The sequence below is a fragment of the Melitaea cinxia genome, chromosome 9, assembly GCF_905220565.1.
Source record: "Melitaea cinxia chromosome 9, ilMelCinx1.1, whole genome shotgun sequence".
Taxonomy (NCBI): domain Eukaryota; kingdom Metazoa; phylum Arthropoda; class Insecta; order Lepidoptera; family Nymphalidae; genus Melitaea; species Melitaea cinxia.
The window spans coordinates 7,430,121-7,489,180 of record NC_059402.1 but is presented as its reverse complement, the minus strand read 5'-3'; the positions used below and the strand labels follow the sequence as shown (position 1 = coordinate 7,489,180).

The 59,060-nt window shown below is 33.2% G+C and overlaps 4 protein-coding genes across 9 annotated transcripts in view; 1 reads left to right on the top strand and 3 right to left on the bottom strand.

The window, feature by feature from the left end:
- Positions 1–482: 482 nt before the first annotated feature.
- Positions 483–17,432, bottom strand: LOC123656667 (ubiquitin conjugation factor E4 A). The gene is made up of 16 exons (XM_045592328.1): positions 16,781–17,432; positions 16,580–16,711; positions 16,125–16,288; positions 15,159–15,338; positions 14,436–14,585; positions 9,703–9,871; positions 9,368–9,503; positions 8,814–8,996; positions 7,684–7,854; positions 6,957–7,080; positions 6,599–6,744; positions 6,195–6,344; positions 3,017–3,260; positions 2,073–2,235; positions 1,531–1,735; positions 483–1,317 (listed from the first exon to the last, which is right to left on the bottom strand). Exons 1-16 carry the CDS (start codon positions 17,403–17,405, stop codon positions 1,176–1,178), a joined length of 3,084 nt encoding a protein of 1,027 aa, XP_045448284.1. The 5' UTR covers positions 17,406–17,432; the 3' UTR covers positions 483–1,175.
- Positions 17,433–18,261: 829 nt separating this feature from the next.
- LOC123656247 (protein suppressor of sable) lies at positions 18,262–25,245 on the top strand. 6 transcript variants are annotated; one of them, XM_045591949.1, is made up of 2 exons: positions 18,262–18,489; positions 21,063–25,245. In XM_045591949.1, the coding sequence occupies exon 2, from the start codon at positions 21,076–21,078 to the stop codon at positions 24,592–24,594; it is 3,519 nt and encodes a 1,172-aa protein (XP_045447905.1). In that variant the 5' UTR covers positions 18,262–18,489; positions 21,063–21,075; the 3' UTR covers positions 24,595–25,245. The 6 variants fall into 6 exon arrangements, with proteins under 6 accessions (XP_045447905.1, XP_045447906.1, XP_045447908.1 ...); XM_045591950.1 differs by having other exon boundaries at positions 18,262–18,498; XM_045591952.1 differs by lacking the exon at positions 18,262–18,489 and adding an exon at positions 18,610–18,874.
- A 208-nt stretch (positions 25,246–25,453) lies between these two features.
- Positions 25,454–26,786, bottom strand: LOC123656609 (intraflagellar transport protein 22 homolog). The gene is made up of 4 exons (XM_045592278.1): positions 26,769–26,786; positions 26,508–26,683; positions 26,166–26,368; positions 25,454–25,585 (listed from the first exon to the last, which is right to left on the bottom strand). Exons 1-4 carry the CDS (start codon positions 26,784–26,786, stop codon positions 25,476–25,478), a joined length of 507 nt encoding a protein of 168 aa, XP_045448234.1. The 3' UTR covers positions 25,454–25,475.
- A 21,109-nt stretch (positions 26,787–47,895) lies between these two features.
- The window catches only part of LOC123656379, a 15,323-nt gene continuing 4,158 nt past the window's right edge, over positions 47,896–59,060 (bottom strand). Inside the window, exons 2-4 of the mRNA XM_045592067.1 lie at positions 55,797–55,929; positions 49,508–50,616; positions 47,896–48,045 (exon numbers count right to left, since the gene is read on the bottom strand). Of these exons, the coding sequence (XP_045448023.1) occupies positions 47,905–48,045; positions 49,508–50,616; positions 55,797–55,929 (1,383 nt within the window). The 3' untranslated portion in view covers positions 47,896–47,904. The remainder of the gene's footprint in view (positions 48,046–49,507; positions 50,617–55,796; positions 55,930–59,060) is intronic.

The following is a 59,060-nucleotide window of genomic DNA, read 5'->3' as shown; positions in this document are numbered from 1 at the left end:
AAGATTTCCCGGACTATCACCTAAAAACAATACATAAACATCACATAATTTACATTTAATTATATTGTATCTATCATTGTACTATTTAATACAGACTGGGAATGAAGTATGCATTATACTGTTTTTTATTATTATTGTAACATTATTGTGCAGGTAGAGGTTACAGAGGGTAGAGGATAGGAGAGCCATCACTTTATATATGTCCGTAAAAACGCTTCCATTAAGGGTAGCACAGAGAGACATGGTATACGCTTCAGCCTGTAATATCCCACTACTGGGCATAGGCCTCTTTCCCCATGTAGGACAAGGATCAGAGCTTAATCCACCACGCTGCTCCAATGCGGGTTGACGGATATATTCCGTACTATGAGCAACAATCGCTATCAGGTGTATATGATAACAACCGGGAACCGGGAGAGACATGGTAGCTTACAATAAATTTTAGAGAAAGCGCCAAAAGTATTTAGAATAATAAAAACATGTTTTCTCACAGCAGTATTTTGGTTATATTTATTAAATCATTTTAGACTACGTAAATAGTTTTATATAGGTACTGGCATTCTACTATAAACTACTTTACTCATGAAAATTTACAAATATTTGAACTCAGCGGTTCTCCTTTCCTCTGCCCTCCATAGTAGAGGTTAACCTCATATGTATAACAATCGATTCTTGTGTAGTCTGTGCTGCTTGATTTGCTTCATACCGAAATATGCAATTGCATTGACACAGAGTAAAATAGACTTATTTTTAGAAGTCCACCAAGTTTCTCGAAAAAAACTATTTTTTTCTTCTATTTTTTTTGTAGAACGGAACTCTGTCACGGTTTTTATTATTTATGAATTTTTTGATATTCTGTATTAGTAAGACAGTATGTTTATTGGTCTCATTAGTTTTTAAACATCTAATTTATTTTTTATAAGAGAGATAGCTAGAAGGAACCTAACAGTTTTGAATACAGTAGAAAACCTTCACGAAAATAATTAAACTACAGAAAGAATTCCGTTAAATATTTGTTAAAACAATTTAGCATACCAGGAATAAGACAATCATTGCGGGTAGTTTAAAATCTTACGATTATGAGTTTTACAAAAATTACAAACGACAATAATATTGACATGAAACTTTCTAGCTTATCTAGTTTTTAAAATGTAAATATATAAAAAGCTGTAGTTTTAAGAGGTACCAGTCCTGTTGTTTTGTTTCTGCTCATTAATCCATGCATGTATTCTTTCCTTCAGTTCTGTATTTGATTTCACTTGATCCATAGATAGCGGTGAGCGATTGAATGGATCAGATTGGTCACTTAGAAGATGCCTAACCAAAATAATAAAGAATGATGACAAATACGTAGGTAAGGTTTAAATAGTATTGATTAGAAGATTTAATAAAAATCCTAAACTAACATTAGCAAAGAAATTGGTCTACTAGTTATCATGATTGCAATTTAACACAAGAACACTTTGCTATTCTTTTAATTTTTCTTAAGTAAGCTATGGTTTTTCTAAAAAATATATGTAATAAACATACCTAGCGATCGTAGTTCGGTCTACCGTGGTCCTTGAACTGGGTAGTATCACGGGATCCAACATGATGGTACTCATGATGGGGTCCAGGAACTCCTCGGGCGCGTTCGCAAGTATCTCCTCATCTCGTTGTCTCTGTTCGGCTATAGCGCTCACGCGATTCGCTACTTCTTGTAAAGAACTTATTAGACCACCGCCTCCGATACGTACTAAGGCAATAAAACATTAAATTATTGATATGTTGTTGTGGCAAAACACATGAGTTCACGCCATTTTTGCCACGAACTTGTGGAGGCTTACGTCCAGCAGTGGATTGTATCAGGCTGAAGTGATAATAATGATTCATATTAGAGAAAAGGTCGCTCGGTTTATACATTTCGTATTTTTTATAGTTACGTCAGATAGACAAATAAAGCTCTTAATAAATATTTTTGAAAATCAACTGCTATTTTTATCAACAAAAATTAGCACAACACTCCATCGGCAAATAATAACTCAACACAGTAGGTGCAGTAATATAAAGTTGATGTTATATATATATTTTACCTAAAACAGCCTCGGCCAGTGTGAACAGTTGTGGTGAATAAGACCGGCCGTCATCTGAAACCGCGGCACAGAAACGTTCATTGTTCCCGAGCTCGACGTACATACGGCAGATGTCCAGCACCGTATTAGCCGGTTCAAATTCGTACTCTTTCATGTCTTTTACCTAGAAAAATTATTTAATTATTTGCATTTAATATTTTATCGTTATTAGAACTATACCCTGCACTACATTTTTTGTAACCCATATTTACATCACTCAAGAAAAACATTAACCTGGCTCTTATGTATTGCTTTTACTAAACATTAAAAATATCGTCTTTATTTTTGATGTTATCCATAACATCAAAAATAAAGACGATAAAAATGAAGAGTTGTGTTAATAAACTTTTTAACATCATTTAAAGTATAATAATAAAGATTCTCAACTTTATAGAAGATCCATAAGCACAATGCACAGTTAATAACCCCGCTTTTTAGTAATATTTTGTTCCTGTGGTGAGGGTTCCATCAGAGCAGAAAGAGCTCTGGTTACTTTACTTACCACAGGAACTCCACCCATCTTCCAAAGAGAGGAGAGTCGGATGTAGGCTTTGCACCACGCTTACCTTGAGGTACGGTAGCTACCATCAGGTGGAAGATAAGCCACATCATAGCCATATCTTGCGCTGGTGTTCCCGTGCGACAGGTGGCCAGGTTCTGCTTAGTCTCACGTTTTTTTATACAACTAGGTCGGACGAGCGCACGGCTCACCTGATGGTAAGCGATTACTGGATCTTATAGACGCAACACCAGAAGCATCGCAAGCGTATCGCCAAACCTACCCCCGAACCCAAGGAGCTCTGGCTACCTCACTCATCACAGGAGCACACCACTGCTCGAGGCCAGTGCTATTGAGCAGCGCTCGTCCGTATGATCGGGTACGGGAATATCTCCCGCCGGCGCACCTTGAAGTTCTTCTTGTTGGGCCCGACGAGGTGCAGCAGGAAGTAGTTGAGCATGGAGGCGATGCGCTCCACCAGCGTGGGGTGGCAGAAGACGCGCGGCGCGAGCGCCGTGAGCCGCACCAGCGCGCGCACGGTGTCGCGGCCCAGGATGTTGTCGAAGCGCGCCAGCATGCCCGTGTGCGCCAGGCTGGCGACGTTCTGCTCGCGCTCCGCAGCAGACAGCGAGTTCCACGCGCCCGACTCCCTGTGCGAACCGTCGATTAATGCGTACAATGTTTTTTGTTATCGATGTATTAATGCGTGAAGAAAAAATTTTGTACCCCTTTTTACGAAAATTGCGCGGACGGAGGATTATGAAATTTCGCTCACTTAGCTAGTTTATATAGAGGAGTGGAGAATGCTTTTTTTTTTAATTATGCATAAAAAATTCATTAAACTAATACAAAATCATTTCAAACACTACCATCTACATATTTGACACACACACACACTTTTGTTTGTTATTATAGTCTTTGACAACAGAACATTAATATATATATATATATATATATATATATGAATTGTTACGTTATACTATATTTACGTTTGTTATTATATATATATATATATATATATATGTTCAAACTTACAATTTAAAATTATTATGGTCGAATTTCGACCACTGGGCGACCACTAGTTCTATTCAATAAAAAGTGTATTTAGAATAGTGAGCTAAAAAGATTTCTTCAGACTCATTTCTTTAAATAAACTATACTTCTTAGGACTGATATATCACAAAGACAGGAACTCCAGACAACCAGATATGGTCATCGGAAGTGTAACTTATTACCTTTTTACATAACAAGCATTAATCGATTAATTTATTTTATTTTCACCATCAACAAGTATTAATCAATATAATATATTTTTATTTCACCCAAGCAATGAAAGATAAATATTACATACCTCAGTAGGTAGGGCACACCTAGATCTATCATGCTCAAAATTTGGAGCAACCCAAGTGGGGAAATGCATCAAACCTTGTGAAAGATCACAGGTTACTCATACGCCAATGCGTGTAAGTAGTAAAATCCCCAAAATTAATATATAATCCAACATTTTCGAGTCTACCTTATGCACCAGTCTTCCACAATATGTTATGTTATTGTGTATTCTATTATGTATCAAAGATAATGTAATTAAGTGAATGTCAACGTATTGTTGTGAGAAAATAAACCGATTATTATTTTATATATTGGAACAACGTTAGTTTAGACTTTAGATAATTGTGTTTGCTCGCAAACGAAAAAAAAAACCGACTTCAATTACATCGAAGAGTAATACAACGTAGATCGACGAAAAAATAGTAATACTTTGTTCGTATTCCATATAACGCGACATTATAAAATTGTAGAATTATAATTATAATGTTCTACTGTTATTTCTAACATTTTGTTAGCGATTGTAGGCAGAAATTTCATAAAAGGCCCGTCGTCGATTCGCGCGAAGCGCTGACATCGCTTATTACGGCGGGTTTTTTAGTTGAAGCGGATTTATATTGAATTACGGTTTATGTCTTTTTTATTAAAAATATGTAATGTTCATGTTTTCACACAGCTCCGATGCACGACTGGAGTTTACCCCTTCAGATCAACTGTCTAAATAGGCACAAAAAGGCTTACTAGTCTAAGAAATATATTATTACTATATCAAATTGTAAATAAATGAATCCAATAAGGCCATCTATCGGAACCTAATTGCGTTATTAGAAAACGTCTGAACGCCATCTCTAACAATGTCATTCGTTCAGTAGATTTTACCGTTCAATTTTTTCTTTCCGGGGCCTTAAATGAAAATCGATTCTTAAGGAGAAAACTCCAAAAACAGTCAAGTAAATACGCCATATCAGATATAGCTCAAAAAGTTCGAGTCAAATCTCAATTATATTTAAATGGGACCACATGACAAGCACCACCTATCGATTAAAAAAAGAATCATCGATATCGGTCCACCCAGTAAAATAGTAATGAGGTTAATATAACGTTGGTCGACGTAAAATAGCCAAGTAAATACCCAGTATTAGCGATAACTCAAAAATTAAAAGCTCAAATATATTTATAACGAATAAACTGCTACTCTCTACTCTAGTGGTAGAATATTGTAATTTGATCGATAGTGAACGAAGTAATTTCATTAAATTTTGATAGATGGCGTTGTGGCAAAGTATTGAACAGGACCACAGTCGTCTTAACATCGTCATGTAAATACGTGTCATCAAAGATTACTCAAAAATTGCTCATTATATCTCAATCATATTTAAAACGAACGACATGACAAGTATTAGCTTTTGATTTATACAAAAAAGATCAAAATCAGTGCACCCAGTAAAAAGATATAACGTATAATACAACGTAGGGTGACGAAAAAACCGTCAAGTAAATACGCAATATTAGATATAACTCACAAATTACTAATCAAATCTCAATTAAATTTGAATGGGACCACGTGACGATTAGTAGCTTTTAATTTATATAAGAAACGTCGAAATCGGTGCACCCAGTAAAAAGTTATGAGGTATAATACAACGTAAGGTGACGAAAATAATGTCAAGTAAATACGCGTTATCAAAGATTAATCAAAAAGTAGTTATCAGATCTCGATAAAATTTATATGTGACCACATGATAAACATCAGCTTTCGATTAAAGTAAAAATTATCAAAATCGAAACACCCAGTAAAAAGTTATTGCGGATTTTCAAGAGTTTCCCTCGATTTCTCTAGGATCTCATCATCAGATCCTGGTTTCCTTATCATGGTAGTAAACTAGGGATATCCCCTTTCCAACAAAAAAAGAATTATCAAAATCGGTACACCCAGTAGAAAGTTATGTGGTATAATACAACGTAGGTCGACGAAAAAAGCGTCAAGTAAAAACGCATTATTAGATATAATTCGAAAAGTAGTTGTTAGATCTCAAATAAATTTAAATGGGACCAATCGGCACACACCACCTTTCGATTAAAACAAAATTTGTCGAAATCGGTCTACCTGGTCAAAAGTTCTGATGTAACATACATAAAAAAAAAAAATAAAAAAAAAAAAAAAAATACAGTCGAATTGAGAACCTCCTCCTTTTTTGGAAGTCGGTTAACAAAGTACAAAATGGTATATTGTATATTATTTAATTTTTATCACTTACTGTGCAGTCTGCATTGTCCGTATTTGTGCCATGTTTCCAAGTGCCTCATCAAGTAAGAAAATAGCATCATTCATTAATAAATTAACAAAACGTAAAAATAATGGTGGGTGTACAGCTTCCATGTTAGTTTCGGCTTCTCTAGCCAACCTCCTGAAATGATAGATTCCTTTATGTAGTTATCAAATTCCACTCAATATTGTTTTTCATTTGAGTAACAAAATGTAAACTTCGTTTATGGTGGGTGTTTCCATATAGATTTAAGAAAGGTGAGAAAAAATATTGCTGTACGAAGCTAATTCTAGTTGATTATTATTCATAAAGCTTGATTATAAAGAATTCATTGCCAAGTACTATTCTTTTAATGAAGCATATTCACACGAAAATTTAGTATTTTAAAATCTCACATAAAGGCGTCCCGATGTTCTTCAATACCCCATAAGAAATCCATTACAAGGTACATGGGTCGGCGATAGTTAAACTTCTGTTCGAACTGCACACTCTGCCCAGTCATTTCTATACCGACAAATACATCCAGAAGGCAGGGAACAAGCTGTAAAGATGTTTTGACATGTTAAAATCAGATCTCAATAGATTTATAGAACCAATTTATACCAATGAGTTCCAAATTGATTTAGCTTTCATATAAACATGACGATTGATCTAAATAACTAGTAACAGTTTAAAGCTTTATTTACACGATCTGAGGACGAACCATTAATAATATGGTTATATTAAAATATATAGTTTAATGTGAGTAGGTACCTGAGATCGATGTGGGTGTTCTTTAAAAAGTTGCTCTCTATAAAACGATGCTATATTACTCAAAGGCTGCTGGTCATCGGGATGATTTGGAAGCATTGCTTCAAGACATTCTGCAAGGCGAGCCCTAAAAGTATAAATTACGAGTAATAAATAGATGTTATTGAAATTGCTATATGTGTACGTACGAAGCCCAATTCAAGACTGCTAAATCGAATATATAAAAATCTTGTGTCGCAGTGTTTGTTATCAAACTCCTCCAAAATGACATTGAATGTGATTTTTTTTGTGTAAGTGGTTTAGTGGTAGGTCTGAGAACAGGTTGTAAACTATTTTTTATGCCCCTAGGTGACGATGCGTTGGCGCAACGGTCACAGCACTGGTTTGTGGCTTGTGCGCTGGCGGTTGCGGGTTCGATCCCCACATGACAAAACATTTGTATTGGCTATACAGAATTTTGCCGTTTTCTGGGTGTTTGTGCAGTCCTTGTGGGTCTCACCACCGTGCTTTGGAGAGCACGTTAAGCCGTCGGTCCCAATTGTTATCATGTACACATAATAGCGATTGTTACTCATAGTAGGAAATATATCTGCAAACCCGCATTGGAGCTACGTGCTGGATTGAGCTCTGATCCTTCTCCTCCAAGCGAACGAGGCGATAATGATATCCATAGGAAAGAACAACGTTTTCTGGATCAGATAGTAAGATATAGCTATAATTAGAAACATACCTCAAATGCGGATTATACGTCCTACTCGAATCACCCATGAAAGTAAGAACGAGTGTGAGAGCAGGCTGCAATAGACCTGCGACGTCCGCTTCGTCGGTGATGGCGCCCACCGTACGTCGCGCCATCGTTATCAGCACCACTATGTTCTCTAGAACAAACTCTGGAACGCACCTACAAAAAAATAATAACAATAATAATACTATTGACATTATTAAGGTTCTTATCTATTTCTTATATACACACAAGCTTTTTTAAATAGATTTTAATCCTTACAGTAAAATATTACACATTTTATTTTGGGCAAATTGCATGGCTTTTTCTCGCGCTAGTACTATGGCGCCATCTGATAGTTACGCTTTTAAAGAACCAAGTCTTTGAGTTATTCGTTTTTTATTATTTACTTTAGAGTGTCTTTTACTGCTGTCAGCGCCACGTATAGATAGTTCAATTCGAGTTGCGGTATATGAGTGCGTTAAGTTTGTATGAACACAATAATTTGTGAGTTTGACAAGAGGTACAGTCGTTTTTTTTTTTTTTTTTTTTTTAATATAACTAGGTCCGCAAACAAGCGTACCGCCCACCTGATGGTAAGCAATTACCGTAGCTTATAGTCGTCTGTAACACAAGAAGCATCGCAAGCACGTTGCCGACCCTATTCCCAATTCCCCCAGCTCTGGTCACCTTACTCACCAGCAGGAACACAACACTGCTTGAAAGCAGTATTATTTAGCTGAGGTTTATTATTTTAACTGAGGTAGGGCACAGCAGGAAATTTCCTGCTCAAAATGTGGAGCAGCCCAACTGGGGTAGTACCTCGACCCTACAGAAGTAGCCTAGAGAACAAGATATAAAACAAAGTGAAGTCGGTACTGTGTTTATAAAATATTGTTGGTGGAACAATGTTAGAGGTCGGCGGGGCACCTGTGCACGTGTGCACGTGTATTGTATTGTATTGGGCTCGATTTTCCGCATTTAGACGCAAAGGTGATGTATTATGCGTGAAAAGTGGGCTGACTAGTTCAGCCAGCCCAGCTCCTTCCAGAAGCTCAGAAGCCTCCTGGGGCGTTCACAGGCTTCTCGGAGCGTCCTTGTTTCTTTAAGGTGTGCACGCGTGCAGCGAGGGCACCGACCGCAGCGTGTCGGGCGGCGGCGCGGCGAGCGGCAGGCGCAGCGCGCGCGTCTCGGCGGGCGCGTGCGGCGGCGCGCCGGAGCCGCTGGCCACCTGCACCAGCCACGTGCACGTGGTCGCCTGCAGCCGGTGCAGGTTGGTCAGCATTTCCTTCTCCAGCAACGCGCTGCGGTAGCTCAGGAACCTGGCGACGACTGTTTCATTAATAAACGCTTCACACTCGATGGCCCCCAGTAGGGTTTTTTCCTTTGTCGGGAGTCCGGAAACACACTATACACGAGCACACACGCCCAGACCTAAAAAACTAAATTAAAAATTTATATATGCTGACGATTCGCAGGTGCTTTTGAAGCCTATTTGAATAAAGCTATTTTGATCTCGATTTTTGAAAAGCTCTCCCTACTGCTGAAAGGGAAATATCAAATCTTTTTTTTTTCTTTTTAGCATATAATCTTCACAACCCATTAGGTTTCCACGGCTCTCGAGTCAATCCAGATTTAATATTTTGGCCTCCACTACCATTAGTAGAACGAGTGGAGACGAGAGGTAGCTCACTTGGTCATAAGAAAGTGCGTGCGGCGCCGCAAAGAGTCGTGGGCGCGGTGTGCGACTGACACGTCGGTTAGCGCTCGCTGCGCACGGCCAAGATCTTGCCCGCAGCGGTAAAGCTTCTCCGAACACACACGTACACCTGTAATACATAACACGAACACTAATGTTATGTCACATCAGGAGGTAATTTGCAAGTGATCATCTCAAAATTAGATATTTATATATTTAAAAATTCACAAACAAATAAAAAAACCGACTTCAATTTACATTGACAAGTAATTCAACATAATAACTCAAAAAGTACTCGTCATATAGTACTTATGGAACCTAATCCTTACCTAAATCAATGCACTTCTGTGTCATAAAGAAGCATTCAGTCACAAAATTGTAAGTGTCGGATGTTGGACGTTTAATAGCCTGCCCATCTTCTGATTCCCGAGCGGGCAACAAACATGTTTCATTATGTAAACAATCCAAATGAACTGATTTAGCTGCACATTCTTCTGGCTGCAAGAAAATATATTCACTTAAGAAATTATTTTATTTTAATTAGTAGATAGATAGATGCTATAAAGGTTGCATTTTCTAATAATTAACTAATTATTCAAAGTTCTGTAAATTTTTGGTAAAAATTAAAATAATTAAGGCTAGGTATTCCTGCAAAAGTAGGCATTTAGCGCTAAGCCGGCCGCGCGTAATAATACTTCGCGCGGACACTGCGGCAGTGAACTCGCATTGCAAACGTGACCCCGCCGTCAGTGACACAGTGCAGAATTAAGCAGTAGGCATAGGCAGTAGGATAATTTTATTTGGCTTTAAAATAGAAAGGCATTTTTTATGATCATTTTTTTATAGTAGTGATAAATAATATCTAGTTTCGTAAATAAATGAAAGAAGTAAAGGATTTTAGGGTTATTTATTTTAAAGACTGTTTGATATAAATAAAATAAAGGGTATCAAATGAAACAAATTACATTTTAAACTTAAAATATTATTAAGTATCATCTCAATAAAATAGTCTGTAATTTAATTAGTTCTCCGATGCTGATAAATTTTAAAATTACTTCATCGGCATAGGCGTAAAAATATAACAGACAGACTGACTTTTGAATTTTGTAATTGTATTTACTTAATTTTTTTTTTTTTTATACAATGGTAGGCTTGCGTTTAACCACTATTTCACCTGATGATAAGTGAAAATGCGGTCTAAGATGGAGCACGCTTACCTAGAAGTAACCTATTCACTCGCGACTTAAAGATCCCCAGGTTATAATTTTCTGGAAACACAGACGCTGGTAGAGAGTTCCATTCTTTGGCTGTACGGATCAAGAATGAACTAACTTAAAATAAAAAATAATTTTATTTGCTCGCAAACGAAAAAAAAACCGACTTCAATTACATTGACGAGTAATACAAAGTAGATCGACGAAAAAATAGTCAAGTAACTACACGTTATCAAAGATTACTCAAAAAGTAGTTATCAGATCTCGATAAAATTTATATGTGACTACATGATAAACATCAGCTTTCGATTAAATTAAAAATTATCAAAATCGGTACACCCAATAAAAAGTTATACGGATTTTCGAGAGTTTCCTTCGATTTCTCTAGGATCTCATCATCAGATCCTGGTTTTCTTATCATGGTATCAAACTAGGGTAGCAGTGAAAAATTATGCAGTATAATACAACGTAGGTCGACGAAAAAAGCGTCAAGTAAAAACGCATTATTAGATATAACTCGAAAAGTAGTTGTTAGATCTCAAATAAATTTAAATGGGACCACATGACATACACCACCTTTCGATTAAAAAAAAATTGTCGAAATCGGTACACCCAGTCAAAAGTTCTGAAGTCACATACATTGCAGCCGAATTGAGAACCTCTTCCTTTTTTGGAAGTCGGTTAAAAATATAATTTAAATTATTCATTTTTAGCTGTATACGAGTGTAAGGTTTGACATGTAGCGTTGCTTAGTTTAAACTAGTGTCAAAATTATTCTAAAACTCATTTAATTTTAATTGGCGTGTGCTTTGTGCCGCCATTGAATCATCAGGGTTATCAGAGTTAGGATTAGGGGGATCTATGGCAAACTTTTCATTTTCCTTTTGACTTGATATGTCTCTAATGGGCATACCTCTTGCATTTCTACAGTCTATTATTGCACGCAGTAAGCAATTTATATAAAATGTTAATAATTTATGTTTCATATTAGTATTCCAAAATACATCATCCTTTTCTATCAATTGTGTGTATATTTTTTCATTCTCGCCTGCCCATATGGCCAAAAGACACTTTCGTCGTTCTGATACGTGCAACTGACCTTATATTTGGTGATACCAGTTAAATTTTTTATTAATTGTGGTTATTTTAGTATTTTTATTATACTTTAAAATTTGTATCTTGTTTTCTTCTACTGCAGTAGAAAGTCCTTTTTTATATGCTGCAATTGGACACTTGACTTCGACAATAGTATCATGTCCAATTAAGCCGTCAGGCGTTGCCCCTATAAAAGGGTAATCTTTGTCAATAAATAAACCACAGGGTGCAATGATAACACCTTCCTGCTGTTGTAATTGCTGCAAATCTTGTTGCTCATGCTCGACTCCGTGTGCAACAGTCATGACATAGGCCAAATTTTTTCTGTAAAGTAAGTTTTTTACGAGAGGAGCTGTACTTGAGGTTACTTTTCTTTTGCATATAAGGCCTAGTTTGAAGCAGTTCAATCATTACAGCCTATACAGTCCACTGCTGGACATAGGCCTCCACAAGTTGACGCCAAAAATAACGTGAACTCATGTGTTTTGCCCATAGTCACCGCGCTGGGCAGGCGGGTTGGTGACCGCAGTATTGGCTTTGTCGCACCGAAGACGCTGCTGCCCGTCTTCGGCCTGTGTATTTCAAAGCCAGCAGTTGGATGGTTATCCCGCCATCGGTCGGCTTCTTAAGTTTCAAGGTGGTTGTGGAACCTTGTTATCCCTTAGTCGCCCTTACGACACCCACGGGAAGAAAGGGGGTGGCTAAATTCTTTAGTGCAGTAGCCACACAGCACTTGAAGCAGTTACTAGGCTTTTTCTGATTTCAAGCCACTCACCGCTGTCTCTCTGCAGTATCGTAGATCTTTCTACCTTGTGTTTGTCAGATGTAACAGTTTCTAAATTTTTTAGAAATTCTTTCTTTGCTGTTTCGTATTCTTTTGGCGACATATCAGGCGCTGAACAGGTTGAACCATAGTCGTTTAGCCCATTGTTTAAATCTTTTAGCACTCTTCGTTTCTTTACTGGGTTTTCCATATTTAATTTTCGTTTTTTTGCACGTCGTTCTTCAATTTCTTTTGCTTTACCTCCAGAAGTGTTACCTGTTAAAGCAGTTTGGATTGTTGATACTGCAGCTTTCGTGTTAAACGAAACAACGGCGGCTGCACACCTTCCTTGGTAGCCACCTTTTAAAGCAAAATTTATTCTTTTGCCTCCAGTAAATTTTGCTATTACGCTGTTGAAGCACTCTACCTTATTTGTGTTCACATTTTCGACCAAACTTCGTGCTTTTGAAGCTACGTTGGACACAATTGCATTGATCCCGAACAGAAAAATTGAATTTATTATTTTTAAAATTGAATATATTATTAAATATGTTTATATGCGAGGACAAAGACAAAATATGGGGAGTCGGTGTGCGAAATTCTTCGTACTCCGCGTCCGTACGTATAATGTATTTATTATTCTTCTTTTTGAACCTACTGATAAAGTTAGACTGTGGTCAGTAGGTACGGATATTGAATCCGCACTAATATTAAAAATACGAGAAATAAAACTAAATATATTTTGTTCGCTATATTTTTCTTCTTCAAACGTGAATGTTTGATTTTTTTATTTTTTTTTATTTTCCATTTTCACAGAACAATCACAAAAAATATATTCTTATTGTACTTAATATTTACAGAACTAACCTAAGTAACTACTAACCTTAATGATTAACTTAACCTACTAATATTATTAGTTCTATTATTCAAAATTATTATAATATGAAAATATGCTTTACGCAACAGAAGTGACTCGCGCGCAAAAAATCGTCACACGTCCTATCTCGGTAACGTCCCGCTGGACAATGCGAGCGCCCCTCGCGAATCGAAAATCACTTGAAAAATTGATAAAAAATTAATAAATTTATTTAAAAAAAAAACATCGGATGTAATACCTCCAGTTATATATGACCTTTATTTAGGTAAGTAACTCATACTATTAAATCAGTTATTTTAAAAATAAAACCGAAAATAGAACATAATATGACCCGAAAAGAGGTAACTTTGTGAATTTATTCTATCGAGCCAAATTTATCAAATCATGTTTCCATCGGATATAATCCCTAAAGTATACCCTAAACAATATTAATTAAATTTATTAGATTATAATTTCACTGTTTACTATTTCAAAAATGAATAACTAGAAACGTGTTTTGCAGGAATAACTGAAACACCTCCCCTTAAAAGTAAGGACACAAATTAAAAAAAAAATCAAAAAATGGGGTGCCATTTCTGCTTTCTATGAAAATAGAATGTTGGTATTAGTGGAATGTTATTATTAGCAGACTCATATTGTTCTTCATGCGTCCCACATTTTTAGTCAAAGATTTACGAAATTGTTCAGAATGCAGAATCTATTTGGTGAGTGGTGATTATAACATTACTATACTGATAATATATAAATGCTTGCTTATCTAAACAAATCAATGAAATTGGAATGGAACATTAAAATAACCGCTTTATACTATATGTATGATATGGACGGTATACACGGTAAATATGTATACCAAAAAATAACATTTTTTACAATTTTTGTCTGTATGTCTGTTTGTTCCAGCTAATCTCTGAAACGATTGGACCTATTTTGACGGGACTTTCACTGGCAGATAGCTGATGTAATAAGCTTAGGTTGCTTTTATTTTAGAAATTTATTAATTTTATAACTGCGAACTGAACAATAACTTTTATTGTTAAATTCCATGTTGAAAGTCACAGGCACAGCTAGTAATTAGATAAAATTATATTTTTACATATTTGTTTAAATACTTACAGGAACTGCGCCATAAGTAGGATCTATTTTAAGTGACTTTGGATCATCAGGCTTTGTACAGAACGGTTGACACAAGTGTAGAAGTACTGCACCGAGATTTAACATAAAGCCATCGGAGACACAAGTCATTGAAACTGCGTTCATTTCTGCCTGAAAAAATATATGTTTATCGAAAACAATTAGAATGCTTATGCGTTAAAAGCAATTCTATAAAAATATTAACTTTTGTTACAATTAATATCATTTGAGTCTATATTTAAAATAAAGCATTTCATATCAAATATTGGTGACTTTTAACTAATAATAATAATAACTTGAATTAGATAACTATTTTTAATACAAAGAAGAATACATTTATTACTATTAAAGTAATTTGTTACTATTCAGGATTTCATCTTAGTTTAGAAATAAAACAATCTTTTTATATAAGTTTAGTGTTCGACAAATATCTCTATGGCTACATCTCTATTATGACTATGACTATGGTGCAACTTACTTTACTTGGAAATGACATTAACACTAATGTATTTTAATGTCAATATTTAAATATTAAGATGTTATATAAGTCAGTAGTTCAATTAAAAAAAAAAAAAAAAAAACTGGTTTATTTATTTAAAGGATTTAACAGAAAACATGCAACAATAGGTTCAAATTTATTATATTATATAAATGTTCCTCTAAGAATATGCACCATATTTATTGTATTAAGTAATTTAGATTTACCTGAATATTCCACAATTTTCCTCTAGCAAGATTGGTTTTGAGGCACTTTCCAATCCAAGACAATAACCTATTTTTTATTTGGGGTCCTCCTTTTAAAAGAGTCAAGAATATTTTGTGTAAATTATTTGTTAGATGTGATGTTGCATTCCAAATTGAAGTTTCCACCATTGATGTTGCTGCCTATAGTAAAAAAAGTCAAACAGATAATATTTTAATTCAGTTATACATATTTTTAATACATTTATATATCTAGCTATATTCGAGGTGATTGAAATGTAAAGCAACATTCATTAATACTTATTATGCTGTATTCATCATTTTTGAGGACAACATTTTTAGACAGGAAATAGAATATGAAAGTTTGTATGATGGTTTTGTCATTTGGAAAATAAATCACTTAAAAATTCTCTTACTAATTAATTTAAGCACAACATAGAGTTAGAAATTATTTCTTTTAGCATTTTAATTCAACACAATACCTTGAATACACCAAAAAACCAAGTTGGCCCACCTCTAACTTACATTATTGCAAAAAGAATGCTTTATAAATAAACTAGCTGACCCGGCGAACTTCGTATCGCCTAACACAAACTTTATCGTATGGTATTAAAGTTCAAATTGACTTTTAACTATTATCACAAATCTTTTGTATGGGAGTATAGAAAAGTGTTGTTTTTAGACTTTTTCAGGAAATTTAAATTTTTTTTAGAATTTTTCTCTCCGTAAGAACCATCCTCGTACTTCAAGGAATATTTTTAAAAAAGAATTAGCGAAATCGGTCCAACCGTTCTCGAGTTTTGCGCTTAGCAACACATTCAGCGACTCATTTTTATATTATAGATGACTGTAGAAATAAAAAAAACTGTTTCAAAAAATAAATAAAATAACAGTTTCAGAAAAAAACTGAACACACTGACAGAAATAAAATTACATAAATATTTTTAAAATATTATTTTTTTAGCATACCTGATCTAATGGGTTGTCAAAAAACTCAGGCATGCCTGTAGCAGTGCGAGGGAGAACAGAAAGACTCAACAAGGCACCAATCACAGAATCCTGGTATAATCGTCCATTTGTTTCAATCTTTGGTTCACAGGATTCAAGCAATATTTGCGCTAAATTTGTATTATCTGTAGAAATAAATTTAAAATATAATAACATTTGAAAAGCTTGGTGTAGAATTATATGAAACACATTCATTACCAGAAAAAAAAAAGTTATTCATTTGTATTTCATATATATGCCCAAAATTTCAGATACTTTTCAGCAACTATAGTCATGGGAGGACTATACTTTAAAAACAAAAAAAACCTAATAAACTGCGATAAAATCCAGAAATAAAAAGTAGTTTATAATGAGTGAAATTTGCATAAACATTAGAAAACAATATATGAAACGAAATTATTCACTTCCTCACTCACTTGCAAATAGTTGTATGGATGGTAAAATATATATCGGCAGATTGATTAAATTTGATTTATTTATATCTGTGTGGATTTTTTGTAGAACAGGCATCATTGTATCTTTTAATTGCATTTGACAGTCTTTATCACCTGTAAAAAAAAAACATGAAATTAGATTCTAGTTTATTGACTAAAAAAATTTAAAGGAGAAAGGATTACCATCAGCAACAAATGCATTAACTAAATCATTGAAAAATGTATGGCTTTGAGGTACAACATGTTGTAATATTTCTACTAGCTGTGAAGAAAAATCCTGTCCTTCAAATAATGCTGGCTGTTTCAGAGCAGTAACTGCATTTCGAAAAATAAGTTCCTTCATTTTTTCTAAAGCACTTCGTATATATGATTTATCATATTGGTTGTAACTGAGAATATTTTCCATAGAACTAAACAAGTAAGGAAACACTTGATTTTGTATAACATGTTCTTTAAAAGCAGTGCAGTTTCTAGGAATTACACTTTGCTGGATTTCTTGTAACAAAAGTCTTTCAAAAAGAGCTTGTTCTAATGCTTCTAAGTCGATGTGGATTCGTGGGTACATAGCTTGAGCAAGCTCTTCTAGGTACACTAATTGAATATCAGATTGCCCTTCAACAGCATTAGAGTTTATTGTAAAGTGAAACACATTTTGAACTATATTATTTATTGTTTTTATCTTCTCTGTATCCTGTGATTGCTTTAAATCAACATCTAATTGTTCAGGACTTGAACTATCATTTTCGTTAGTAGCTTTACCATCTGATGCACCGAGTAGGCCAGCAAAAGGATTGCTGGGATTGGACATCTTAATTTAATGTTATCAATATCAATAATATAAAATAATAAAAACTCCAAGAGTTTAGTTTCTTATTTACATTTTTAATAAAACACTTCTACAAAAACAATTTTCACAGACTAGTAAGGATGGAGTAATTTAAAAATATCAAATGCAGTCCATCATAAAAAAAATTGCTGACTGTAATTTTTGATTCCTTATCACTTGATAAAATTTGACGCCTGACAGTAGTGTTGTGTATTTTACTTTTACCTCAAGACCAAAGCTCAAGACAATTAATTTACTATGTCAGTATGTCTATTATAGTGTCTAAAAATATTTTGCATGCAAGTGTCAACTCACTGTAAAAAATTAAATTTATTTATGCTGAAGTATTGAGTATCATTTACATTTTGTGGATTATGCTATTTCAGAAAGCCCTCATTTTTATGTTTCAAATATAAAAGATGCAATTAAAAGTTTTTGTAATCAAGAATTAATATAACTTATATTTTAAGAGCTTTTTTTTAATTTCTGCTTTTTTAAAATATTTTATTGACTATACTATTTTAATATACATACTATACTATATATGTATTGTTTTTTTTTTATTGCTAAAAATCTATATTTCTCTATATCCACATATTGTCTTTGTATTTCTTTTTTTATGTTGCTCAATTGAAACGAAGGATGTGACGTACCGGAAACAATTGTTTTGTAACTTGTATGTCACCATAATTATAAAATTTGTCAAATATATCAAAATTCTCATTCAAATGAGAATTAAACCTATAAACAAAAATAAAAGTTATATTAATAATGACGTATTTAGGTATATTACTTTATATTAAGAAACTCTGTTGACTCTAATTCACTTTTTAGTTCTGTAGTTGTGGCAGCAATTATTCTATTATAGCGCCTCTGATTGACGTGGTAAAAAGTGGAACTAAATGATTACGCATTTTGGTTTTGTTTCGTTGCAGTCGTCGTCCGAATTCGATATCAATAATATTGCGTACTCGATTTGTTACGTCGTCTTTATGCAGCAATGCTATGAAAGAATTCTTTTACATGGCGTATAGTAGTCGCACATAGTGAATTGTTCATTAATCATGTAAGATAGGTAACAATATTATGTATTTATTTTAGGCCATTTTATCAAACGTGTCCCCTATAGTTTATCGCATATAGTGCTCGGTCTGCTCAAATCGTCACACGTGCAAATGTACCACACATATTTTTCAATATTCAATTTTAAATTTTATTAACAAATTTCTTAAGATATAAAATATAATTGACTATAATTCCCAAAATGGCGGCTTCAGTTTACTGTTCTTGACGCCATTTTAAAAATTATAGTCAAATTAGTATTAAGATTTTGCAATACATTTTTTGAAAAATTTGTAGTATTTGCATGAATTAATACTCCTTTCGTTAGGACCAAACATTTTATACATAAATGCAGTATATAATATATATTATTTTAAAAAGATATCAAGGTAAAATACATTGATTTATTAATAGGTTTTCATGGTGATGGCTAAATGCTTTATAACGATATAACTGATATTCTAATGTTATTACATTTTTTGCCAAATATTTGTATAAATTGAAAAAAAAAAAATAGTCCTAACATATGCTGTCAATTTAAGATGGTATGTTTAAAGTCGCGAGTCACTATACGCCAACATAATAAGATTGTGCTTTAATGTGTGAGTGAGCGTTGTACGCGTGACCTCGAAAAAGGAAGGACAAAATAATATCTTGCCGTTCTAGAAGGCTGACGTCATTTATATCGCGGCGAGCGAGAGCGCAACGCACATACAACTAGCAAGACATTGTGAAATGTGAACGGCCACCCACTGCTTGCATATCGCCTTGTACAACTAATAATTCACTTGAAAGTTGTGGCTTTAAACAGTTAGTCTATTGACTTCTGCCATACATGTTGAATCCATTACTGCGCTATTAATTTTATAATTAGTGATACTGGACATTCATTTCAATGACAATTGTTTCGACGAATATTAGGTACAGTATAGAGATATCGAAAATTGCTCTCGCTTGAAAATGATACACATGTTAAATAAATATTCATGCATAATTTTATATCAGTTAACTTGTCGACATTGTAAAAATACACAATGTTAACATATATAAATCAGGGCGTCAGCCTTCTAGAGTAGCATATATGTATGCGTGAGTATAAATAGCAATAGTGTACAATCTGTGGTAGTTAATTCCAAATTTTCAACATCCCTTTATTTTATGGGGTTTTTATACGAAAAGTATTTATTTATTTCGTTGTGAAATTAATTATATTTCGAAATATTAAAATAAAAAGTGTATTTTCACTTGCTGACCGAATTTAGTATTCGTACCTATTAAAAATGGTTGGTTTATAGCAAAATGGCCGCGGTCATGCGACCTGTAGTTATAGTGAGACGTAATTATGATGATTATTACAATATGGAACGTATTACTTTAGATATATACATTTATTATTGAATTTTGCATTTTTTAGAGACTAATTTCTAAGATTTATTAAAAATATCGCGTTAAAAATAAGTTTTGTAGTTAATAACACAGAATTTTTCGTACCTAGTTATTGAATATTTACTTGTACTCTATGAATTTTTCGTAATAAAATAACATTAATTGCATGATAACTAATCAAAGTTATTATATGGTGTTGTTCAATACTTCTAATTGAAGATTTATTAAAAAATACAGATGTTACTGACTTAGGCTACGTTTAATTTTGTTTTTTATTTTTAGCTCATTATATAGGTCACGGTCAACTTAGGGTTATTACATTGTTTTTTTTTGTTTGGTTTAGTATAACTTTTTAGATGATGTCACATATTCTTTTATTCTTATGCCATTTATTTAAAACAAAACATGACTAGAGTGATAAAAGAGGAATATTGTTTTTACGTAGTACTTACGTAAATATCTACAAATGTCATAACATGAACAAAGAACTCGAAACATGCTCACACTTAAATCACATTTGACATACCTAGTTAATAATAAATTTGAGTTTGTGTTTTCAAAATATAATGTAAATTCAATAAGCTAATATATTTTCTTAATAAATATATTTACTTTTCTTTTCTATAAAATATATTGAAATTTTAATATAGGAACAACCAACTAGTTAAATATCTTTTTTCGTTATCAAGTTATACTTAGTCCTGATTTTACCATAATTGTTGTATTTTTGACTCTTAGTTAAATTTAAGGACCTGTTACACCGGTGTTGATAAAGTTTATATCACACAATATAAGGTTTTATCAATAAACGGCCTTGATATCCGGTTTTACCCTAACAAAGTAATCAGAGCTATTAGATTCTGATGGTGTAAAAGAAAATTTTTTGGTTATCATACGTTGGTATAATTTTGTCAGCAACTGGTAAAAAAGGCCTTTAAGGTTACCAAGTACTTTATTTTTTACATCTCCAATATAATCGCGTGAATGTTGAGTTAAATATTTATTAAAGATATAATCAAGCTTTTTGTATGTAAATTATGACCTAAAATTAATTATAATTATATAATTATAATTATATAATTATAAATTAATCAGTTATAGACTAACTATATGATAAGATTTTGATAAAAAAATAACATAAGTATAATAATTTACTTTACTTTATTAACTTGACGCTTATCTCAATTTCAGTGCAAACATAAAAATGGCGGATCCAGTAACAACAAATCCAGATGATTTAGAAGATGGCGAGATTGAAAGTGATGGGGAGGAGACAAATGAAATTACGAATGAAAATAAAAAAGAAGAGTCAGTGCCTGACGCTGAAGGTAATAAAGATCAAGAAAAAATGGAGAATCAAAATTTTTATCACTCAAAATCAGGTAAGAAAAAGAAATCCAAGTCGAACAAAAGTGAAAAAACAAAAGATAAAAGTAAAAAGAGTCGTAAGTATACAGATTCTGTCGAGGATGATTTTGCTGGTAATATTGAGAAAGCTATTAGAAAGGCCATGAATAAAGATGAAGGAGGTGAAAATCAAACTGAAGAGGATGTTGAGGAAAGACGGAAGCGTAAAAAACGAAAGAAATATGACGGAAAAGAGGGTTCGAGCAAAAAACGCAAGAAACAAGAATATTCAGATGAAATGGACGAAAGTGAGATGATGTGTGTTAGGGGAGCTTCGCCTGTTCAGACCAAATCCCCTGATGAAATGTACCAAGATGAAGAACGAGATTCGTATGATACTGATAGCAGTCAAGATTCTCGAGGTCATCAATCTCATCGTCAGAGACATAGGCCGCCTCAACGCGAAAGGAATAAAAATAAAAATGATAGAAGAAGAGGAGCACATCCTATGCAGGATCCTGATGGGGTTTGCTTATATTATATGCAAGGAAAATGTCATAAAGGCGATGATTGTATTTATTCTCATGATGCTCAACCGCCGAGAAAGATGGAATTATGTAAATTTTATCTGATGGACTGTTGTGCAAAAAGAGATAAGTGTTTATATATGCATGCAGATTTTCCATGTAAATATTATCATACTGGGCTTCCTTGTATATATAAAGACGAATGTAAGTTCGCTCATGGTAAACCACTAAACGAAAGTCTGAGAAATATATTACTAAAACATATTGAATCAGCCCCAAAAGAAATATTGGGAGATTTTCCTAGACTAAATAGAGAAGGAGCGCTGAAAATGATACAAACCACACAATTGAAGTTAATGCAACAATATTCAGAGAATACTGAAAATCAAGCAAGAAATATACCATCTTTGTTTGATTTAAATATACCCAATCCACAAAATAACTCAGAAATTCATATGAATCAATTTAACAATGAAAGATCTGCAAAAATATCACCTAAAGTAAGACAGTCAAGGTGGCAAAACGATAATTCAAATTTAAATTCATCTACTAGTGGTTCTGGGGGTAACACCAATGTTTTAAGTATTAAAAACTTAACTGGTGTGCTGACACCTCGACAAATTTCTGACCTCACTAAAATGGGTATTGAAAATCTAGACCAATTAGGTCAATTAACAGTATTACAGTTAAATAGTATTGGAATATCTCTTAAACAAATTACGGAAATACAATTAAACACTATGAGCATTCAAAAACTAGGTTTAATTAATAATGTTGAACAACAGACACAGTTTGGAGGTCCTAATACAAAAGATTTGGACTTGCGTGTACCACCCGCAGCTCCTCCGTCTAGTACATTATCTATTTCGTCAGAATTACCTGGGCAAGATATTGATATGCGTTTTCAACCAAATGTTGCCCTTGGTGTCAATGAAGATTCTTCAAACAATAAGATGTTTAAAAAAGAAACAAATAGCAAAGATATGATAGACATTGATCAATACACTAAGGATGCATTAAAGTTTGCAACAAAAGATAAAGAAAATATTGATATATCTAATGAGTCTCTAGAAAATGATAAAAATAACCAATTAAACGAAATAAAAGACGTAGATCACAGGGTTCTGCCTTTTTCAGAAGGTGATTCAAGTATTCGACGACCTAATATTGAAGGAAGCTTAATTCACACTGAGGGTGACACAGACATTAGATTCTTGCAACCAGAACCAATATTTAAAAATCCCGAAAAAAGTAATCGACGATCGACTACAGATGACGATGAAGATAATAATTTGTTAATTGATGAAAAATGGTATTCAAGTGATGAAGAAAAGGGAAATAAAAAGAAGTCACCTAATTTATCACCTCAAAAAGGATTGATGTCTCCGCCACCTAATGTACCTTCTGTTATAGAAACATCAGCTGTTTTAAGTAAACTTGGGGATCTTTCAAAAATCGATATTAGTGAAGAAGTTACAAAGTTATTGAATACGATGAAAAATAATTTACATGACACTAAAACAAGTACTTCTGAAATTCCCGAACAAAACGTATCAAGAGATCCGCGATCAAAGCGTTCCCCATCTAAAACAAACGAAGTAAGCAAACCTGTTACCAAAAAACCGGCACGAGTGTCAATTTACGAATGTATAGACGGCGAGCCAACAGATGGTCGTAGAAGAACTGATGTTGATCTCCGACAGACTGACTATAAAATTCCAAATTTCGGGGACATAGATTTAAGGCAGAACGTAAGTGGCGATATTGATTTACGTTTAGGTTTACCCTTTAAACCAATTCCTAATTACACACCGGCATCTGAAATTAATGGTTCCATTAACAGCCATCCACCAATACCATATAAATTAGTTTTAATTCATATTCCCCGACCTGATTACACTGACATAAAAAATAGTACTGCGAAATCACAAGCACTGAGTGATCCTAGACTAAGAAAAGTGTTTAGATTGTCAGTTGAAGAGTCTACTAGTGATAGTGAAAAGCCTTCTAAAGTTGTAAACACAGGGCCAAGAGTAGATCCACGTAGAAAACCAAAAGAGTCAGTCGAAAACATTAATGAACAAAAGTCGAATTCTTTAGAATTGCAAACTATTCTACAAAATTCAAATTGGTATAAAGACCTGAGCTCTACGCAGAAAATTTTTGTAAATCAACATTTGGCACCAGTTACTCAAATGATAAAACATTATCAACAAGAAAAAACACCTGGTAAAAAGTTTGATCTAAGCTCTATACAAGGCAATACTGTTCTCTGTAATATTTTTACTAATTTAGGAATATCATTAGGAGAAAATGGAGAGTTTGTTTATTTGCCTAAGCCGAAAGAAGCTTTATTAAAAACCCCTATAAATTTTAATCAAAATTCAAACCCATTTGCTATGAACAATAACATGCCAGGTGTCCCTAGCACTATGGAAAGTAATATGAATATGATGAACATCCCACCAATGGGAATGGGAGGAATGGGTGGTATGAATAATATGAACAATATGAATAATATTAATCATATGCATGGTTTCAATCAGTCTTTACCTGACCCTAGAGGTGGGCCCACACCCGGTCTCCTAGGTATTGCACCAAATATACCTCACAATTTTAATAGTAATAAATTTGGAGGACCACACAATTTCGGAAATATGGGGTATAATGGTCCTCCTGGCAATGAATTTAATTATATGGAAGGTGATCAAAATTTCCAGCGATTTCCAAACAGAGGAGGTCATCGAGGTCGTGGTAATGATCGATGGAATCGCGGAGGTTCTGGAAGAGGTCATAGAGATAGAAAAAATTTCAACGAAAGGGGAAATTGGAAAAATGAAAGGCATTAATTAATTGTAAATGTAAATAAATTATGCAAGTATCATATACCCTTCCACATATGACAGAATGTGATCAAGGTGATAATTATTATTAGTAACATTAGACTTGTTAAGATAGCTGTAGTCATTTTTATAAATTATTATATTATAATATAAGATTTACTGTACAAGGGTTTTAGTAATGTAAATATTTAGTCTATGAAGTAAATCAATTCATTTTAAGTTTCTCGTTGTAAGATTAATAATATATTAGTTAATTATGTTTATTAAAAATGATTTTTAAGTTCATTTTAAAAGTACTCATTATACGAGCCAAATGTTTTAAGACTGAGTGCAGGTTTATAATTGAGTTTTTTTAACAATAATTTATGTGTTAATCCGTACCTATCTAGAGCCAGATTTCGCGAACATGAAACAAATTATGAGATATTACTGTTATCTCAAAGTTTGGCAATATTGTTTAATTATCATTTTAGATGACTTAAGTATGTCCAGTAATTCTAGTTAACTAAAAGCAATATACATTACTACTACGAATATTGAAAAAATTTTGTAAAGAAAAGCTAATTAAATAATTAGAAGCCTTCCTTATTTCTTTGTAATGATGAAGATTTGTATTTATAAAAATTCCACTGGACTTAAATAAATCTATGTTTATTATGTGAAATATCTTAATTTGACACCTAAATATATATATATGAATTTTTAATTTATAATTGTTGTGCATATTAATTCTCTTTTTACAGACGAAAATGTAAAAAATATCTACGAGTAAAATAAATGGATGTTTTTCAGTAATAAGGAATGTGCAAGAGGTAAGTACTTTGGGGCTAGAAAGCCAGTCTCATAAATAAAACTTACACAGGAATTGTATACATCCTTAATTTTATTTATAAAGTCTGTAAAATTGAAGTGACAAAGTTTGAGAAGTCTATTTTTAACCGGTTTCCTCCCGATTTTAAATTAACAGCGACTTGAGATATTTTTGAAAAAGTTGAAGCTGTAACAGAGTGAAAATAATTTAAACATTATTTCAAGTATGTATTTCACATTAAAAATAATAATTAAAATAGCTAAAAACAAGCTACTAAACGGGATATTAGTAGGGGTATCCTGCCGAAATATAGTAGTGTATATAACGCAAGAGCGCCTGGTTTGTATAGGGCAATTTTTGCAACTTTCAGCTATAGAAAAAAAAAACTGGCTATCCTAATAGTCAACATTTTAATCATAAAAGATACAGAAAATAAGCTAGGTTCACACAGTATAAAAAGTATGTGTGTAATGCACACAAGGTTCAAGTAAAACTTCTAAAAAGTAATCTACGAGAGGTTATTTTTTCTCGGTGAAAAGAATCTATAAATAAAAACGAGTGTGATTTTCACCCAGAATATAAAATACTATGTAATTTATTCTCTATCGCTATTATTCTCCTATACATTTATGTGTTTGTTTCTTTATCGTGACGCATTTTCGTTTCATCGAGTTTCTAATCACTACGATTCTAAAGAAGTTTTACTTCGAAAAAGTATACATACTTATAAACTGCTTAAACATTGGATATATTTGAGGAAACTTACACAGATTTAAAGACTCGATATCTTCCTGGTCATCGGTACAGTTATAGAAGACCACACATTGTTTAGGTGACAATTTCGCTTGGCTTACAAAATAATTGTACAGAAGTTCCAATTCTCGTGCTGCTACATTAGCTGTATTGGAAGAGCAGACAAGGATAACACCTTGGACACGAAGGCGAAATGCAGGCCAACATGATTCGAATCTAAAAGATAAATAAATTATAAAATATGATATGAGAAATAAATTATTTAGTTTTTGATAAAAATAATATTAACGCATACTTCTGAAAAACTACAAATATAGGTAGTGTATAATTTACAAAGAAGGTAATAATTATGTACCTGTGATCACCACTGCAGTCCCACATTTCTATGTCCACTTTACATTGTTTTTCGTTTATATTTAAATGAGACAGTGCAAATTCTACAATACGAACACCTTGAGTCGGTCTGGCACTGTTGACCTCTTCGACATTAATTGATTCGGATAAAAAATTTGCTATAGCTGTTTTTCCACTCTGAAATTTATTATTTTTAATATCATCGGAAAGCAATTTTACATCCAATTTTGAAACATATAAAAAAAAAAAAATATATACGCACGTCAGAAGGTCCAATCATTACAATTTTTAGCTTATTAATTTGCATGGCGAAGGTGATTACAGAATTCTTTTTACAGTCACTTGCAAAGTAATAATTATATATTTAGTGTAAAATTGTAAACCTTTGAATGTTTAACAATTGTATGTGACGCTAGTTTGTGTACATTTTCATCACCGTGACAACCATATTATTGACTAGCCGTGCCTGCGACTTCGTCCGCGTGGAATTTAACAAAAAAGTTATTGTTCAGTTCAGAGAGTTATAAAATAGATAAATTCTAAAATAAGAGTTGCCTAAGTTACTCCTTATTACATCAGTTATCTGCCAATGAAAGTCCCGTCAAAATCGGTCCAGCCGCTTTAGAGATTAGCCGGAACGAACAGACAGAGAGACAGGCAGACAGCTAGACAGACAGACAGCTAGACAGACAGACAGACAAAAATTGTAAAAAAATGTTATTTTTATATATGTACCATGTATATATCCATAAACATTTAGTACAAAGCGGTTATTTTAATATTACAAACAGACACACCATTTTTATTATTTGTATAGATTAGAGACTTTTATGTAAGATAAGGAAGAGATAAGTTACTTAAATCTTAGATAATTTTATGTGTTGATATTTTAAGACTAGAAAATCTAAAATACCTACACGGAAGTATATTTGAAAAAAAATCGCAACAAATCTTGGTGTTCATAAATTTGCATAAGACTTAAAAAAATACGTAGTTATAACTGTAAAACTAAAAAATCTCGACTTTATTAAAGACCTTATTTCTGAAACATGTATTTCATGCAAGATATTACTAATTTTGTACTAAAACGCAGTTTATATATTATTTTCAAAAGAGTAACTGCGGAGTTTCTTGCCGATTCTTCTCTGCAGAATCTCTACATTTCGCATCGGTGGTAGTTTACTTTTAAAAACTAATAATAATTTTGATTTGTGGAGTGACAATTTGAAAGTGCGTTTGATGCCTGTTTGAGTAAAGTGATTTTTGATTTTGATTTTGAAACAAATATTTTCACCAGGGAACCAATAAAACTATTATTTTGTTCGTAAAAGATAAAATATAACGTTCATAACAATAACAACACGCTATACCGCTTAATTTTTTAACATATTTGATTTTAGTAGACATTTTTCAGCTGTCTGAAAATACCTTCATAACATTTTTTCCTTTTTAACCGACTTCCAAAAAAGGATGAGGTTCTCAATTCGACTGTATTTTTTTTTTAATGTATGTTACATCAGAACTTTTGACCGGGTGGACCGATTTCGACAAATTTTGTTTTAATCGAAAGGTGGTGTGTGCCAATTGGTCCCATTTAAATTTATTTGAGATCTAACAACTACTTTTCGAGTTATATCTAATAATGCGTTTTTACTTGACGCTTTTTTCGTCGACCTACGTTGTACTATACCGCATAACTTTCTACTGGATGTACCGATTTTGATAATTCTTTTTTTGTTGGAAAGGGGATATCCCTAGTTTGGTACCGTAATAAGGAAACCAGGATCTGATGATGGGATCCTAGAGAAATCTCGAAAATCCGTAATAACTTTTTACTGGGTGTACTGATTTTGATAATTTTTAATTTAATCGAAAGCTGATGTTTATCATGTGGTCACATTTAAATTTTATCGAGATCTGATAACTACTTTTTGAGTAATCTTTGATAACGCGTAGTTGCTTGACTATTTTTTCGTCGATCTACGTTGTATTACTTGTCGATGTAATTGAAGTCGGTTTTTTTTTCGTTTGCGAGCAAACACAATTATTAATACAAAAAAGGACTCTGCGCATTAGAAATAATTTGAAAATTATATGGTCATGGGACACCAGGTAGGAACGAAGGACGAACAATAATGATGAATGATGATGAAGAGGTAAGTAAGGATGATGAAGGGTAGTAGTTTTAGCATAATATTTTTTTTTTTTTTTTTTTTTGTAAAAAACAAATAGTTTATAGCTTCAAAATATAGTAGTGGTAAGATCGTCTATACTACAAATAAATTAGTAAAATTGCAGTGTCTATTTTTAATATTAAAATAATCGCTTTTTACTAAATGTATATGGATGTATAACGGTACATAACCAAAATAACATTTTATACAATTTTTGTCTGTCTGTCTGTTTGTTCCGACTAATCTCTAAAATGCTGGACCGATTTTGACGGGACTTTCTCTGGCAGATAGCTGATTTAGTAAGGAGTAACTTAAGCTACTTTTATTTTAGAAATTTATTTATTTTATAACTGCGAACTGAACAATAAATTTTTTGTTGAATTCCAGTTATAAAATAATTTACTTTATTATATTAAGTTAACTTTACTCGAAGTTATAGAAAAACAAAATTTTATTACGACACTGAATCTTAGAAGCTTGTTAACACATGCTTATGACAAGTACACATAATATGCACAGAATACAACCAGTTTCATATTGCAATCTCTGCATCATAATGTCATCGACCTAACAGTTTAACTCCCAAGAACGGAATAAAAAATAATATTTGTGTAAATAACTAATTTCCCAAATTCGTTAATTTTCTTGTGTCAACACTAGGTATACATAATAATTATTTAAGGATATATATTAAGTACCTAAGTAGGTATATTCAAAAGTTTTGGAAGCCGCTCATGGAAAAAAAAAACCTTAATGTAGGAAAACAAAGGTGGGAAATACGTAAACTGGTCGTGTCGTGTCTTTAGATAAATTATTGTTTTGCTCTCGAAATAGTCCAAATCTAGTATTTTTTTTAAATAGTGAACTTAGTAACGTTATCAGTCAATTAGTTAATCTTGAGCTACTGATAGTTTTATATATACGAATATACACGTATTGATAAGATTATATGATGAAGAATCAATATTATTAAAATTTATTTCAAGAAATAAATATCTTTATCATTTTCTTAATGCCATGGACAATGTTCAATTTATTTAACCATTTTTTAGGCTTATTTAAATTATTGTTACATAATTATGTAATTATTATTATTATTAGAAAATGGAGTTATTTAAAAAATAAAAACATGAGAATTTGCAATAACTATTCTGAGTTAGATAGCTGAGATATTGCACAAAACAATTCACTAAAAATAAGTGTTTCTATCTAAGTACCTCTTTTAGATTTTAATAGCAAATTTAGAGTTATATCTTGATAGATTTAGATTTATATCTCACTAGTTGTGCCCCTTCGTTCTACCCACGTTAATTTAAGGAAGATATAGCCTCGGTATATGGGCTATCCGTTACAAAAAGTGTCCATTTGGAACCTGAGATTAGTGCTTTTAAAGAAACAAACTTTTCAGGTATATAATATTAGTATAGATTATCAATATTTATTTTGCTTTGCAGTTTGCATCATTAGTCGGTCTAGTTCTATATTGTAAAAAATTAAAAAAAAAACATTGTGTACTTATTAAACATACTCGTATCTAAGAAATACATCTTGGTATACATTTATAATACTTCAAACTAAACACTAAGTTCTAGAAGGAAGTTGCATATGACACAAAAAGTTTAAAGTTTTCAAAGTTTTTTGAAGCGTCGTCATAATTCAGCTATCTAACTCCAGAAGAATTACTGCAAAGTGTAAATTATCCTATTTTTTTTTACTTAACCTTTTTAAGATGAATAACGTTGGTATGTTGATAGATGAATACTTGGATAAATGTAAATACTTTTTTAATTCAAACTCTTATGGAATCGGGCCTCATGCAAGTAAATCTGGAAGAGCTGCATAATTTTAGTGCGATTGTTATTCAAATTTTAGCTGCTTTTACTGATACAGTTTTTTTAGATGATAATACATATTTGGCATACAAATAACTATATAGATATATCAAAAATAATGTTTTTAACCGACTTCCAAAAAAGGAGGAGGTTCTCATTAACCGACTTCCAAAAAAGGAGGAGGTTCTCAATTCGACTGTATTTTTTTTTTAATGTATGTTACATCAGAACTTTTGACTGGGTGGAGCGATTTCGACAAATTTTCTTTTAATCGAAAGGTGGTGTGTGCCAATTGGTCCCATTTAAATTTATTTGAGATTTAACAAATACTTTTCGAGTTATATCTAATAATGCGTTTTTACTTGACGCTTTTTTCGTCGACCTACGTTGTATTATACCACATAACTTTCTACTGGATGTACCGATTTTGATAATTCTTTCTTTGTTGGAAAGGAGATATCCCAAGTTTAGTACCATGATAAGGAAACCAGGATCTGATGATGGAATCCCAGAGATACTGATGGAAATTCTTGAAAATCCGCAATAACTTTTTACTGGGTGTACCGATTTTGATAATTTTTAATTTAATCGAAAGCTGATATTTGTCATGTGGTCCCATATAAATTTTATTGAGATCTGATAACTACTTTTTGAGTAATCTTTGATAACGCGCAGTTACTTGACTATTTTTTCGTCGATCTACGTTGTACTACTCGTCGATGTAATTGAAGTCGGTTTTTTTTCGTTTGCGAGCAAACTCAATTATTTTAAGTAGCTGTATATGTATTCGTAACTATATTAAAATTAAGTATAGCATAGAACGAGTTACTTGGACTCATGTTATCCCAGGAAGTAGATTACTATCTCACAAATATAGATGTTGAAATAACTGTTTCCAGACTGGTCCAGAACTGGATATGTCGTTTTAACCGTCCTCCTCGCTGCCCCTTCTAATAGTCTAGTAGGTACCTACTCGTCTAACGAAATGTGTGTAGGAAAATGTTCTTATTTTAGGCGTCATAATGTAACAGTAGCTGTTTAATGGTTATTTATGTAGCGTTTATACATCTTAAATATTTTTTTAAAAACAATACCTACTTATCTATAATATACCTACTCAATGTTGTAAAACATATAGGTAACTTTTTTATTTATTTTTGTTTTATGGCACAGTACATTATTGAATTGTAAAAAATATGTGGTGTCATGGGACACCAGGTAGGAACGAAGTTCCTTCGGATAGTATAGAAGCAACACAATTTGAAAATATACCGTAAAATAAAATAAATCAAACAAAAATAATAACAATAATAATAATTCAAACTATTAAGTGAAATAAAGACACATTTATTTATTTTTGTCGACAGTATAAAATTAAATAAATAATTTAAAAAAAAGTTTTCAAGTAATATTTTAGTTTTACAAACGTCATATTATACAGTCGTGTGACTGATATTATGTCACTTCCGTTATATATTTTTCTTACGGTTTTAGTATCACATTTTTTTCAGTTCGCTCGCCCAGCCAAATGTCAAGTCTGCCGTAAGTAACTTCGTTCTAAAAAGCGGGCGTTAAGCTAAACGCATTCTCTACCAGCCGATCTTATGACGTACAAGAATGGACGATTATAGGTGTGCAAAATCGAAAACAGATCAAATTTATAAATAAAAGGTAAAAGAAGTTAATAAAATAAGAAACAATCATAAAATTTACTACACGGGAATATATTTCAAGTTGTATACCTACTTTTAAAGCGTACACACAAATTTTTTGTTTTATAAATTGATATGCTACAATTTCTTATGCAATAAATATTATGATTTTTATTTTTTATTGTTTTTATACATTGGAACAGGGTAAAGTTCTAATCCTTTATTTTATTAATTTTAATGTGAACTTATATTTGTATACTGTTTTATATGCAACTTGTGAGATTAATTTCGGGTCGCAAGGAAAATGTAAACAGGTACATCTTTACTGCTTCAATGTTACCTACTGATTGACGTGGACGTTATGGTAGTAGTATAGAATTACCTACTGTAATAGACTGAGTGTTAAGTACCTATCAACACTTACATTTTATCGTAATATAGCACTACAAATTTTGCAGACAATTTTAATGTTGAAGTTTTGTTGACTTATCGCACCTTCGGTGGAACAAGGGCTCAACTCCACTTTTTGTAATTTTACAGGAGAGCCATTTTAAAGTTTTTTTTACATTCCGAGTCGTATTATTCGTCTTTGTACTGCTTCAAAGTGTTTGTTCTTTGCATAAAATACGACCTATTTATTTGTGAATATGGCCATGTAGTTTGCAAGTGCCAAATATTTTTTGTTAATTGCTATTAATATTTTTTTCAAAATAAGGTGTACATTAGGTGTACACATTATGCCTTTGTTCCACCAACATTTAAATCGTTTTGTAATTATGACCATATTTATCGTTCGTGTTTTAAAGATTTTGAAAAATAGAAACTAGTTTATTTGTTGCAAAAAATGTTTTATTTTATAATTAAACATCTTTTTTAAGAACTTCTGTTGAAAAATCTTAAAAAACTCTAGCGAAACTCTTTGGAATTTGTCTTTAAAATTAGCGTCAATATTAACGTTATAAAATCTTTGTCCATAGTAATCAGTCCGTTTTTACTTTACTCTTACAAATCAAACTCACTTACTAACTCCACTTGAACAAATCAAAACTAACAAACATAAAACTACAAACAATCTTCATAGTTATTGTTGTACAGACCACGTTGGCATTTTACAGTAAATATTTAACAAAAAAAAAAAAAAAAAAAAACGATAAAAAGAAACGTATCTAAGAAACTAAAATAATAATAGCAACGATGCTTTCATAGAAAACAAATGAATCACGTAGCACGAGATCTATCCCTTAAAGAAGTATCTGTAATTTCACCCCATCTCATCCCGTGGGTATCGTAAGAGGCGATAGAGGAAAAACGACTAGAGGGTGGGCAGCAGCGCCTTCTAAGCACAGCCTAGCAAGCATGGCGATTACGCCAAATCCCCCTAAATGGCAGACACGACAAAAATTGTCCCCCAGTCCCCGGCGGCCTCGCTAGTCCTGGCTACGGTGGAGGCCACGATAACGGCGGGGCAGGAGGCTATAATCTCCGGCAGAAGCCAGGCCACCACACCCAACGACGACACTTGGCCCTGGCAACATATAACGCTAGGCCGCTGCGGACCGACGCGAAGCTCATTGAGTTGAAAGAAGCTCTCAGCAGGTTGAGCTGGGATATTATAGGCTTATCTGAAGTCCGAAGAGAAGGAGAGGACTCGATGTCTCAAGTCTGGCAACCTGCTGTACTATCGGGAGGGCGACCAACAGTCCCAGGGTGGTGTCAGGTTCCTCGTTCGCAAGGCTCTCGTCAACAACATCGACGTTGTCAGGAGAGTGTCGAGCAGGGTGGCGTACCTTATACTCAGAATATCCAAGCGGTATTCGCTAAAGGTCATACATGTTTACGCACCGACACACACAACAACACCACATTTGTTCATAACACTATAAAATAATAAAAATGTTGGAAGTACAAAGTCACAAATGTTGCAATGGCTTTGTCTTTCCCAGCATTTGCTCACGAAAAAGGCATAAGTGTGCTAAATATGACTTTGTCTCTCCAGGAATATCAAATATCAAAAGGCATATTTACCTTCGCGGCTTTGGCGCTCCAAGATAAAAATATTGCGCGCGGGGGCAACGGCGCAACTGACCAATGAGACGATGTCGCGCCAAAACGTCCACCAAATCGAACCAAAATGACAAAGACACTATTACCGTGTAGCGACTTTTAAAGTGAATCTAATGGGAGTCTTTGTCCCACTAGATACTAGAGTGTTTTTTGGGCATTTCTGCATATTTAACTCATTTTACGATTTTTTGTAAGATACGCCCTTGTTCCACCGAAGGTGCGTTATGTAAAAAATAGTTACATAAAATTTATTGACTAAAACTGAACCTTATTACAAAATGTAGGTACATTTTAATGATAAATTACTGAGAAGCTTTAGTTCTAAATGTCTCGCAGTGAACGAATCCTTACATGAAACGTTAATAAAATAAAAGCAATTCACTTATTAATTCTCGGTTATTTGCGGGCGTCACTTTTTATTTCCCTTCCCTGGTCGCCCACACTCGTTTAGTGAAATGCACGCTTGTAAGAATAGGTATGAAATGGTTGTTGCTTAAAATAAAATGAAAAAATGTGAAACAATGTGTGGCTCTAAAAGGAAATCGAAATTTTTTAAAGTAAGTGACTATGATTGTTGGAAATGGTGAACAAATGTTTTATTATGTAGCTATATACCAGTCAGCTGTTACCTATAACACAAGCATTAAGTTGCTTACTTTAGGAACAGACGACCGTGTGTGTATTGTGTAGATATTTATTTATTTATTTATTATTATTATAATTTAAAAAAAATGTATCTAGTTGAGTTTCACGTTTGTGACTTACAATAGAACATCATTATAATAATGATATAACTACACCTAAATGGAATTTCTTGTTGTTGATGAATTATAAGTACTTCGCCAAAATGTGAGTTTATTTACATTATTTACTCGGTGTTCCCGCGACTTCGTTCACGTGGGATTTAACAAAATAATTATTATCCAGTTCGCAGTTATAAAAAAAAAACTAAAATAAAAGTAGCCTAAGTTACTCCTTACTGTATCAGATATCTGCCAGTGAAAGTTTCGTCAAAATCGGTCCAGCCGTTTCGGAGATTAGCCGTAACAAACAGACCGACAGACAAAAATTGTAAAAAATGTTACTTTAGTTAAAAAGGTTAGTTTAGTAATGTTATTTATGTATATGTACCGTGTAAACATCCATATGCATTCATTAAAATGTGGTTATTTTAATATTATAAACAGATACTCTAATTTTATTTATTTGTAGAGATTATATTTTCACCATATTATCAAAACATTCCTTAGAAATTATTATTTCAGCTGTCTACTAAATTAAATTTTAAATGAGGTTCTTGTACTATCTTTGTTCATATACTTATAATAATTCAAATGTGACAAGTAAAGTCGATATATGCATATAGATGGGATTTTCTCCTATATTACCATTCTAAAGGCGGCCCACTATCTGTCCTATAAATCAAGCAAGCATCCGGGTTCGTCGTGCGATCCAGCTTGTACATCTAAAGCCATAGTAGGTTGTGAGCTAGGTATCCTAACGCTGTTCCCAGGTCATTGACCGCTTCGAGTCTCGCAGACTTAGATTCGCAGGATACGATAAAAATTTAACAGTGCATTACTGCATATACTGCATTAGGTATGTTTTTCTTTACAATGTTAGGTAGAATTTTGTTACGTATGTTTTGTACTTTGAGTAATATTACTGTCTTAATTTTTTAAGGTTATAAACATCATGTTTGATACCTCATATTTACACCTGATTGAATTATTTAATGTATATGTTTGTGGAATTAATTAAAACCCGTACGGATTTAATGGCGGTCCTGGTGGTAGGTAATACTTGTTTTTGAATAAGTATTAAAAAATCTTAAAAAGTTTTCATAACTCAGCAAAAATCTTAAAAGTCTTTGTAAGTCTTAAATGACTTAAAATATTATTTCTTTATAACTCAGTAAAACTGAAAAGATCAAATATCCTTTGAATATTCAGACTTTATTTCGGAGTCTAAACTTATTCTTTTAAAAGGCTTATTAAGACACGAAATTTTTAAAGATTGTTTCAAACAAATATTTCTACTAGGGGGTTGAATGGTAGACTTTTTTTTATACAATGATAGGTTTGCGTTTGATCACTATTTCACCTGATGATAAGTGAAGGTGGTCTAAGATAGAGCACGCTTACCTAGAAGTAGCCTATTCACTCGCGACTTAAAGATCCCCAGGTTATAGTTTTCTGGACACACACGCTGGTAGAGAGTTCCTTTCTTTGGCCGTACGGATCAATAATGTACTAGCGAATCGCTTAGGGCGTATAGGGGGAATGTCAACCATAAAAGGGTGGCGTAATGCAGAGCGTCTGGTTGTACGATGATGGAAGAGGGAGGAGGTAATCAGGTAATGGAATTCCTGCGCACACTCTCCGAAGTGTATCCGATAAAAAACCGACAGGCCGGCCACCCTACGCCGATGACGCAAGCTTTGCAGCTTTGCAGCGTGCATTATCACCGATGAGCCTCCTGGCTCGTCTCTCAATTGATTCAAGAAGCTCCAGCTGGTACTTGGGTGAGCTATCCCAAAGATCCAGTAGTAGTGCTCCATGCATGATCGTATTTGCGCTTGATATAAATTTAGAAGCGGTTCCGGAGTGAGTTACTGTCTCACCTTCGAGAGGACGCCCAGTTTTTTGGCAGCTGTTTGAGTCTTTGCCTATATGTATGAGCCGAAATTGAGGATGGATGACAAAGTAACGCCAAGAAGCTCCAGGTGGTCGGATATGGGCACGGGCACACTTCGGAAAGAGGGAGTCAGATGGAAAGGACTCCGCTTTGCCGAAAAGAGACACGCCTGGGTCTTAGAGCCGTTGAACTTGACCACGTTAGCATCACCCCAATCAGACACAATTAAAGGTCCCGGGCTTAAGCAGCTCGTTGATGTGCAGCAAGATTAGCTGCAAAGAGATTTGCAAACAGGTATGCCTTCTCCTCAGCGGTGTGGGCTAGTGGTCCATCGGGTTTTAGCAGTGAAGATTGTGAGGGGCGACAGAAGTTCGATTCGACCAACTTAGCCAGGACCAAAAGGCTTTTAGTCTCAATTCTGCCAATGTGGTCAAATCGAGCCTTCCGCAGAGCTTTCTTGCAGGACTTGGCGGCTCTGTTATAGGCTTTATTCCTCTGACCCACGTCTGTTGTCTTGTGGTTACGAGCGTCGACCCAGACCAGGTACGCAGTGTTCTTTTCTGCTTCGGTACGAGAACAGTCAGAATTAAACCAGGGTCGAGTTGCCACGGAGTCTGATGCATCAGTGAATGGAATGTAATACTCTATTCCCTGACGCAACACATCAGCCACAGCATTCGCACAAGATGAGGGATCATCAGAGGAGAAGTAAATCTGCCGCCACGGGTATGATGCAAAGAAAGAATGCATCTCATTCCAGTCTGCTAACTTGTATCGCCATATTTGCCGGGTGCCTTTGGGGCAAGGAAAAGGCAGTGAATAGACGGATACAAACTTCACCAGAAAGTGGTCGGAGCTGACTAAAGGCAATGAGACCGATACCGAATAACGGTCAAGATCTGTTGTCAGCAGAAGGTCTAAACAGTTGGCAGTATGCGAGTCAAAATCAGGTACCCTAGTTGCTTTCTGGACCAGCTGGGTGAGATTGAGCGTTAAAGCGAGATTGCGAATCTCTCTACCAGCGTGGTCAGTGTGCTGGTATAGGAATAGCCACTCTTGGTGGTGGGCGTTAAAGTCCCACACTATTACCAATTGAGCAGTAGGATACCGGTGCTGAGCCGCGTCAGCCGCCTCACTAAGGTGTTGCATAAGCCTGGTTGTCTCCAGATCTCCTTTGTGTTAACGGTAAATACAGACATTAAGAATTTTCTCCACTCCTGTGTCCACCAAAACCCATAAGTTGGAGAAGTTGGGGTCTTAAAGATTACGGAGACGCCGGCAGCATATGTCATCGCGGGTATATAAGCAAACACCCGCGCGTGGTTTAAAATTATGTTTCAAGGTATGCCGGGTAACACAAGTATGTCGTGTCAGACGGACTGCCGATCTGCGTCTCCGAGAGGAGCAGTAGGGCTGGTTTTTCAGTCTCGAGATGGTGGTGGACTGCTACGAGATTGGAGTGCAAACCTCGAATGTTACTTTTTTACATAATTGATTGTGTTTAAACAAAAAAAAAACCGACTTCAATTTCCATACGACGTGTAACTAAATGAGAATATCAACTTAAAACAGTCAAAAAAGGCGAAATAACCACATAATTTTTCTTAAAGTCGTTTAGAAAGTGAAACACTGGTGTCAGAAGTTTACGATCTAACTAGCGTTTATTATCTATCAAAAGCCAATTGTCTCTTTCCAAAGGTCGATGTGCATTATTTATGACCGAGTACTGTATTATTTAACACTTTTGCAACCTTTTTATTAGAGTTTTACAAAAGGCAGCTAACAATTTTTTATGTATATTTATAAATTTAAAGTTTAGTTTCTTCTTATGTGCTTCAATATCATTGGCGAAAATGAAGCTGGCTCGCAGTAATAGCGCCACGGTTTATTAGAATAATAGTCGTTAGTCACAGAGTTATTTCATTTTAATGTTTTATAATAAAAATAAGAAATAGGCGCAAATGATATAAATGTGTGCCTATTATACCTGGAGCGCGAACTGAGTAACTGCATATTTGTGTAAATACCCATCTTTTTTCACGCCACAGGAGCGGCAATTTGAAAAGTACTTTTCGTATTTTATTGCAATAGCTTTTTAAAGTTTTGTTGCATCCAAAAGTCATCATATATAGAACGAGATACGGTATATATAAGGAATATATACCTTTATGTGTTGAACGAAAATGATCAAGTACATACACAAGATAATACATAAATAAATAAATAAAAGCTTCACACTCAATGGCCTCCAGTAGGATTATCTCCTGTGTCGGGCGTCCAGAAAAACACATAAAACATAAGCACAACGCCCAGATCACGACAAACATCTGTATGGCCAATACAAATGTTTGCCCTGTGCGGGGATCGAACCCGCAACCGCCAGCTGACAGCCACAAGCCAGTGCTGTGACCGTTGCGCCAACATATATCTGATTATTGACATATATATGATAGGATGCCTAATGCAATCTGATTATCTGACTCATACTTCATTTATTAATTGATGAAGTAAAATAATTGTTTGCTTAGAAACGAAAATAAAACCGATTTTAAGAACATCGAACAGTAGTTCAATTTAGGTAGGCGAAAAAATTCTCAAGTAAATATGAAGTATTAGGGATAACTCTATTTATCGAAATTGGTTCACCCAGTAAAAACATGTGAGGTTTTTTTAAAATATATAACTAGGTCGGTCAACTAGCGTACGGCTCACCTGGCGGTAAGCGATTACCGTAGCTCAAAGACGTCTGCAACATTAGAAGCATCGCAAGTACGTTGCTGACCCTATCACCAGGAGCTCTGGTTACCTTACTCGACAACAGGAACACAACACTGCTTAAAAGCAGTATTATTTACCTGTATTCTTCTGTAAGGACACGGCACTACCTCAGTCGGGCTGCTCCAAATTTTAAGCAGGATATTTCCTTCTACACCATACCTCAGTTAAAGGTAGAAGTATAATACAACGTAGATTGACGAAAAAATAGTCAAGTAAATACGCATTATTAGCGATAGCTCAAAAAGTTCATATGATATCTTAGTTAAATTTAAACGGGATCACATTATACGCAACACTTTTTTATTAAAAAAAAATCATCGAAATCGGTCCAGCCAGTCAAAACACACACAAAAAAGTGTGCGTAAGCGTTATAATTTACGATGAAAGGTCAGGTATGCATAACTAACTTACCCTCTTAATTTATTTACTTAATTACTAGCTGACTCGGCAAACGTTGTCTTGCCGCTAAACGCTATTTAAAAATAGGGGTTGGTGGTAGAAGGGTGAAAATTTAGGGTTTTATGTATTTGTCAACACCAAATCATAATAAAATAAAAAATAAATAATTTATCTAAAAATTAAAAAAAAAATAGGGGTCGAATACCCTTAAAATTTGGGGGGATGAAAAATAGATGTTGTTCGATTCTCAAACCTACCCAATATGCACACAAAATTTCATGAGAATCGGTCAAGCCCTTTTGGAGGAGTTTAATTACAAACACCGCGACACGAGAATTTTATATATTAGATTTAACGTTGACTGGACACAATATCATCAGGCATCCTATCATATACATAATTATATGTCATTAGGGTATATATTATTTTTTTTTATACTTAGGGTCGATGAAGTTCCAAAATTTGTTACTGCATCTGCTAAATTTTGATTGATTGATTGATAGGGTTAATAACTTTCAGTTGTGTCAGTGGGGTATTCTATATATTATATGAAATTGTTACTTTTAATGATACAGAGATAAAATTATATGCGTAAACTGTAAAAATTATAAATTTTATGAGCTCGACTTGTTAGCAGAACTCGTTTATCATTACTTTAAATCTGGATGGACGCGGGTTTGAGCTTGTGTCTCAAATGTCATTCATGTGTAATTTACTACTGTGATAAAAGTGAACAACCATCAACATAAAATAAATTAATCATATTCTTGACAGAGCTAAAGTGCAGTTTACAATCTTCTGTTGTTTTACTGTGCTCGGATGTCGACTTTTAATGAAAGCAAGATTTATTCAAATATATTTTTACACTTGCAAAGAGAAATTTTATTTTATATTGTTGCTGTGAGTTGTACAACAATAAATTCGAATTTCACCTATTTTCATATCAGGGAGGTAAATAGAATTTTTTTTAGTTAGTTACATAAAAATATTTCTTTATTTATCGAACTTTTATCTTGAGTAAATTGAATAACATAAAATATCATGAATTAGTATGTATATCCAAATTAATACACCAGAAATTGTTGATCCCACTTGAAATTTTTCTTTGCACTTTCTTGGCTATGAGTCTAACTACGCTATTTTTACAATAGATTATGATTTTTAGGTACTGGAATAATAATAATAATAAATGGCTCACACTCAACGGCCCCCAGTAGAATTTACTCCTGTATCGGGGGTCCGTAAACACACACAATATAAAAGTTTGTGCTTGTGTATTATAGAGTTATGTGTTTCCCGATGGTGCACACCCAGATCATGGCAAACATTTGTATGGTCAATACAAATGTAAGCCATGTGCGCGGATCGAGCGTTGGCCACAGCGCCAATAACTAGTTCCAAATTCAAATGTAATATTTTGTTAATTTTTAATTAAACGACTTCCAAAAAAGGAGGAGGTTCTCAATTCGACTGTATTTTTTTTTTTTTATGTAAGTTACATCAGAACTTTTCACCGGGTAGACCGATTTCGACAAATTTTGTTTTAATCGAAAGGTGGTGTGTGCCAATTGGTCCCATTTAAATTTATTTGAGATCTAACAACTACTTTTCGAGTTATATCTAATAATGCGTTTTTACTTGACGCTTTTTTCGTCGACCTACGTTGTATTATACCGCATAACTTTCTACTGGATATACCGATTTTGATAATTCTTTTTTTGTTAGAAAGAAGATATCTCTAGTTTAGTACCATGATAAGGAAACCAGGATCTGGTGATGGGATCCCAGAGAAATCGAGGAAACTTCTTGAAAATCCGCAATAACTTTTTACTGGGTGTACCGATTTTAATAATTTTTAATTTGATCGAAAGCTGATGTTTGTCATGTGGTCACATATAAATTTTATTGAGATCCGATAACTACTTTTCGAGTAATCTTTGATAACGCGCCGTTACTTGACTATTTTTTCGTCGATCTACGTTGTATTACTCGTCGATGTAATTGAAGTCGGTTTTTTTTCGTTTGCGAGCAAACACAATTATTGTAACTATATTTATGACCAGACTATGTATAATCAATTTCTTCGCGAGTGAAGTCGCTGGCAATAGCTAGTTTAATAATAAGAGTACAAGTAATAAAACATTAAATAGCGATGCCTACAGCATATTTAATATATTTTATGAATAATAAAATATTAAAATAATAAAATCTGATTGCAATTCTCGAATTATATAGGAGTAAGTACAATTACTTAAATTCAATTTACAAAATTATTATAATACTCGTATAGTGTTGTAAGACTTAAAAATAAAGTATTAATAATACATAATTTAATTTAAATATGCTTGTTTGAACAATAGAATAACTGCCATTACTTTAATTAACCCAGCATTCACTTTTGTACAAAAATACCAATTTCATGTTTTCAATAAGCTAATTGTGCTTTCGGTCAATAGCGCGGCTCTAAACAAACGCCGCAAATTGAATGCAAGTAGCAATTCGACTCCAATTACTATTTTATCGTTTATCTGCAATGAGTGTTTCATTTTCGCGTGCGTCGCAATAAAATCGTCGCATTGTATGGGTTACTGGATAATTGATTAATGTACCATAGATATAACGTTATCGCAGATCAGAGAGTACCCACAATGTCCAATAAAGTAGGCGATGTTATCAGATGCTGTAAATGAATCAGTGCAGCCGAGGTTACGTCTCAGGGAACTTAAGACGCAAGTCGATTTTACGCGATTAATTTATATTCTAGATTTGCTTATTGAAGGAGGTCTTTTTTTAAAGAGATGTAATGTTTAATGAGAAACGTGATTTGTCACTTACTGATATTGATCTCTACTTAATTTTTTATCAACATTCGTTTGAATTAAATTTTACTGAATAGAATATATGAGAGGAAAAAAACGGTTGTTGTCGGGATCTTGTATATACATATACTCAATCACTCTGATAACTTTGATAGCGCGATGTAGGATACGCCAGTTTCCTCTAGTTTTGTATGTCGCGAGATAGGTGTCGCTACATAAGTAATTGGGGTTTTTCTGATTTATAATTCGTTCATGATTAACAGGTTCAATTACTTAAAACTTTAAATTATATACGTAGGTATCTACTGCTAATAAATGCGTAGCAGACTTTTGTTCTGAAAATTTATTACAAGAAATAATACCACTTAAGCATATTAACTAACTGCTAAAACTCAAAAAAAAAAAAAAATACTCTGACTGAATTCATTGATATATTATAATTAGTAATAAATTTATTTTCAGACAGACGCGTAGAAAGTTAATTATCACAGACGGGCTAATAGCGATTTTTATTATCCGGTAAATTACGAAAAAAAAAAAATCGTTAGAGCTTTTTTGTTACAAAGCATAAATTTAATAGAATTTTTTCACTATTTGGGAACTAATGTGTTAGGTCTAAATAATTTAAAACCCTAAATGTACAGAAACCTCTCAACGCTCGGCTATTAATATCTTATAGGCCCCCGCCCCGGCTTCGCACGGTTGCAAAAACTACTACTAATCAGTATTCCTCTATTATATTATGCATGAATTATACATATAAACCCTTTTCTGGAATCACTCTATTTACCAAACCGCATCAAAATCCGTTGCGTAGTTTTAAAGATCTAAGCATTCAGACAGCGGGAAGTGACTTTGTTTTATACTATGTAATGATTTGCATATATGTGTAGTCATTCATGTATAACAATTTCATAGCCATACATTCGTAAAATATATCATATAGATTGCATTTCATGCGAAAATTATCACGTTACAAGTAAAAAGTCCACATCACTATTTCTTGATGAAATGCTCAGATGAAATGCTGCATTAATTATTTATTTTCGTTAAATCGTTATAATATTATTATTTTCTTGAATATTTAGCCCATGTTAACTTGTCGAACAGATTTTCGGAACACAAGTGCTCAAGGCGTCAAATAATGCTAAATGGATTTTTCGGCGCGATTCAGTTTTTTTATTAGTAAATATATGTTTGCGTTGCACATTAAAAGAAGAAGAAGAAGGAGAAGGAGACGAAGAAGAAGGAGAAGCAGCACCACACCGCACGCCGCACGCCGCTCGCCACACGCCGCACGCCGCACGCCGCACGCCACACGCCGCACGCCACACGCCGCACGCCACACGCCGCACGCCACACGCCGCACGCTACACGCCGCACGCCACACGCCGCACGCCACATGCCGTACGCCGCAAGCTGTGCCCACGACTTCGTCCTCGTGGAATTTAACAAAAAATTGTAAACCTTTGAATGTTCAACAATTGTCTGTTTGTGACGCTAGTTTGTGTACATTTTCATCACCGTGACAACTATATTATTGACTAGCTGTGCCCGCGACTTCGTCCGCGTTTATTTTAATAAAAAAGTTATTGTTCAGTTCAGAGAGTTATAAAATAAATAAAATTCTAAAATAAAAGTAGCCTAAGTTACTCCTTATTACATCAGCTATCTGCCAGTAAAAGTCCCGTGAAAATCGGTCCAGCCGTTTCAGAGATTAGCCGGAACAAACTATTGTAAAAAATGTTATTTTGGTATAAGTACCGTGTATGATGTATATATAAAAAGTGGTTATTTTAATATTACGAGTACAAACAGACACAGTCCAATTTTATTTATTTGTATAGATTTCACTAAAACTAAAAATAAACGTAAACAATCAACTCGCAATAACAACTGTACTAAATAAGTATTATTAACAAATCAATTCGAAGGCCTTTTCTATACTGTGACTATCTCTATTTTGGTATCACGAGCTTATTCAAATAAATGTTACAAGATATAGTAAAGTATGAAACACAATGAAATAAAATACTATCATAAAACTTAACATATTCCACCATTTATTTGTTGTTATCAGTTTTTATTTGAGCGAGCAAGTTAAGTGCTGTTTATTGTATAAAGCTTAACATATTTGCTCGTGCAAATACGGCACTAAAATAGTGGTTAAGAATACATTACATTGAAGCTTTCTGTATAAAAGGCGTGCCAACAAGCAATACGAAGGTAAGATAACAGTCGTTAGCAGGTGGCGTTGTCGCCGCATCGTCGGCCTATTCAATGATAATTTGGTATTCAAGTCATAAATTGGACATGTTATTGTTTTCTGTCACCATTTTGAAACAGCTAATCGAATTAATCGAATATAGAAAAATTTGATAAATTTATACGATAGCTTTTTACTTTCGAGAAAAAAAAATCATAAAATTGTTAATAAAGATTAATTTCTCATCACTCATCATTTCAGCCTATTATAGTCCACTGCTGGATATAGCCCTCCACAAGTTCGCGCCAAAAATGGCGTGAACTCATATGTGTTGCCCATAGTAACCACGGCTGGGCAGGGGGCGGGTTGGTGACCGCAGGGCTAGCTATGTTGCACCGAAGAAGCTGCTGCCCGTCTTCGACCTGTGTATTTCAAAGCTAGCGGTTGGATGGTTATCCCGCCATCGGTCGGCTTTTTAAATTCGAAGGTGGTAGTGGAACTGTGTTACCCCTTAGTCGCCTCTTGCGGCACTTGCCGTAATCGTTAATTTCTAATGTATCATAATGTATATAAATGATTTAGAACTAGCTATACCCCGAGCGCTATGCTACGCTTTTAGTTTTGGTCGTACTAACTCAGAAACCTTTGCGGGCTCATGCACAACACCTTGCTGAAGATCATGACGTAATCAAATGCATAGTTTCTCTCTCATAGATTCTCTAAAGGACAAACGGGCAAACATTCAATGTATATATATGTATATTTATATATGTATATTTCTTCTGTGACGTGCAGACTGCCTGTGTAAAAAGTGGTCTTTTCATTATAATTTTTTTGGCTAATTTCAAATATTTTAAATAATTTTGCACTTGATCGTTACTTTGTATTATAACTTATCTAATATTACGAGTATTATTACATTATTTGTCTTCATTGTATGATGTAACTAAAAATATATTGAATCGATTAATACTTTGTATTATTTGATTATTGGTTGGTTATTATAGAATTGATTATTGGTTGGGTTATATAGTTTTTAATCATGTTTTGTAGAGATGGCAAGATTGGTTGCGCTTCCGATGACTATATCTGGTTGTCTGTAGTTGTTCATGAAAAGAAAAATAGCTTATTTAAAACAATGAGCATCAGGACTGAACAAATCGTTTGAGTCATAATTTTTTTCTAAGTCCATTTTTTATTACAATAATTATATATAAATTTCACGTTCTAACCATGCAACAGACTGTTTGTAACTATACTCTCGTCGTTTTTAAATAATTTCTTTACGTCTAGTTCGCGACGGTGATTAATTGTTCATAATAATAGGTACCTTACCTTTTGAACAGAGTCCATCATAAAACTGTCATATATAAAAAGTGTGTTATTTATTATCGGAGTATATACCATTTCGTGTAGTTTTATTTTATTCGTCTTATAACTATTTTTTTTGATCGACCGGTTCAATAATATCAATCGTTGTTTTGGATTACTTGGAGAGTTGTGCTGTCGACGTAATTAGTTTTTACTCAGTAATTTTTATTACGAAAATTTGTAATGGTATAAGAGTTAATGGTTTACATCATTACATGGTAGTCTATAGGCAGTGGCGTGCATAAAGGTTTTAGACAAGGTAGGCAGTAGGCAAAAAAATAATGAACAGCCATACTGCACCTACTTTCTCGCAATTTTTCCTAATTTATTTCAATTTTGTTGGGAATAGAGGCTTTTAGATGATTTCAAGAACAGACAAATAAATTATTGGACACGTGAAGTGCATTTATACCTATAATAATGCAGGCTTACAAATATACGTACAGCAACCAACTGATATTTATCAAACAAATCTCTGATAATTTCGTTTGTGTCAAACATAGGAAATCATTGATAACACTATTAATAAGTTACGATTGTATGCTTAATGAAAGTACTTCCCACGTGACATTGGAGAAATCGACGATGCCTCCTGGCACAACTGAAAGCCATTAAGCCCAAGAATAATGAAAGTATTTTCTTGTTTATTTATTAATAAATAAAAAATTATAACGTCATTGTTAAATAACAACAATATATTAAATCGATCCGCCTGAAGAATTTTTAATTCATTCGTAAAATCGAACGTGTTGAATTTGGATGCACTATTTACTTTCAATAAACACACATCTCCGTTACATATTTCACAAGTAAACTTTTTCATCACTAATATATTAATATTATCACTAATAACAAGAACGCACAAACGAAAAATTAAAAGTGAATTACTACTATTACGAAATTAATCTGTGGAATGTTGCGATTATGCGACCGTGTCAAAAATCATAATTATTGGTAAAAACGGTATCGAATTCAAGACAATTTGATTTGAAAGGTTATTCTTAGGCTGTGCCTACTCTCGTTCTTAAACCGACCAATGTTAAAAACACAATACTTTGTTCTTATTTCATATGACGCGCGACATTATAATATTGTAGGATTATATAATGTCATCCTGTCATTTATAGCATTTTGTTAGCGATTGTAGGCAGAAGTTTCATAAAAGGCCCGTCGTCGATTCGCGCGAAGCGCTGATGTGCCATATATTACGCCGGTTTTTTAGTTGAAGCTGATTTGAATTGAATTACGGTTTATGTCTTTTTTAAAAATATGTAATGTTCATGTTTTATATATCATTTTTAGTAACATGACAAGGTAGACAGTGCCTTTTTGCTTATATGGAGTGCACGCCACGGTCTATAGGTATATTTTCCAGGTTGAAGTAAGAACTTAAAATTTATATTTTAAAACAGTGAACACATTTGTGTTTGGGTTTTGTTTAAATAAAACATCATAGGTAAGTAATTTTAGACATTGTTTAATCTGGAACAGATCGCCAGAGACATAGCTTTCATTAAAGGTCTTCGTAGACGTAACGCGGAGCGATTAAAACGCGCTTTCCTGGCATACATTTCGCATTCTGTTACAACCGTTGCATTGCAAGACTCCTGTAATGCAAACATAATTAATTAATTAAAGTATACGCGAATTAACGGTTTTCAGTATATCTAAAAATATCTTTGAAATGCTTGCAGATATCGCGTCATTTTTAACCGACTTCCAAAAAAGGAGGAGGTTCTCAATTCGACTGTATTTTTTTTTTATGTATGTTACATCAGAACTTTTGACCGGGTAGACCGATTTCGACAAATTTTGTTTTAATCGAAAGGTGGTGTGTGCCAATTGGTCCCATTTAAATTTATTTGAGATCTAACTACTACTTTTCGAGTTATATCTAATAATGCGTTTTTACTTGACGCTTTTTTCGTCGACCTACGTTGTTTTATACCGCATAACTTTCTACTGGATGTACCGATTTTGATAATTCTTTTTTTGTTGGAAAGGAGATATCCCTAGTTTAGTACCGTGATAAGGAAACCAGGATCTGATGATGGGATCCCAGAGAAATCGAGGAAAACTCTCGAAAATCCGTAATAACTTTTTACTGGGTGTACCGATTTTGACAATTTTTAATTTAATCGAAAGCTGATGTTTATCATGTGGTCACATATAAATTTTATTGAGACCTGATAACTACTTTTTGAGTAATCTTTGATAACGCGTAGTTGCTTGACTATTTTTTCGTCGATCTACGTTGTATTACTTGTCGATGTAATTGAGGTTGGTTTTTTTTTTCGTTTGCGAGCAAACACAATTATTTAGCACCTTGTACAAATGAATTGTAATCACAACAAATTATACATGTTCTACTAAATATTCACCGATCCTTGCTTAGCTTCGTATCGTAGCTATATTTAGCGGAATTAGGTTCACAGTTTTTACACAATCTGGTTTATAGAAACAACATTCTGTAAAAATTTCATGGTATGAATTATCTCCTGTTTTCAAATACTAACACACTAATGCTACACTAAAGCTATAATAAGTTGTATAAATTAACTCTGCCTTTCTGAGATTACAAACTGAAAACTCTTCAACCTTTTATATTATTATAGTATATGTTATTATTAAGTGCATTTAAATTACTACAATATTACATTTTCTTTTGTTTACTAATGTCCAGTTTAGTTCATTTTTTAATTGCAATGTTTGTAAGCACAGATAACAACGTCATTATTTAGTTACTTTAAATATGGCTTTCCAATATGACAGTTTTATTATCATGGTCGCATGTTAAGAACGCCACGAATTTGTTAAATTATTGTAACTCGCTTCTGGAGTCTTTGTATTTAAATAGCTTCGAGGAGCTTCCTCACGACTTCGTGTTGCATGAATTTAGATTTTCTGCTTAGCGATATTTTTGAGAAACAAGAATATCAATATCTACTGCATTCTCTTTTTACTAGTTTAATATTATAAATTTTATACCGTTGTTGTTTTGATCGGTGCTACGAATTTTTATGCGTGTTTCTTATAATATAATATTTTTAAGATGTTTATGTGATTTACCTTGTAATGATTGAGTTGTACTTCATTAAAAGGCGCTGACCATCCAGAGATGCCTGCTGCTCCGAGACTAGCTAAAGGATAATGATTAAACGCTGTCAGCACCCTTTTTGTAAGCATAAAACTCTTACTATAATGGCCTGTAGGGCTTATAACTGCTGAGCTAACTATATGACTTGCTAGTTTAGGTATAGGCACGTCCTTATCGCAATCAGATTTATATTGGCTGTAATCGTACTCATAGTTTAAATTATACATATTACTACTCGTATCTGTTACTATTTCTATTTCTTGTAAGACTAAATTTTTTTCAGTTTCTATCCGTACGTCATCACGTTTTATGTAAATTTTACTTTTATTTGTATGATTACTTGTCTTATAATCGTAGATTCCTTGCATGAAACTAAAGAAGAAAACGTTTTGAACTAAAATCGCTGAGTATTGGTTAGAATCCCAACCTCGAAATTCTAATCGCTTTAATAACCCATGCCAAGTATAAGCTATTTTCGGCAACAATACTTCATCAACGTCTAGTGGGACAATATATTTAGATTCTATAATATTTCTGTACAGGCAGTCGTTATATGTAAGAATATGATCTCTTCTTCTTTGCCACAACGATCGATTACTCTTATATTTTATAGGAACTTGAAATAATCGGATAAAGCCTTGAGAACGATAATGAAGTAAAACATTTTCATCCTCTTGACTTATATCATCAATATACATGTCTATCATATCAGCACCGAGCAATTTATTAGTTTCAATCCACTCGATCAAATTTAGTGATATATCTTTTTGAAAAGTTAGATCTTTAACACATATTGTGAAGGTCCTTTTATATCTATTATACGGACGCAATTTTTTAATATAAAATCCATTAGAAGGATCGGCACACGGTTCAGTAACGATGGATATCACAGAAGGTCCACTGAGAGGTTCTGTCAAAGGACATGAAAGCAAAAGCGGTGTTTGTACATGCGACGACGATCTATCCCATCCATTCCACCAAATTTCTAACGGTTTGGCTGCAACGACTTCAACTGAATATTCATTTTTGTTCATGGATCGTGTTTGACAAAATAATAGCTTTTCGGAAGATATGTTGCGACCTGTAAACAAATATTCTTTGTTAAATATTTTAGTTACTAACCAACGCAATTATCGATTGCATAATTTTAAAATGTTTACATATATATTAATTTCAGATTTATGTAAATACTTATAAATATAATAATGTTACTAATCTTTTTTTTTAAATTTTAAAAATATATGCAAGTTAAACCAGAAAGTGTATTATAATTATCAATATTATTTATGAATATAATCAATATTCATAATTTTAGTTGTAAGTTTTATTAACCCCTATCCAGTAGGTATGCTATATTCCTTGTCGCTAGAAAAATTGAAACGTTTCTAGAAAATCTTTAAATAACATACATAAGTAGATTCAAAGAAAAACATGACCTATCTACATAGGTACATATACCTCACAACTTCGAAAATTTACTGTATACTGTCTTACTATGATTTGTTTTTGCCATGTCTACTTATAAATTACTTTAATGATATAGCATTTTCCAAGAAAGGTTGAGGTTTATAATACTTATTTATTCAAGCTATTTCCTAGTCTACGCGGCGGTTGTTACGCGGACTGTCATTACAACGGTGACTCGATTGCTGTCTATCTTTATCGGGCAGGATAGCACTTCCAACATATTTCTAGAGTCAGATAGGTGGTCAGATAACAGTTGATATAACGCTATGTAGTAAATTGTTGTATTTTTAGAAGCAAATTATAATTAATTAAGATTTTCTGCTTGATGATATTTTTGAAAAACAAGAATATCAATAACTATTGCATTCTCTTTTTACTGATTAAGAAATGATTGTAATTTTAACATTGTTGTTTTGTTAACAGTTGTCTTTTTACTTATATAAAAACATAAATATTTTTTTAAAATCCTTTTATTATAAATTTATCTTCTGGGGGGAATTGGGGCTAGGGTCGGCAACGCGCTTGCAATGCTTCTGGTGTTGCAAGCGTCTATAACCTACGGTAATCGCTTACCACCAGGTGAGCCGTACACATGTTTGCCGACCTAGTTGTATATATAAAAAAAAGTAGAATTTTTCACAGAATCTATACGAATACAAGACTTTTTCTCAAATGCATATAATAAAAAATTAGTCGCATAAAGAATATATTCCGTTTTTAAAGTAGTTTAATTCTTTAATTCGTTAATAAAAATTGTAGGTATATAATAAGCATTTTAAAATTAAATGTTCTAAATAGAATTTTGAAAAAAGGTTTTGTAGTAGTCATGATATTTTTAAAAAGAATTTTTTTAATAAAAAATAAACGGTGCAAGTTACGTAGTTTATATTTTATGATGAAATTAAAATATTCAACCGCAAACCCATATACGTTCATGATAAAAAGGCAGCACTAAGACGTGGCGATCGTGGTGTTTTAATCCAGGCGTCACTACAATATAGGAGAGGCGTTTATCTCGGGGAAAAGAATTTACACGACGCGGGCGCCCGACTCGAGTGACAAATGAGAGTGAAATTATCTCGCTCCTTCGCAGTGACGCTGCACGACCACGGACCACTCACCAACTTTTGTTATTTCTGCCACTGAATCACATTAAAAAATCAATTTGTTTGTCGTAATATTTTTCAAATCAGCACCTAATAGATGTAGCTATTGTATTTTTTGAGGCTGCTTTGTATCATTATTAATTTCTTAATATGTATTTTATTGTTATCTGTACACGTTAGGACATGTTATGTCGTTTACTTCAAAATAAGGAATAAATATCTATATATGTTTATTTACGAGTATGTTCAAATTAGACGGAACCAGAATAAGAAGAAGATAAATAAGAAAGAAGAAGAATAAAAGGAAAAATTGAAGTAATTCTATAAAATTTCAATAGATTATGATCTGCTAAGTAAATAAATACAATGTATCTTTGCAAATAAAAAGTTTATTGATATGAACATTATCATTCTTTATGCAGTTGTGTAAGTAAAATAAAAATACTTGTATCGAATTCTTGAATTAAAATTAATGGCCTATGTGTCTGTTACAACGAGTTTGTGGTGTTAATAAATGACTTCTGTAAGTGGACACGGCGTTATTTGTCTTGAATTTTGCCTAATAGAGGGAGCAAGATTACTCTTGAAACTCGTCATAATATACATTCCAGACAGTGTAAATGGGTAATATAATAAACAATATTTTGTAATATAAAACAGTATTTTGTAAGGAAAAAAAAACCGTCAGCGTCGGACCACGTCCTAGTTTTACTAGGCAGTCACAGGACTGTCGATCTGTAGTAATAATGAAAAATCGCCTGTGGTAGTATTATAATGCATGCATGATTTACAAAAGGCATGGGCATGTTGGGCCCGTGGATGTAAATTTTTAAATAAATAAAAACTGGGTAATAATAATGGACTGAGAATATTAAGCGTTAAAACACCTCATACTACTTAGTAGATAATGGTAATTTAAAGTTATTTTTACAATGCATCGAGACAGTAAAAACCAAAACATTTGATTTGCGTAATACGTTTAAAACTAATTAAACCTAAGCTATATATCCTGTGAAATATCATAATTTATGTGTTTAGTAATCGATGTAACAGAAAGGTAAAAAAAAACGCGATTTTGACTCTATTTTAGTAATAGCATTAATAATTAATTTTATGCGTACAACAATAATTGTATTACATCAAATATAATAACGCGCTTTATAACAGCTGCATTATCTAGTGGAATCTCTTCCGTTTATACTAACACGAAAAAAACAAGATAAAGAAAGTTACAAACTAAAACCCAACTACGACAAAAAAAACTTGATACGGCACTTTATGTCCTTTGGAGAGCGCCACATTCAATATGATAGCGTACCAGCGAACAATTCAAATGCTTATAATGATTACTAATTTGTTTAAACAAGTCGTTTGTAAGATATGAGGGAGCAGATGAACATACATACATAGACTGCGAAATTTATAATTCACCTTTTGGGTTTGTCGTAGTCGGGCAAAAAGTACCATTTATCTAATGTGTCTAAATTTCAAAATAAAGATAAACACTCTCTGTTTAACTCCATCGTGTTATATTATTTTGTCATACTACTTTATGTGTTTGATAATTGGTTCCGCTCCGCAAAGGATAGTAAAACCAATGCTAAGCTGACCAACTTTTACTAGTTGGTGAGGCTTTTCAAGAAAAAGATACTACATAAATCCCAGGATCAGGTAGCGTCTAGTCAAGTAAATAATGTCATCAATTGCATCATGTTTTATTTTGAGGGTATTTCGGAATAAATAGTCTATATGTTCCACAACCTACTCTACCTGCCAGTGAAACTTTCGTGAAAATCGGACAATAGTAGCCTATATGTCGCTCCATAATCTCCTCTATCTTTCGCTTAAAGTCCCGTAAAAATCAGTTCAGCCGTTCCAAAGGTTATAGTCCAGATAAACAGTAATACAAATAGACAGACAGACAACCAGACAATTTTTTTAATTCGTTTGTTTGTGTTTTAGTATCGTGTAAATAAACTACAATTATGTACTTGCAAAACGCAGTTATTTAAACTCATATTCAGACACTTCAATTTAATTTATATGTATAGATTTTTAATATTAATTACTCATATACAAATTTTCATATTTACACATAATTTAAACGACGTATCTATCAATATAGATTTTATTAAAGAACATTATCGATGTTTATTTTCAATTTACTCTGTTATATAAAATATACAAAGCTATTTTTTAGTTTTTATTGTATATTCCTTACCTACATACTAATTATTGTTCTCAATTATAAAATATATATTTTTAGCTGTCAACGGGTTAATAAAACTGTACTTCAAAGTTAATATTGTCACGTGAATAATGTATGACGGGATGTCTTATTTTAATTAACCGATAGTACATCAAGATGCGCGTGCGCCTTAGGGCGTATTAATAAAACTTGTCAACCGCGCCACCTAGGTATTCCAAAGATGTAATAAAAACACACGATACATCATTTTTTCTCATGCTTTATATAGTTAATGTTATGTCGAAAAATTATAATATATTTATTAATTACTGATGTTTTCGCCTTTTCTACAATATTTTATTTAGTTTTATATACCATATCTGCATATTTGAATTAAAGTTACTTGCGATACATAATTACTGCTATTAAAACGTAAATAAAATCATAAAATATGATCGAAACATGGTTTCTATTAATTTTGTATGTTATTGTGCAAGAAAGAACATAACATTTCAGAAGTTTTTTTTTTAAGTTTTATCCAACAAAGGTAGGGTAAAAGTAAATTCATGACTTGTCGAGAATACCATTATTGTTTTAAATTTAGCGTATATTTTTATCCGTGTAATATCTCAGTTTTTTTCGATGTTATTAATTTGAAGGTTCGGAACTCTAATTACATTTTTAATAAAGATCTCTGAGGAGATTTACTTAAAAATTTACCCGTAAAAGATTTCCATAGATATGGTTGTAGATCGTTGTTGGGTCTCAATTAAACAGTTTATTTTATTTATACTCTTGATGTGAATGGCAACTTAGATAAAATCGAAACTACAAGTTACTTATTGAATGTTGAAAAACTCGATTATCTCATTAAAATAAACAAGCCTTAAACAGTTTGCTACTGTTTTTATTTTATCAGGTATTTTGATATATTTACTATAAATATACTAGCGGACCCAGCAGACGTTGTCCTGCCCGGAAAACAGTTACCAAATTTCATTGCTTACATACCGATAGTAGCGCCACCTACCGGGTATAGTTGAGATATAAACTACCCTATCTACCAAGTTGGACCAAATTATAGATGTTTACAAAATTTGATAAAAATTGTTTCAGTAGTTGCGGAGTTACATACTGATAGCAGCGCCACCTACCGGGTCCAATTGAGACAAAAACTATCCTATCTCCCAAGTTGGACCAAATTACAGATGCTTAAAAATTTTGATAAAAATTGGTTCAGTAGTTTCGGAGTTTATCGCCCACATACATCGTGACACAAAATTGATATATATATATATATAGATTTATTTATTGTATAATAAATATATTGTTTTTCAGATTGATGAAATAAATCTCTCTTTATTATTATTTACTTGGCAATTATACTGCGAATTCTGACTAAAGTGGTCGTTTTATGCCATCACACATTTAAAAGTTACATAAAAACACATTATGTTTTTTTTTTGTTTTGTAAAAAAATAATATGGTCCGACAACTGACCATGAAAGGTAGCTAGAATACGAATGTAGCGTTGTGGCGTTCTCTCGTCATAGTAGGCGGAGTAGAGTGAGACTGATGTTCCTTCCACATCCTGCCATGACGAATCTTGGACACCAGGAGACCACGTCCTGTTCTGGAAACATAAATAAATATATGCCACTGGTAATGTCCACGTTATTCGACACTGAAATCGATGATAATGATTTCATATAATATAATTTATACTCGTATAGGTTCAACGAAAATGTTAAAATAATTAAATGTGATAAATTATTCTCACGTGCAAGATAAAAATTATTCTGAAATACTTTACAAAGTATATTTTACTCAGATATCGCGAAAAATTATGGTAATCACGTAGGGGGCAATAACGCTTCTTAGAAGTAAAAACAAAAATAAGCAGGGATTGTACAGACATCGAAGCAAAATTTTGTATTCGATCTTGTAAATTTTATTAATTCTGACATAGCCTGTATATCCAAATATAATTGAGTTGTATAGTACTCATGAAGGACGAATGCAAATTCTGATTATACAATTTATAATCTTAATACGATCGCTTTCTGCGGAACTGGGTAAGTAATTTAAGTATGTGTCGTTTTTTTATTCGAACCTTCCTTTGCTCCCAGCGAAAAAACTCATTGATTTATACTACCATTTCAAACAAAAACTGTTTTAAATCGTGAATTCAAGCTTTGTAAAATCGACTTTAGCCTAAGCCGATATAATACCTAGGTAGTTTAATTTGAAAAACTCGTTTTATATAGGCAGTTAATTTATTCATGAACGAGTGAACGGATGAATGTTTCTATAAAATTACACATTTATTAGAAAAAAATAATTAAATCGTTATTTACAAAAAAAAAAAGAAAATAGAGCTCGGATATCGTTTCAAGGTAGGCGATTTATCTAAGAAAGTTTAAATAGTTTTATTTTAGCTTAATTTATAATATATAAGCGGTGTCCGTAATGTATTTACACGTGATAATTAAGCTATAAATTAAACGATTCTCGGCGAGAGTTCCTTACTAATTGGTGTCGAGTTTAAAACACTTTTGAGCCACAGGGTGCATACCAGTACGTAGGATTGAATTGTGTCCAATATGTTGTCTTATTACACGCTTCGCAGCGGTGTTTTATTACTGCGTATTTGTTTCCATCTTCCTCTTTCTTCGTGTTCATTCAATTTTATGCTTAAAGATGTTATCCTTTGTGAGATCTTTATCATTTTATATTTTTAATAAAAGTTATCGGATTACCTCTCTACTTCAAATACATTTGTCAGTGATTTAACAATAACTGTGTTTTTAAGTGCATGTAGTTATTTACACGATACTAAAACATAAACAAACGATTTTAAAATTGTTGTCTGTCTGTCTTTCTGTTTGTCTAGGCTAATCTTCGGAACGGCTGAACAGATTCTTATGGAAGAAGATAGAGATGGTTGTGGAGCAACATATAGTTTACTTTTTATCTTGGAATTTCCATAAAATCGGGATTTACGCCCACGAGGGTAAACCCATGTTTACCGCGCCCCAGCATTTACCACCTAGATAGGTATAAAATATTCAAAAGTTTTCTATTAACTGCAACAATTTTTGCGAGCATATCTATACATCTAAGTATACTGATATTGTAAAGCTAACTGTTTGCTCGCAAATGAAAAAAAACAACTTCAGTTATATCGACAATTAATAGAACGTAAGTAAACGAAAAATTAGTCAAGTAAATGCGCGATAAGTAGTTATCAGATCTCAATCTAATTTTAATGGGCTTACCAGACACAAGTATCAATTTTCGATGAAAACAATAATCACCAAAATCGGTATATCCAGTGAAAAGGTATAACACAACAACAGACGAAAAAATATTCAAGTAAATACACATTATTAGATATAACTCAAAAAGTACTTGTTAGATCTAAATTTAATTTAAATTTGACCACATGACACGCACCACCTTTTGATTAAAATAAAAATCATAAAAATTGTCCGCCCAGTCAAAAGATCTGAGGTATCATACATAAGAAAAATACAATCGAATTGAAAACCTTTTTTTGCAAGTCGGTTAATAAAGCCGAAAAGTTTGTTTGTTTAAACGCGCTAGTGTCAGAACTACAAGTTCAAATTGAAGAAATTCTTTTTGTGTTGGATAGCCATTACACATTCACAGAGGAAGGCTATAAACTATTTTTTTCCTCAAATTAACGCTGTCGAAACCGCGGGGCACAGCTGGTATACAATAAGTTTAAAACTTACACAATCATTAAACTATAGTTAAGTTCTATTATAATAAAATTGTATAATTTAATTTAACTTGTTCTGATAATTTAAAAATCCCATTAAAATATTTTTCAACGAATGACACAGATAATTCTGTCGTCACATAAGTACATACACATGAACTTTTCGCAATTGGCAATTAATAAGAGAGCGACTCATATGATTTTTTTGAAATCTATAATTTATTTAATATTCAATATATTACTCACCTAATAACCTAACTCATTTTAGCCATTACACATATTAATTTATTGACTTAATTATAAATTGAGTTATCTCCTTTTTCCTTGACACCACAAAATTACGGTGACTCAAAAGTTATATTTTGAGTGAAGTCTGAGGTGGAGTTTATTTTGATCTGACATTTGTTAAAGGACAGCGACGTGACTTCAACTCCGGTCACGTTTTAGTTTATTCCATTATGAGTAACCTCTGCTTTTGACATCCTTTGTGAGGGCTTAATGACAGTTACGTTACCTACTAACCGATGCGATTATGTTTAACCGTTATAAATATAAAAAAAAATAATAATCGGACTTACAATAAGTCCGATTAGTAATTTTAATTACTTTAAACATTATTCTCACATGCACTAGTTCGTATAAGTCGTTGCTGTCGATACATAGTACGTATTAAATTTCGGTTTCTTACTCATATTTTTTTATCAATGAAGTAAAAAAATCCTCAAGTGGCTCCCAATTCACCTTCGCAGGAATACTCACATACTTAGTTCGTTATATTGCATACTATTTAATCCTCTTACTCCTTCTTACCTACGTGAACGTTTCAAGTATCTCAGCGAGTCTCATAATAGTTTACTTCTTAAAATTCCTCCCCACTCCACTACTTTTTATACTAAATCATTTACTGTCCAGGCTGCTCGGCTTTGGAACTCTCTACCTTTGCCCATTTAATGCGCTGAATCCCTTCTAATTTTCAAGAAGTCTGTAAAACACTATTTCCTTCATTTTTAACCCTAATA

Excerpts from the sequence above, each read along its gene's own strand:
- LOC123656667 (XM_045592328.1), bottom strand. The coding sequence starts at position 17,405 with ATGTCCAATCCCAGCAATCCTTTTGCTGGCCTACTCGGTGCATCAGAT. Across the intron at positions 9,872-14,435 it reads CTACTTATGGCGCAGTTCCT|CCAGAAGAATGTGCAGCTAA; the intron begins GTAAGTATTTAA and ends ATTTTCTTGCAG. Across the intron at positions 2,236-3,016 it reads CCAACAAGAAGAACTTCAAG|GTAAAAGACATGAAAGAGTA; the intron begins GTGCGCCGGCGG and ends TAATTTTTCTAG.
- LOC123656247 (XM_045591947.1), top strand. The coding sequence starts at position 19,381 with ATGACAATTGTTTCGACGAATATTAG. Across the intron at positions 19,407-21,062 it reads ATTGTTTCGACGAATATTAG|TGCAAACATAAAAATGGCGG; the intron begins GTACAGTATAGA and ends TCTCAATTTCAG.
- LOC123656609 (XM_045592278.1), bottom strand. Across the intron at positions 26,369-26,507 it reads GACTGCAGTGGTGATCACAG|ATTCGAATCATGTTGGCCTG; the intron begins GTACATAATTAT and ends TTTATCTTTTAG. Across the intron at positions 25,586-26,165 it reads TATCGAGTCTTTAAATCTGT|CTTCAACTTTTTCAAAAATA; the intron begins GTAAGTTTCCTC and ends ACTCTGTTACAG.